This window comes from Salmo trutta, unplaced genomic scaffold (assembly GCF_901001165.1).
Source record: "Salmo trutta unplaced genomic scaffold, fSalTru1.1, whole genome shotgun sequence".
NCBI lineage: Eukaryota > Metazoa > Chordata > Actinopteri > Salmoniformes > Salmonidae > Salmo > Salmo trutta.
In genome coordinates, this window is record NW_021822768.1 from 1 (window position 1) to 55450 (window position 55450).

At 44.8% G+C, this 55450-nt stretch overlaps 2 protein-coding genes across 7 annotated transcripts in view; both read left to right on the forward strand.

Annotated features, from left to right (window-relative positions):
* Positions 1 to 116: 116 nt before the first annotated feature.
* On the forward strand, positions 117 to 34059 carry LOC115184257 (huntingtin; the record flags this gene model as incomplete). Of its 6 annotated transcripts, none has more annotated exon segments than XR_003874241.1 (33): positions 117 to 189; positions 1626 to 1762; positions 2898 to 3014; positions 3907 to 4029; positions 4459 to 4730; positions 5659 to 5801; positions 7560 to 7788; positions 8427 to 8568; positions 8716 to 8895; positions 11313 to 11489; positions 12250 to 12326; positions 16048 to 16186; positions 16260 to 16382; positions 16499 to 16715; positions 18294 to 18439; positions 19145 to 19322; positions 20088 to 20186; positions 20392 to 20576; positions 20982 to 21108; positions 21237 to 21340; positions 21918 to 22072; positions 22587 to 22726; positions 23367 to 23452; positions 23810 to 23940; positions 24083 to 24215; positions 24407 to 24562; positions 24793 to 24983; positions 28799 to 28913; positions 29323 to 29536; positions 32324 to 32546; positions 33016 to 33178; positions 33365 to 33629; positions 33794 to 34059. XR_003874241.1 is itself a non-coding variant. In XM_029745293.1 (33 exon segments), coding segments are annotated over 33 exon segments (5067 nt in total), but the record flags the coding sequence as incomplete, so codon positions are not given.
* Positions 34060 to 47568: 13509 nt separating this feature from the next.
* The window catches only part of LOC115184254 (regulator of G-protein signaling 12), an 8822-nt gene continuing 940 nt past the window's right edge, over positions 47569 to 55450 (forward strand). Inside the window, exons 1-5 of the mRNA XM_029745290.1 lie at positions 47569 to 48245; positions 49379 to 50809; positions 51056 to 51282; positions 52670 to 52867; positions 53739 to 53978. Of these exons, the coding sequence (XP_029601150.1) occupies positions 50107 to 50809; positions 51056 to 51282; positions 52670 to 52867; positions 53739 to 53978 (1368 nt within the window). The 5' untranslated portion in view covers positions 47569 to 48245; positions 49379 to 50106. The remainder of the gene's footprint in view (positions 48246 to 49378; positions 50810 to 51055; positions 51283 to 52669; positions 52868 to 53738; positions 53979 to 55450) is intronic.

Here is a 55450-nt window from a genome sequence, read left to right on the forward strand (position 1 = left end):
TCTCTCCTCTGTCTCTCTTTCTCTCGTCTCTGTCTCCTCTCAAGATTCGGAGCGATTGTCCCCAACATATTCTTCTTCCTGGTTCTGTTGTCGTACGAGCGGTACCACTCCAAACAATCATCAGCATCCCAAAGATCATTCAACTCTGTGATGGCATCATGGCTAGTGGGAGGAAGGCTGTCACTCATGGTAGGAACACACACAGAGCTATACACTGACCACATGCCCATGTTGTGTTATAGAATAATATGGATCCAGGACTCACTGGTTGATTATTATGTGTGGGTCTTTCTCCTCTGTCTCCTTGTCTGACTGGGTCTTTCCCTCCGTCTCCTTGTCTGACTGGGTCTTTCTCCTCCATCTTGTCTGACTGGGTCTTTCTCCTCCATCTTGTCTGACTGGGTCTTTCTCCTCTGTCTCCTTGTCTGACTGGGTCTTTCTCCTCCGTCTCCTTGTCTGACTGGGTCTTTCTCCTCCGTCTCCTTGTCTGACTGGGTCTTTCTCCTCCATCTTGTCTGACTGGGTCTTTCTCCTCTGTCTCCTTGTCTGACTGGGTCTTTCTCCTCTGTCTCCTTGTCTGACTGGGTCTTTCTCCTCTGTCTCCTTGTCTGACTGGGTCTTTCTCCTCCATCTGTCTGACTGGGTCTTTCTCCTCCCTCTTGTCTGACTGGGTCTTTCTCCTCTGTCTCCTTGTCTGACTGGGTCTTTCTCCTCCGTCTCCTTGTCTGACTGGGTCTTTCTCCTCCATCTTGTCTGACTGGGTCTTTCTCCTCCATCTTGTCTGACTGGGTCTTTCTCCTCCATCTTGTCTGACTGGGTCTTTCTCTGTCTCCTTGTCTGACTGGGTCTTTCTCCTCCATCTTGTCTGACTGGGTCTTTCTCCTCCATCTTGTCTGACTGGGTCTTTCTCCTCCATCTTGTCTGACTGGGTCTTTCTCCTCTGTCTCCTTGTCTGACTGGGTCTTTCTCCTCCGTCTCCTTGTCTGACTGGGTCTTTCTCCTCCGTCTCCTTGTCTGACTGGGTTCGTTCTTCTCCTCCATCTTGTCTGACTGGGTCTTTCTCCTCCGTCTCCTTGTCTGACTGGGTCTTTCTCCTCCATCTTGTCTGACTGGGTCTTTCTCCTCCATCTTGTCTGACTGGGTCTTTCTCCTCCATCTTGTCTGACTGGGTCTTTCTCCTCCATCTTGTCTGACTGGGTCTTTCTCCTCTGTCTCCTTGTCTGACTGGGTCTTTCTCCTCTGGCTCCTTGTCTGACTGGGTCTTTCTCCTCCGTCTCCTTGTCTGACTGGGTCTTTCTCCTCCATCTTGTCTGACTGGGTCTTTCTCCTCCATCTTGTCTGACTGGGTCTTTCTCTGTCTCCTTGTCTGACTGGGTCTTTCTCCTCCATCTTGTCTGACTGGGTCTTTCTCCTCCTTCTTGTCTGACTGGGTCTTTCTCCTCCGTCTCCTTGTCTGACTGGGTCTTTCTCCTCCATCTTGTCTGACTGGGTTTTTCTCCTCCATCTTGTCTGACTGGGTCTTTCTCCTCTGCCTCCTTGTCTGACTGGGTTTTTCTCCTCCATCTTGTCTGACTGGGTCTTTCTCCTCTGTCTCCTTGTCTGACTGGGTCTTTCTCCCCATACAGCCATCCCAGCCCTGCAGCCTATAGTCCATGACCTGTTTGTTCTGAGAGGCTCCAACAAGGCTGACGCTGGGAAGGAACTGGACACCCAGAAAGAGGTGGTGGTCTCCATGCTGCTGAGACTCATACAGTACCACCAGGTAAACACACTTTGGAACCATGAAACCTTGGTACTTTGGAACCATGAAACCTTGGTACTTTGGAATCATGAAACCTTGGTACTTTGGAACCTTGGTACTTTGGAACCTTGGTACTTTGGAACCATGGAACCTTGGTACTTTGGAACCATGGAACCTTGGAACCTTGGTACTTTGGAACCTTGGTACTTTGGAACCATGGAACCTTGGTACTTTGGAACCATGGAACCTTGGTACTTTGGAACCATGGAACCTTGGTACTTTGGAACCATGGAACCATAGTACTTTGGAACCATGGTAATTTGGAACCATGGAACCTTGGTACTTTGGAACCATGGAACCTTGGTACTTTGGAACCATGGAACCTTGGTACTTTGGAACCTTGGTACTTTGGAACCATGGAAACTTGGTACTTTGGAACCATGGAACCTTGGTACTTTGGAACCATGGAACCTTGGTACTTTGGAACCATGGAACCTTGGTACTTTGGAACCATGGTTCTTTGGAACCATGGAACCTTGCTACTTTGGAACCATGGAACCTTGCTACTTTGGAACCTTGGTACTTTGGAACCATGGAACTTTGGAACCATGGAACCTTGGTACTTTGGAATCATGAAACCTTGGTACTTTGGAACCTTGGTACTTTGGAACCTTGGTACTTTGGAACCTTGGTACTTTGGGACCTTGGTACTTTGGAACCATGAAACCGTGGTACTTTGGAACCATGAAACCGTGGTACTTTGGAACCATGAAACCTTGGTACTTTGGAATCTTGGTACTTTGGAATCTTGGTACTTTAGAATCTTGGTACTTTGGAACCTTGGTACTTTGGAACCTTGATACTTTGGAACCTTGGTACTTTGGAACCTTGATACTTTGGAACCTTGATACTTTGGAACCTTGGTACTTTGGGACCTTGGTACTTTGGAACCATGGAGCCGTGGTACTTTGGAACCATGAAACCGTGGTACTTTGGAACCTTGGTACTTTGGAACCTTTGTGCTTTGGAACCTTTGTGCTTTGGAATCTTGGTACTTTGGAATCTTGGTACTTTGTAACCATTAAATATTTGAACCATTACAACCATGTAACATTTTCACCTGTGTGACCTTTGACCCCTGTGCTTCTGCGTTTAGGTGCTGGAGATGTTCATCCTGGTCCTCCAGCAGTGTCACAAGGAGAACGAGGACAAGTGGAAGAGATTGTCCAGACAGATCGCTGACATCATACTGCCCATGATAGGAAAACAACAGGTACGAACACAGTGAGAGAGACGGAGAGCTTGTAAACTTATTTAAAATGATTCCTGCTCTGCCTGTTCCTATGGACTGTCAATCCCGTCCCAAACTTGACTCTAGAATTTCACTGAGGTAGTAACACAGGACCTGAGGTGATGTCGACCTGTAGTGTGTCACTGAGGTAGTAACACAGGACCTGAGGTGATGTCGACCTGTAGTGTCACTGAGGTAGTAACACAGGACCTGAGGTAATGTAGACCTGTAGTGTATCACTGAGGTAGTAACACAGGACCTGAGGTGATGTCGACCTGTAGTGTCACTGAGGTAGTAACACAGGACCTGAGGTAATGTAGACCTGTAGTGTATCACTGAGGTAGTAACACAGGACCTGAGGTAATGTAGACCTGTAGTGTATCACTGAGGTAGTAACACAGGACCTGTGGTGATGTCGACCTGTAGTGTCACTGAGGTAGTAACACAGGACCTGTGGTGATGTCGACCTGTAGTGTCACTGAGGTAGTAACACAGGACCTGAGGTAATGTAGACCTGTAGTGTATCACTGAGGTAGTAACACAGGACCTGTGGTGATGTCGGCCTGTCGTGTGTCACTGAGGTAGTAACACAGGACCTGAGGTAATGTAGACCTGTAGTGTATCACTGAGGTAGTAACACAGGACCTGAGGTGATGTCGACCTGTAGTGTCACTGAGGTAGTAACACAGGACCTGAGGTGATGTCGACCTGTAGTGTGTCACTGAGGTAGTAACACAGGACCTGTGGTGATGTCGGCCTGTCGTGTGTCACTGAGGTAGTAACACAGGACCTGAGGTGATGTCGACCTGTAGTGTCACTGAGGTAGTAACACAGGACCTGAGGTGATGTCAAGTGATTTCGTGTTGTGTCCTAGATGCACCTGGACTCCCCTGAGGCTCTGGGAGTGTTGAACACTCTGTTTGAGACGGTCGCCCCCTCCTCTCTCCGCCCGGTAGACATGCTGCTGAAGGGAATGTTCACTACACCTGCTACCATGGTGAGACACACGGAATTTGCGCTTTTGGATAATTCAATCGTTGCCAGGTCTTTACTGAGGCTAACTCTTTCTCTCCCTCCCTCCCTCCCTCCCCACTCCCTCCCTCCCTCCCCACTCCCCTCCCTCCCTACTCCCTCCCTCTCTCCTCCTCTCTCTCCCCCACTCCCTCCTCCTCTCTCTCCCTCTCTCCCCCACTCCCTCCCTCCCTCTCCCCCACTCCCTCCTCCTCTCTCTCCCTCCCTCCCTCCCCACTCCCTCCTCCTCTCTCTCCCTCCTCCTCTCTCTCCTTCCCTCCTTCCCTCCCTCCCTCCTCCTCTCTCTCCCCCCCACTACCCTCCTCCCCACTACCCTCCTCCCCACTACCCTCCTCTCCCTCCCTCCTTCCCTCCCTCCCCCACTCTCTCCTCCTCTCTCTCCCTCCCTCCCCAGGCTAATGTCAACACAGTTCAGTTGTGGGTATCAGGTGTCTTGGCTGTCCTCAGAGTCCTCATCTCTCAGTCCACTGAAGACATAGTCCTCTCTCGTGTCCACGAGCTCTCCCTCTCTCCTCTCCTCCTCTCCTGTCCCACCATCCGACATCTCCACGACGACAGCAGCCTCTCGTCGCCCCCGCAACCGCCTCTGGCGACCCCGGCAACTGTCGCCCCCGACAACCAGGAGGCCAACGGAGAGCGGGTGCTGCCGGAGGAGACCTTTGCCAGGTGAGTGCCGTATCGGGTCTTCACGGTTGCTCTGTGGTTATTATGGTTTCCCCCATGTACTCTCCCATCTACAGGTTCCTACTCCAGCTAGTAGGAGTGATATCTCCTCTCCTCTCTCCAGGTTCCTACTCCAGCTAGTAGGAGTGATGTCTCCTCTCCTCTCCTCTCTCCAGGTTCCTACTCCAGCTAGTAGGAGTGATGTCTCCTCTCCTCTCTCCAGGTTCCTACTCCAGCTAGTAGGAGTGATGTCTCCTCTCCTCTCCTCTCTCCAGGTTCCTACTCCAGCTAGTAGGAGTGATGTCTCCTCTCCTCTCCTCTCTCCAGGTTCCTACTCCAGCTAGTAGGAGTGATGTCTCCTCTCCTCTCCTCTCTCCAGGTTCCTACTCCAGCTAGTAGGAGTGATGTCTCCTCTCCTCTCCTCTCTCCAGGTTCCTACTCCAGCTAGTAGGAGTGATGTCTCCTCTCCTCTCCTCTCTCCAGGTTCCTACTCCAGCTAGTAGGAGTGATGTCTCCTCTCCTCTCCTCTCTCCAGGTTCCTACTCCAGCTAGTAGGAGTGATGTCTCCTCTCCTCTCTCCAGGTTCCTACTCCAGCTAGTAGGAGTGATGTCTCCTCTCCTCTCCTCTCTCCAGGTTCCTACTCCAGCTAGTAGGAGTGATGTCTCCTCTCCTCTCCTCTCTCCAGGTTCCTACTCCAGCTAGTAGGAGTGATGTCTCCTCTCCTCTCCTCTCTCCAGGTTCCTACTCCAGCTAGTAGGAGTGATGTCTCCTCTCCTCTCTCCAGGTTCCTACTCCAGCTAGTAGGAGTGATGTCTCCTCTCCTCTCCTCTCTCCAGGTTCCTACTCCAGCTAGTAGGAGTGATGTCTCCTCTCCTCTCTCCAGGTTCCTACTCCAGCTAGTAGGAGTGATATCTCCTCTCCTCTCTCCAGGTTCCTACTCCAGCTAGTAGGAGTGATGTTAGAGGACATCTCTACCAGACAGGTGAAGGTTGACATGACAGAACAGCAACACACGTTCTACTGTCAACAGCTGGGGACTCTGTTAATGTGTCTCATACACATCTTCAAGAGTGGTGAGTGGACAGATATACACATTTATATATATATTTATATATATATATATATATATATATACACACATACATTTAGATATACAGTGAGGGAAAAAGTATTTGATCCCCTGCTGATTTTGTACGTTTGCCCACTGACAAAGAAATTATCTGTCTATAATTTTAATGGTAGGTTTATTTGAACAGTGAGAGACAGAATAACAACAAAAAAACGCATGTCAAAAATGTTATAAATTGATTTGCATTTTAATGAGGGAAATAAGTATTTGACCCCTCTGCAAAACTTGACTTAGTACTTGGTGGCAAAACCCTTGTTGGCAATCACAGAGGTCAGATGTTTCTTGTAGTTGGCCACCAGGTTTGCACACATCTCAGGAGGGATTTTGTCCCACTCCTCTTTGCAGATCTTCTCCAAGTCATTAAGGTTTCGAGGCTGACGTTTGGCAACTCGAACCTTCAGCTCCCTCCACAGATTTTCTATGGGATTAAGGTCTGGAGACTGGCTAGGCCACTCCAGGACCTTAATGTGCTTCTTCTTGGCCATGTGTTTTGGGTCATTGTCATGTTGGAATACCCATCCACGACCCATTTTCAATGCCCTGGCTGAGGGAAGGAGGTTCTCACCCAAGATTTGACGGTACATGGCCCTGTCCATCGTCCCTTTGATGCGGTGAAGTTGTCCTGTCCCCTTAGCAGAAAAACACCCCCAAAGCATAATGTTTCCACCTCCATGTTTGACGGTGGGGATGGTGTTCTTGGGGTCATAGGCAGCATTCCTCCTCCTCCAAACACGGCGAGTTGAGTTGATGCCAAAGAGCTCCATTTTGGTGTCATCTGACCACAACACTTTCACCAGTTGTCCTCTGAATCATTCAGATGTTCATTGGCAAACTTCAGACGGGCCTGTATATGTATTCTTGAGCAGGGGGACCTTGCGGGCGCTGCAGGATTTCAGTCCTTCACGGCGTAGTGTGTTACCAATTGTTTTCTTGGTGACTATGGTCCCAGCTGCCTTGAGATCATTGACAAGATCCTCCCGTGTAGTTCTGGGCTGATTCCTCAACGTTCTCATGATCATTGCAACTCCACGAGGTGAGATCTTGCATGGAGCCCCAGGGCCGAGGGATATTGACAGTTCTTTTGTGTTTCTTCCATTTGCGAATAATCGCACCAAATGTTGTCACCTTCTCACCAAGCTGCTTGGCGATGGTCTTGTAGCCCATTCCAGCCTTGTGTAGGTCTACAATCTTGTCCCTGACATCCTTGGAGAGCTCTTTGGTCTTGGCCATGGTGGAGAGTTTGGAATCTGATTGATTGATTGCTTCTGTGGACAGGTGTCTTTTATACAGGTAACAAACTGAGATTAGGAGCACTCCCTTTAAGAGTGTGCTCCTAATCTCAGCTCGTTACCTGTATAAAAGACACCTGGGAGCCAGAAATCTTTCTGATTGAGAGGGGGTCAAATACTTATTTCCCTCATTAAAATGCAAATCATTTTATAAATTTTTTGACATGCGTTTTTCTGGTATTTTTTTGTTGTTATTCTGTCTCACTGTTCAAATAAACTTACCATTATAATTATAGACTGATCATTTCTTTGTCAGTGGGCAAACGTACAAAATCAGCAGGGGATCAAATACTTTTTTCTCTCACTGTATATATATGCCCACACATATTTATGAATGTTTAGAATGTTAGTATGAACTCTCTCGGCCCCCATCCCTCCCTCTCTTCCTCCCTCCCTCCCCTCTCTCTCTTCAGGCATGTTCCGTAGGATCACGGCAGCAGCCACCCGTCTCCTGAAGGGTGAGGCTGGTCTGGGTGGAGCTCCAGGGGTCAGTGGTGTGTTCTACCCCCTAGAGGGTCTTAATGCCATGGTGGGCTGCCTGGTGACCACACACCCCTCTCTGGTTCTGCTCTGGTGCCAAGTCCTCCTCATCATCAACTACACCAACTACAGCTGGTGGACAGAGGTACACCAGACACCCAGGTAGGTCTCTCTCTGAGGTACACCAGACACCCAGGTAGGTCTCTCTCTGAGGTACACCAGACACCCAGGTAGGTCTCTCTCTGAGGTACACCAGACACCCAGGTAGGTCTCTCTCTGAGGTACACCAGACACCCAGGTAGGTCTCTCTCTGAGGTACACCAGACACCCAGGTAGGTCTCTCTCTCTGAGGTACACCAGACACCCAGGTAGGTCTCTCTCTGAGGTACACCAGACACCCAGGTAGGTCTCTCTGAGGTACACCAGACACCCAGGTAGGTCTCTCTCTGAGGTACACCAGACACGCAGGTAGGTCTCTCTCTCTGAGGTACACCAGACACCCAGGTAGGTCTCTCTCTCTGAGGTACACCAGACACCCAGGTAGGTCTCTCTCTGAGGTACACCAGACACCCAGGTAGGTCTCTCTGAGGTACACCAGACACCCAGGTAGGTCTCTCTCTGAGGTACACCAGACACCCAGGTAGGTCTCTCTCTCTCTCTCTGTCTCTCACTCACACAGACATACAACCACAGACAGACGGACATGCATACACACACGGATGGAGGAACGGACAGACACACGGGGGCGAACACGCACCAAATCCTAAATGATTTGACTCTCCCTCCACCTCCCTCTGTAGGAGACAGAGTCTGTCCTGCACCAAGCTGCTGAGCCCTCATTCCTCAGGAGGGGTGGAGGAGGAGAGACCAGAGGCCAGGCTGGCCATGTGTAACAGAGAGATCGTACGCAGGGGAGGACTCATTCTCTTCTGTGACTACGTGGTGAGACTATAGGTCCCTATAAAGCATTATAACTGGGGAGCTATTAAGTGTTATAACTGCTGTGACTCTTTGTTTTTATTCTACCTTTCCAGAATGTTCCACTTGACTGCCTTCTCTTACCCATAATCCTCCTCTCTCCCTCTGTAGTGTCAGAACCTGCACGACTCGGAGCACCTGACCTGGCTGATCGTCAACCACGTCCGCGACCTCATCAACCTTTCCCATGAGCCTCCGGTGCAGGACTTCATCAGTGCCGTGCACCGCAACTCTGCCGCCTCGGGACTGTTTATACAGGCTATACAGTCACGCTGTGACAACCTCTCTACAGTTAGTACACACACACACACACACACACACACACACACACTCTCACACATACACACACACACACACGCACACTCTCTCACACACACTGTAGACTAATACAGAGTAGACGTGACAACCTCTCGACAGTACACACTCGTTTATTGCTCTGTTTATACAACGGGTGGGTCTAATCCTGAATGCTGATTGGTTAAAACCGCATTCCAGCCGGTGTCTCTTCCACAAGTTACTACCGGCTAAATCTATGTCGTTAAAATGCCTATTTACTCTGTTCCATCTGACTGCGCAATCCTCTGTCTCATCAGCCCAGCCAGGCAATGTATAAACTTGTTCTCCACTATAAAAAGCATCTAGACATTATCTGACATTTCTTTAAGACTAACATTTAGTTTTCAACAGTGGAGATTTGTATAAACCTGCTGTCTGTCCGACATTTACAACATTGTTTCAATATTCAAATTCAAATCTCCAGCTGTCCAATAGTATTGAACGTGTCGGGACGAGACAGACAGACAGACAGACAGGCAGGTTGTTTTTTTCAGCCAGTCTAAATCATGAATCAGCATCATGTTTATGGATATATACAAAGAAATATCAATTGAAAACCAAATGAAGTGCAGCTAGTTTGCAGTCTTTCCAGCTTCAGTTTGAAGTGATTTTGGTAGCTGTGTTGTTAGCTGTGTTGTTAGCTGTGTTGTTAGCTGTGTTGTTAGCTGTGTTGTTGGCTGTGTTGTTAGCTGTGTTGTTAGCTGTGTTGTTAGCTGTGTTGTTAGCTGTGTTGTTAGCTGTGTTGTTAGCTGTGTTGTTGGCTGTGTTGTTGGCTGTGTTGTTGGCTGTGTTGTTAGCTGTGTTGTTAGCTGTGTTGTTAGCTGTGTTGTTGGCTGTGTTGTTGGCTGTGTTGTTCGCTGTGTTGTTGGCTGTGTTGTTGGCTGTGTTGTTCGCTGTGTTGTTGGCTGTGTTGTTGGCTGTGTAGTTCGCTGTGTTGTTGGCTGTGTAGTTCACTGTGTTGTTGGCTGTGTTGTTAGCTGTGTTGTTGGCTGTGTTGTTGGCTGTGTTGTTGGCTGTGTTGTTGGCTGTGTTGTTAGCTGTGTAGTTCGCTGTGTTGTTGGCTAGCTCCTCTGAACAACAGTGTCCTGACGAGTGAGAACATGTTCTATCCCAGGAGAAATCACGCCTCATTAGCTCATTGTTATGGAAGTGTCCAACTAAATGTCACTAGAAAACAACTTTAAACAAATGTAAATGCAGCTACTGTTGTTATTCTGGCTGCACTGTTTGATGTGACTGTAAGTTAGCCGCAGTTGGTTAGCTAGCAAGCATGGAATAAGAACTTAGCCAGCCAGTACGGCAATAGAACATTTAGAACGAACGACTGGGTCTCTGGAAACTGAACGGACAGAATGAAGGACTGTCTCTGGAAACTGAACAGACAGAATGAACGACTGGGTCTCTGGAAACTGAACAGACAGAATGAACGACTGGGTCTCTGGAAACTGAACAGACAGAATGAAGGACTGGGTCTCTGGAAACTGAACAGACAGAATGAACGACTGTGTCTGGAAACTGAACAGACAGAATGAACGACTGTGTCTGGAAACTGAACAGACAGAATGAACGACTGTGTCTGGAAACTGAACAGACAGAATGAACGACTGTGTCTGGAAACTGAACGGACAGAATGAACGACTGTGTCTGGAAACTGAACAGACAGAATGAACGACTGTGTCTGGAAACTGAACAGACAGAATGAACGACTGGGTCTCTGGAAACTGAACAGACAGAATGAACGACTGGGTCTCTGGAAACTGAACAGACAGAATGAACGACTGGGTCTCTGGAAACTGAACAGACAGAATGAACGACTGGGTCTCTGGAAACTGAACAGACAGAATGAACGACTGGGTCTCTGGAAACTGAACAGACAGAATGAACGACTGGGTCTCTGGAAACTGAACAGACAGAATGAACGACTGGGTCTCTGAGAGGAAACTGAACAGACAGAATGAACGACTGTGTCTGGAAACTGAACAGACAGAATGAACGACTGGGTCTCTGAGAGGAAACTGAACGGACAGAACGACCAACCGGTTTGGGTAGTAACCCTAGATTTGTGTCAGGACTATATCTTGTGGAAGGATGTAATAATATGAATAAATTAAACAAAATATATTTTTTTATGAAACTATGGAAATCATTATTAGTAACGTGTTGTATAAAAGTGATAATGCTCCCTCTCCCTGTCTCTCTCTCTCTCTCTCTCTCTCTGTCTGTCTCTCTCTCTCTGTCTCGCTCTCCCTCTTTCTCTCTGTCTCTCTCTGTGTCTCTCTCTCTGTCTCTCTGTCTCTGTCTCGCTCTCTCCTCTCCCTCTCTCTCTCTCTGTCTCTCTCTCCTCTCCCTCTCTCTCTCTCTCCCCCCCATAGCCCACCATGTTGAAGAAGACTCTTCAGTGTCTAGAAGGGATTCACCTGTCCCAGTCTGGTTCTCTGTTGATGCTCTACGTAGACAAACTACTGAATACTCCTTTCAGAGTCCTGGCTCGTATGGTTGATACTCTGGCCTGCAGGAGGGTGGAAATGCTGCTGGCTGAAACACTACAGGTAGATATACAACAGTTTAATCCAGCTGAACATGTTCTCTCTGTTCCTCTATAGAACAGTTTAGTCCAGCTGAACATGTTCTCTCTGTTCCTCTATACAACAGTTTAATCCAGCTGAACATGTTCTCTCTGTTCCTCTATACAACAGTATAGTCCAGCTGAACATGTTCTCTCTGTTCCTCTATAGAACAGTTTAGTCCAGCTGAACATGTTCTCTCTGTTCCTCTATAGAACAGTATAGTCCAGCTGAACATGTTCTCTCTGTTCCTCTATACAACAGTTTAGTCCAGCTGAACATGTTCTCTCTGTTCCTCTATAGAACAGTTTAGTCCAGCTGAACATGTTCTCTCTGTTCCTCTATAGAACAGTATAGTCCAGCTGAACATGTTCTCTCTGTTCCTCTATAGAACAGTTTAGTCCAGCTGAACATGTTCTCTCTGTTCCTCTATAGAACAGTATAGTCCAGCTGAACATGTTCTCTCTGTTCCTCTATACAACAGTTTAGTCCAGCTGAACATGTTCTCTCTGTTCCTCTATACAACAGTTTAGTCCAGCTGAACATGTTCTCTCTGTTCCTCTATAGAACAGTTTAGTCCAGCTGAACATGTTCTCTCTCTGTTCCTCTATACAACAGTATAGTCCAGCTGAACATGTTCTCTCTGTTCCTCTATACAACAGTATAGTCCAGCTGAACATGTTCTCTCTGTTCCTCTATAGAACAGTTTAGTCCAGCTGAACATGTTCTCTCTGTTCCTCTATAGAACAGTTTAGTCCAGCTGCCGGTAGAGGAACTGGACAGAATCCAGGAATACCTTCAGATCAGTGGACTAGCTCAACGGTAACAATACCCCTCTCCTCTCTTCTCCTCTCCTCCTCTCTTCCCCTTCTCCCCTCTTCTCCTCTCCTCCTCTCTTCCCCCTCTCCTCTCTTCTTCTCTCCCCCTCTCATCTCCCCTCTCATTCTAGTCAAATGTACATTATCTTCTTGTTTTAATGATACACTACATGACCAAAAGTATGTGGACACCTGCTCGTCAAACATCTCATTCCAAAATCATGGGCATTAATATGGAGTTGGTCCCCCCCCTTTGCTGCTATAACAGCCTCCACTCTTCTGGGAAGTCATTAATATGGAGTTGGTCCCCCCCCTTTGCTGCTATAACAGCCTCCAATCTTCTGGGAAGTCATTAATATGGAGTTGGTCCCCCCCTTTGCTGCTATAACAGCCTCCACTCTTCTGGGAAGTCATTAATATGGAGTTGGTCCCCCCCTTTGCTGCTATAACAGCCTCCTCTCTTCTGGGAAGTCATTAATATGGAGTTGGTCCCCCCCTTTGCTGCTATAACAGCCTCCTCTCTTCTGGGAAGTCATTAATATGGAGTTGGTCCCCCCCCCCTTTGCTGCTATAACAGCCTCCTCTCTTCTGGGAAGTCATTAATATGGAGTTGGTCCCCCCCCTTTGCTGCTATAACAGCCTCCACTCTTCTGGGAAGGATTTCCACTAGATGTTGGAACATTGCTGTGGGAACTTGCTTCCATTCAGCCACAACAGCGTTAGTGAGGTCGGGCACTGATGTTGGGTGATTAGTCCAGGCTCGCAGTCGGTGTTCCAATTCATCACAAAGGTGATCGATGGGGTTGAGGTCAGGGCTCTGTGTAGGCCATTCAAGTTCTTCCACACCAATCTCAACAAACTATTTCTGTATTGACCTCACTTTGTACACGGAGGCATTGTCAGGCTGAAACAGGAAAGGGCCTTCCCCAAACTGTTGCCACAAAGTTGGAAGCACAGAATCGTCTAGAATGTCATTGTATGCTGTAGCGTTAAGATTTCCCTTCACTGGAACTAAGAGGCCCGAACCATGAAAAACAGCCCCAGACCATTATTCCTCCTCCACCAAACTTTACAGTTGGCACTATGCATTGGGGCAGGTAGCGTTCTCCTGGCATCCGCCAAACCCAGATTTATCCGTCGGACTGCCAGATGGTGAAGCGTGATTCATCACTCTAGAGAACGTGTTTCCACTGCTCCAGAGTCCAATGGCAGTGAACTTTACACCACTCCAGCCAACATTTAGCATTGCGCATGGTGATCTTAGGCTTGTGTGCTGCTGCTCGGCCATGGAAACCCATTTCATGAAGCTCCCAACAAACAGTTATTGTGCTGAAGTTGCTTCCGGAGTCAGTTTGGAACTCGATAGTGATTGTTGCTACGCGCTTCAGCAATCAGCGGTCCCGTTCTGTGAGCTTGTGTGGCCTACCACTTTGCGGCTGAGCCGTTGTTGCTCCTAGACGTTTCCACTTCACAATAACAGCACTTACAGTTGACCGGGGGAAGCTCTAGCACGGCAGAAATTTGACAAACTGACTTGTTGGAAAGGTGGCATCCTATGACAGTGCCACATTGAAAGTCACTGAGCTCTTCAGTAAGGCCATTCTCCTGCCAATGTTTGTCTATGGAGATTGCATGGCTGTGTGCCTTATTTTATACACCTGTCAGCAGCAGGTGTGGCTGAAATAGCCGAAGCCACTATTTTGAAGGGGTGTCCATACTGCTGTATATATAGTGTATGAAGGGGTGTCCATACTGCTGTATATATAGTGTATGAAGGGGTGTCCACATACTGCTGTATATATATAGTGTATGAAGGGGTGTCCAACATACTGCTGTATATATAGTGTATGAAGGGGTGTCCAACATACTGCTGTATATATAGTGCATGAAGGGGTGTCCATACTGCTGTATATATAGTGTATGAAGGGGTGTCCATACTGCTGTATATATAGAGTATGAAGGGGTGTCCACATACTGCTGTATATATAGTGTATGAAGGGGTGTCCACATACTGCTGTATATATAGTGGATGAAGGGGTGTCCATACTGCTGTATATATAGTGTATGAAGGGGTGTCCATACTGCTGTATATATAGTGTATGAAGGGGTGTCCATACTGCTGTATATATAGTGTATGAAGGGGTGTCCATACTGCTGTATATATAGTGTATGAAGGGGTGTCCATACTGCTGTATATATAGTGTATGAAGGGGTGTCCATACTGCTGTATATATAGTGTATGAAGGGGTGTCCATACTGCTGCTGTATATATAGTGTATGAAGGGGTGTCCATACTGCTGTATATATATATAGTGTATGAAGGGGTGTCCATACTGCTGTATATATAGTGTATGAAGGGGTGTCCATACTGCTGTATATATAGTGTGTGAAGGGGTGTCCACATACTGCTGTATATATAGTGTATGAAGGGGTGTCCATACTGCTGTATATATAGTGTGTGAAGGGGTGTCCATACTGCTGTATATATAGTGTATGAAGGGGTGTCCATACTGCTGTATATATAGTGTATGAAGGGGTGTCCATACTGCTGTATATATAGTGTATGAAGGGGTGTCCATACTGCTGTATATATAGTGTATGAAGGGGTGTCCATACTGCTGTATATATAGTGTATGAAGGGGTGTCCATACTGCTGTATATATAGTGTATGAAGGGGTGTCCATACTGCTGCTGTATATATAGTGTATGAAGGGGTGTCCATACTGCTGTATATATATATAGTGTATGAAGGGGTGTCCATACTGCTGTATATATAGTGTGTGAAGGGGTGTCCATACCGCTGTATATATAGTGTATGAAGGGGTGTCCATACCGCTGTGTATATATAGTGTGTGAAGGGGTGTCCATACTGCTGTATATATATATAGTGTATGAAGGGGTGTCCATACTGCTGTATATATAGTGTGTGAAGGGGTGTCCATACTGCTGCTGTATATATAGTGTATGAAGGGGTGTCCATACTGCTGTATATATAGTGTATGAAGGGGTGTCCATACTGCTGTATATATAGTGTATGAAGGGGTGTCCATACTGCTGTATATATAGTGTATGAAGGGGTGTCCATACTGCTGTATATATAGTGTATGAAGGGGTGTCCATACTGCTGTATATATAGTGTATGAAGGGGTGTCCATACTGCTGTATATATAGTGTATGAAGGGGTGTCCATACTGCTGTATATATAGTGTATGAAGGGGTGTCCATACTGCTGTATATATAGTGTATGAAGGGGTGTCCATACTGCTGTATATATAGTGTATGAAGGGGTGTCCATACTGCTGTGTATATATAGTGTATGAAGGGGTGTCCATACTGCTGTATATATAGTGTATGAAGGGGTGTCCATACTGCTGTATATATAGAGTATGAAGGGGTGTCCATACTGCTGTATATATAGTGTATGAAGGGGTGTCCATACTGCTGTATATATAGTGTATGAAGGGGTGTCCATACTGCTGTATATATAGTGTATGAAGGGGTGTCCATACTGCTGTATATATAGTGTATGAAGGGGTGTCCATACTGCTGTATATATAGTGTATGAAGGGGTGTCCATACTGCTGTATATATAGTGTATGAAGGGGTGTCCATACTGCTGTATTCATGGGTCATTATATCATTTTCACAAGCTACTTTCTTAAGAGATTTTCACCACAAAAAGCCGGTGATGTCGTGTGATGTCATTTCCTGCCTCTTGTTGCTAGGCACCAGAGGTTCTACTCCCTGCTGGACAGGTTCCGAGCCACCGTTGCTGAGGACACCAGCAGCCCCTCCCCTCCTGTGACATCACACCCCCTGGATGGGGAACCGCCACCTGCCCCTGAACTAGTCCAGGCTGACAAGGTGTGTGTGTGTCTGTGTGCTTTATAAAACGTCTGTTTGGGTCATATTCAACGTGTGTATTGTCTTGTTCCAGGAGTGGTATGTTGCCTTGGTGATGTCCCAGTGTTGTCTCCGTGGTGACGGGTCGTTCCTGGAGACAACGGAACTCCTGACCAAACTACCTCCTGACGACCTCTCTACCATCATGACCTGCAAGGTAACACACACACACATACACACACACACACACACACACACTCCAAACTACCCTGTCTTATCCCTCAAAGCACACACTGACCTCTCTCTCTCTCTCTCTCTCTCTCTCTCCACCAGGACTTCAACCTGTCTCTCCTCTGTCCGTGTCTGAGCCTGGGGGTTCAGAGGTTAACCCGGGGTCAGGGGTCGTTGCTATTGGAGACAGCCCTGGCCGTGACCCTGGATCATCTGAGCGGGGTCACACAGCTACTTCCTGTTCCACACCATTCCTTCCTGCCGCCGGCCAAACCTGACCCGGCCGAGCCCTACTGGGACAAACTGGCTATCGTCTATGGTAAGACTAACTCGGAAGGTTGTTGGTTCGAATCCTGGGCTGAAAAATGGGAGGATCTGGCAACTAAAAGCCTTTCCCCGCTGTACGTCAGATTGAGTCTGTGATGTTACCTGATTAAACTGTGGATATGGACCTGGCCAGATTGTACCATTATCACACTGTGATGTTACCTGATTAAACTGTGGATATGGACCTGGCCAGATTGTACCATTATCACACTGTGATGTTACCTGATTAAACTGTGGATATGGACCTGGCCAGATTGTACCATCTGCTTCAGGTGTGTGGTTCCATTCTGGCCATTTAGCTGGCGAGGCCACGTCAGCCAACTACCAGCACAGGCAGCGCTCGCCTCCCGAGGGAGTTGGGAAAACAACTGAAAGTTATGAGTCCTAGAAATAGTTTTCACATACTAACTTTATATGTCCCAACTCAGAATCAAATACGATCCTCAAAAATAACATGGTCTCTGTGGTAGAACGTTTATTTTGATTACGTGATCATAAATCGTTCTTCTGACAAAGCATGTAAACGTTTTTATATCAAACTATTTATATGAATCTGACGGTTCACAATAATCATGTTATTGTGTACGTACTCCGTTCCCGGTCGTGTTCCAATTGGTCACTGGGATCTGCTCGTAACACCAGCCACACGACACCATAAAGACTCAAAATGTGTGACGCTGTCAGAGCCTTCGACCGTACACACTGGTATGTAATCAGCAGACCTGGACCCTGTCACACAGACTCAGCCGTGAGGGGGAAAAACCCTGGCACTGGTATGTAATCAGCAGACCTGGACCCTGTCACACTGACTCAGCCGTGAGGGGAAACCCCCTGGCACTGGTATGTAATCAGCAGACCTGGACCCTGTCACACAGACTCAGCCGTGAGGGGAAACCCCCCGGCACAAGACGGCTAAAACCGTAGTCTGTGCTGCCCTTTACGGTATCCTGGTGCTCCCAGGTCCTGCTGCCGTTGTGCCCTTGAGCAAGGCACTTTATCTTGAAATTAAAAGAGCATCTTTTGCAGAACCTGAAACTAGTGTGTTTTATATATATTTATATATATATATATATTTATATATATATATCTCTTTCACCTGTCAATTATTCTGTTGTTTTCTAGGTGAGGCATGGCTCTACCCTCTCTATGTAGAGCTGTCTCAGTATCTGCTGTGTGTGTATTGTAGGTGAGGCATGGCTCTACCCTCTCTATGTAGAGCTGTCTCAGTGTCTGCTGTGTGTGTATTGTAGGTGAGGCATGGCTCTACCCTCTCTATGTAGAGCTGTCTCAGTGTCTGCTGTGTGTGTATTGTAGGTGAGGCATGGCTCTACCCTCTCTATGTAGAGCTGTCTCAGTATCTGCTGTGTGTGTATTGAATGTGAGGCATGGCTCTACCCTCTCTATGTAGAGCTGTCTCAGTGTCTGCTGTGTGTGTATTCTAGGTGAGGCTGGACTCTACCCTCTCTATGTAGAGCTGTCTCAGTATCTGCTGTGTGTGTATTGTAGGTGAGGCATGGCTCTACCCTCTCTATGTAGAGCTGTCTCAGTATCTGCTGTGTGTGTATTCTAGGTGAGGCTGGACTCTACCCGCGGGTGATGTCTCTGTGTAGAGCGCTGTCTCAGTATCTGCTGTGTGTGGGTCAGCTTCCTTCCCCTCTACAAATCCCTGAAGACAAACAACATCTCATCGCCACCTTCATCACCATGGCGACCGAGGTAAAAAGTTTATAATCCCTGACCTCTAACCCTTGACCCTGTCCCTGGCCAATGAGAAAATACTTTTGGGGGGGGGGCGCCTATGTCCAAACACTATAAAACATTTTTGATATTTAAAAAAAATAATTTTAGGGAAAACGTTTCAATGTATAAACCGCTAAAACCAGATATAGAGTATGTAGAAGAGATAATGGACTTTATGTATTTGGTAATATTATCATCTTTGAGAAATAAAAATCACCTAAATAAAAGTTAGGCGGTCAGGAAGAAGTGAAAATTCCCCCCCCAAACAGTGAATTTAGCACTATGGATTTAGATGTTATCTTTAGGCACTATGGATTTAGATGTTATGTTTAGCACTATGGATTTAGTTGTTATGTTTAGCACTATGGATTTAGATGATATGTTTAGCACTATGGATTTAGATGTTATGTTTAGCACTATGGATTTAGATGTTATGTTTGAGCTGAAGGACACAGCATCAGTCATGGCAACATGCCTATCATTCACCAAAAGTAGCTTTTAAAACCGCAACATTTTCTCTCAGCTCCATGGAGACATTTCTAGAATTGCAGGAAATTTCCTTAAAACTTTGAACATTTCACTACACCGCCAAGATGGGGGATGGCCTCTCGCTCACCACCTAAGCCCCTTTTTGTTCCAGAATAAACCCTGCTTCATGGTGTTGTCTCTCTCTCTCTCTAGTTGGTGGTCTGGCGTGTTCTCCAGGACAGTGTTCCTCTGAGTGTTGACCTGCAGGGGGCTCTGTCCTGTCTGTGTCTGGCCCTGCAACAACCCTGTGTTTGGAACACGCTGTCTACAGCCCAGTACAAAACACACACCTGCTCTGTCATACACTGTCTACGACTCCTCATCACTGCAGGTTAGTGTGTGTGTGTGTGAAGGAGAGAGCACTGTCTACGACTCCTCGTCACTGCAGGTTAGTGTGTGTGTGAAGGAGAGAGGGAATCGACCTGGACACAATTAGTGGATTTGCATGTGGTGTGAATGTGACAAAACCATATTTATAAACTGGATGGTTTGAGCCCTGAATACCGATTGGCAGACCGTATACCTGCTCTAATTACATTGGTAACCAGTTTATAATAGCAAAAAGGCACCTCAGGGGGTTGTGGTATATTGCCAGTATACCACGGTTAAGGGCTGTATCCGGGCACTCCGTGTTGCGTCGTGCTTTAGAACAGCCCGTAGCCGTGGTATATTGACCATATACCACACCCCCTCAGGCCTTATAGCCTACGTGACTTCTAGGCTTTTCTTCTGCTGCCGATGTTTATTACACATCCACATAAAGTATTAAACTCTCTCTCCTCTCCCTCTCTCTCTTTCTCTCTCTCTCTCTCTCCCTCTCTCTCCCTCCTCTCCCTCTCTCTCCTCTCCCTCTCTCTCCTCTCCCTCTCTCTCTTTCTCTCTCTCTCTCTCTCCCTCTCTCTCCCTCCTCTCCCTCTCTCTCTCTCTCCTCTCCTCTCCTCTCTCTCTCCCTCTCTCCTCTCCCTCTCTCTCCTCTCCCTCTCTCTCCTCTCCCTCTCTCTCTTTCTCTCTCTCTCTCTCTCTCTCTCTCCTCTCCTCTCCCTCTCTCTCTCCCTCTCTCCTCTCCTCTCCTCTCCTCTCCCTCTCTCCTCTCTAGTGGCAGTAGGTCCAGGTGACCATCTCTTACATCCAGAGAGGAAGAGAACCACCAGGTCAGACAGTGATACAGACCAGGTCCTCTCTCCAAACACTGACAGTAAGTAATATAGTTGTTGTGCGTTTCCATGATCTTATCATTTTATTCAGTCAGTCTCAGTGACGTTAGAACGTGTTTCATCATAGTTAAGTCTTCTGGCTAGTGGCTACTAATACAGTCTGTTGGCTTGCTGTGTTTTAATGTGCATTTAGATGTGTTACTGTTCTCTCTAATGTGTGTGTGTGTGTGTGTGTGTGTGTTCCAGACGTGTGTGAGCGACGGTCGTGTGAGATCATGGCCGAGCTGGTGGAGGGTCTCCAGAGCGTTCTGTCTCTGGGTCACCATAGAAACAGCGGAATCCCAGCCTTCCTCACGCCGATGCTCCGAAACATCATCATCAGTCTGTCCAGACTACCACTGGTCAACAGCTACACTAGAGTCCCCCCCCTGGTCAGTCACTGGTCAACAGCTACTCTAGAGTCCCCCCCCCCCGGTCAGTCACTGGTCAACAGCTATACTAGAGTCCGTCCCCCCCACCCCTGGTCAGTCACTGGTCAACAGCTACACTAGAGTTCCCCCCCCCCTGGTCAGTCACTGGTCAACAGCTACACTAGAGTCCCCCCCCCCCTGGTGTGTGTGAGATGTTTCAATGAAACATCAACACAACAGCTCTGCCAGTGACTCGGCCAAAAGCCTTAGCTTCTATTTTCACCTATTACAACTTACGACACATGCAAAGGAACACTTTTTAACGTTTTGTGTCCAGTGTTGCAGCTTTAAAGCCTAGTTATTTTTTGCGACCCCCCCCCCCCCAGTGTATTTCCCCTGTAACGTGTCTGTGTGTAACCTCTGTAGGTGTGGAAGCTGGGCTGGTCCCCTCGGCCGGGGGGAGAGTTTGGGACCACCCTGCCTGAGATCCCTGTGGAGTTCCTTCAGGAGAAAGACGTGTTCAGGGAGTTCCTCTATCGCATCAACACACTGGGTGAGAGGGCCAAGTGTTTATAACCTGATATGTCATTGTTCTAGAGGTCTATTCCATATCTACAGTAGACTGTTAGACTGATCCTTTAAGTGTTTATAACCTGTAGTATGAACATTTGTGGTATTCAGGCTGGAGCAGTAGGACCCAGTTTGAAGAGACCTGGGCCACACTGCTGGGAGTTCTGGTCACTCAACCCATCTCTATGGACCAGGAGGAGGAGAGAGAACAGGAGGTACACACACCTCTCTCTCTCGCTCTCTATCTGTCTCTCTCTCTCTCTCTGTCTGTCTCTCTCTCTGTCTCTCTCTCTCTCTGTCTGTCTCTCTCTCTGTCTCTCTCTCTCTCTGTCTCTCTCTCTCTCTATCTGTCTCTCTCTCTCTGTCTGTCTCCCTCTGTCTCTGTCTGTCTCTCTCTCAATTCATTTTAAGGGCTTTATTGACATGAGAAACATATGTTAACATTGCCAAAGCAAGTGAGGTAGATAATATACAAAAGGGAAATAAACAATACAAATTAACAGTAAACATTACACTCACAGAAGTTCCAAAGGAATAAAGACATTACAAATGTCATATTATGTCTATATACAGTGTTATAACGATGTATAAATGGTTAAAGTACAAATGGGAAAATAAATAAGCATAAATATGGGTTAGATTTACAATGGTGTTTGTCTCTATCTTTCTCTCTCCATGTCTCTCTCTCTCTCTCTCTGTGTCTGTCTCTCTCTCTCTCTCTGTGTGTCTCTCTCTCTCTCTGTGTCTGTCTCTCTCTCTCTCTGTGTCTGTCTCTCTGTGTGTGTTGAACAGGAGGACTTGGAGCGGACCCAGTTGAATGTGTTAGCAGTGCAGGCCATCACCTCTCTGGTTCTGAGTGCCATGACTCTCCCTACTGCTGGAAACCCTGCTGTCTCCTGTCTGGAACAACAGCCTAGAAACAAGACCCTTAAAGTCCTGGACACACGGTACACACACACACACACACATGGTGTACACACACGATACACACACACGGTAAACACACACACACACACGGTACACACACTCAGGGTACACACATATTAAGTTTCAAGTTTTAATGTCACATGCACAAGTACAGTGAAATTACTTTATTTTACTAACTCAAATTACAAGATGGCCGCCGTTCTTTCAGACTCAACTTTTCTCTTGTACTGTTTACACAATGTATCCGTTATTATTCACTACAACCGACAACAACTTTTGAACATCAGATCGGTAGTTATTTACCCCAATTCTGGTTTCTGCTTCTACTCTGGGCTGTGGGCTCTGGGCTCTGTCTGTAATTCTGACCCAATTATCAGGCTACCCATTATACACACCCACACCAAGCAACAGCCTAAAATACCACAGTCTTCAGACTTTCTCACTTTGTAGAATGGCTTTTCCCCTCATACTATATTCATATTGACAGGTGACCTAGTTATTCCTGACATCGGCGTGGTCTTGTCTTCCCGTCAGGTTTGGCAGGAAGTTGTCAGTGATCAGAGGAGCGGTGGAGAGAGAGATCCAGGCCATGGTGTCTAAGAGAGACAACGTACACACACACCACCCCTACCACACCTGGGACCCTGTCCCCTCCCTGTCTGCTGTCTCACCAGGTAACACACCTGGGACCCTGTCCCCTCCCTGTCTGCTGTCTCAGCAGGTAACACACCTGGGACCCTGTCCCCTCCCTGTCTGCTGTCTTAGCAGGTAACACACCTGGTACCCTGTCCCCTCCCTGTCTGCTGTCTCACCCGGTAACACACCTGGGACCCTGTCCCCTCCCTGTCTGCTGTCTCACCAGGTAACACACCTGGGACCCTGTCCCCTCCCTGTCTGCTGTCTCACCCGGTAACACACCTGGGACCCTGTCCCCTCCCTGTCTGCTATCTCACCAGGTAACACACCTGGTACCCTGTCCCCTCCCTGTCTGCTGTCTCACCCGGTAACACACCTGGGACCCTGTCCCCTCCCTGTCTGCTGTCTCAGCAGGTAACACACCTGGTACCCTGTCCCCTCCCTGTCTGCTGTCTCAGCAGGTAACACACCTGGGACCCTGTCCCCTCCCTGTCTGCTGTCTCAGCAGGTAACACACCTGGTACCCTGTCCCCTCCCTGTCTGCTGTCTCAGCAGGTAGTCCTCCAAGTTGTTTGTAGTAGTGTCATCCTGGGGTCAGATCCATTCAGCTGTGCAGGGTTCAGAGGTCCTCATGGGTCCTAGTAATTGATGAACAGTGTGTTTCTCTGTGTGTCTCAGCAGGTACACTGATCAGCCATGAAAAACTCCTGCTCCAGATCAACACAGAGAGAGAGATGGGAAACATGGACTACAAACTGGGACAGGTAGGATGGAGGGGAGTGAAGGAGAGAGGGGGCTAGGGAGGAAAGGGAAGACAGACAGACCAAATGGCATAGCTGTGTGTCCTTCTCTTGCAGATATTTTCAGGGTCTCTCTCTAAACCCTCTCCTTTATTGTCTCTCTCTCTCTCTCTCTAAACCCTCTCCTTTGTCTCTCTCTCTCTCTCTCTCTAAACCCTCTCCTTTATTGTCTCTCTCTCTCTCTAAACCCTCTCCTTTATTGTCTCTCTCTCTCTCTCTCTAAATCCTCTCCTTTATTGTCTCTCTCTCTCTCTAAATCCTCTCCTTTGTCTCTCTCTCTCTCTCTCTAAATCCTCTCCTTTGTCTCTCTCTCTCCATCAGGTGTCCATCCATTCTGTGTGGCTGGGGAACAACATTACCCCTCTGAGAGAGGAAGAGTGGGGTGAAGATGAGGAAGATGAGACTGATACTCCGGCCCCCGCCTCTCTTCCTACCTCTCCTATCAATTCCAGGTAAAACACACACACACACACACACACACACACACACACACACACACACACCTCTCAAAGCAGGATACAGGTGTAGACATCCACTCCTGTTCTCTCTCTCTCTTTTCTCTCTCTAACCTCCTCCTCTCTTCTCCTTCTACAGGAAGCATCGTGCAGGTGTAGACATCCACTCCTGTTCTCAGTTCCTATTGGAGCTTTACAGCCAGTGGCTCCTCCCCGGTTCCCCTAGCAACAGACGCACCCCTGTTGTGCTCATCAGCGAGGTCGTCCGATCGGTAAGAACACAGACTCGTTAGTTTGTTCATTCATTCACACAATGGTTACATTGGATTGAGGACTAAGGTGGAAACTCCCTCCAGCCATACTTGCACTGATGCATGATGGGATGGGGAGAGAATCACTCTCGTATTTCTTTGTTGATCATTTCCTTGGTTGATAAAGAGGTTCCTCCCTCCCGTCTCTCTAGTTGTTGGCGGTCTCTGACCTGTTCACGGAGCGTAACCAGTTTGACATGATGTTCACCACTCTGATGGAGCTGCAGAAGAGCCATCCTGCTGAAGATGAGATAGTGAACCAGTACCTGGTGCCTGCTCTCTGCAAGGCTGCAGCTGTACTGGGCATGGTGAGACACACCACTGTTTCCCCCTACACTCATTTTACATACAAATCTTCTACCGTCCCGTGGCCAAATAAGCTTTCAAACGGTTACATTTGGTTGGTCGCTGTGGCCAAGAGGAGGGCCTATAAAATGTTTGCTTGGAGACCACGCCATTGGCCACGCCCACAAATGTTTTTTTCTTTGTTATATGTGTGCTTACAAACCTGTGTGTGTGTGTGTGTGTGTGTGTTCAGGACAAGGCTACGTCTGAACCTGTGTGTCGGGTGTTGGAGCTGACCCTGCGCAGCACCCACCTCCCCAGCCGTATGGGAGCGCTGCACGGCCTTCTGTATGTACTGGAGTGTGACCTGCTGGACGACACGGTGAAACAACTGATACCTGCTGTCTCTGAGTACATACTGAGTAACCTACGGGCCATAGCACAGTGAGTAACACACACACACAGCCCACTTAAAATGGTTTGGGATGAGTTGGACCTCAGTGAAGGAAAAGCAGCCAACAAGTGCATATGTGGGAACTCCTTTAAGACTGTTGGAAAATAATTCCAGGTGAAGCTGGTTGAGAGAATGCCAAGAGTGTGCAAAGCTGTCGTCATGGCAAAGGGTGGCTACTTGATCAGAACCTTGTCCTAAGGTTCAACCCTCCCCTGATGTTAATAGCAGACTAAACCATGCTGGGTTGAAGACCAACGTCTCTGTGTGTCCCTGCTGTTGATGTTGAAAGAGAACCAGGACCTTAATTTGACCCCTCTGATGGTCTACATCATTCAATTACAGTCAATCAGCCATTCAAGGTCAGCCTCATTTGTGTGGGTAATGATTCTGTGTGTGGTATTAGCTCTGAGATGTCATTTTCTGTTGTCAGGGATAAATGTAATGAGGATGGATGTCATTCCTTCTGTGTGCTCTAGTCACGGACGAGGCTAGGATGAAATGCACGGTCATGACTAGTTCTGCAAAGCAACCAGTAATTTACTAAAGTTACTGGAATCTTCAGTCATTTTGGTAATTAACACAATATCTATGGCAATCTATGGTAATTTATACTTGGATAACTTAAAAAAAAAATATGTATTCAAACATACAGTTGAGTTTACATACACTCAGGTTGGAGTCATTAAAACTTGTTTTTACAACCACTCCACAAATTTCTTGTTGACAAACTATAGTTTTAACAAGTCGGTTAGGACATCTACTTTGTGCATCGCACAAGTCATTTTTCCAACAGTTGTTTACAGATTAATTCACTTATAATTCACTGTATCATAATTCCAGTGGGTCAGAAGTTTACATACACTAAGTTGACTGTGCCTTTAAACAGCTTGGAATATTCCAGAAAATGATGTCATGGCTTTAGAAGCTTCTGATAGGCTAATTGACATCATATGAGTCAATTGGAGGTGTACCTGTGGATGTATTTCAAGGCTTACCTTCAAACTCCGTGCCTCTTTGCTTGACATCATGGGAAAATCAAAAGAAATCAGCCCAAGACCTCAGAAAAAAAATTGTAGACCTCCACAAGTCTGGTTCATCCTTGGGAGCAATTTCCAAATGCCTGAAGGTACCACGTTCATCTGTACAAACAATAGTACACAAGTATAAGCACCATGGGACCACGCAGCCGTCATACCGCTCAGGAAGGAGACACGTTCTGTCTCCTAGAGATGAACGGACTTTGGTGCGAAAAGTGCAAATCAATCCCAGAACAACAGCAAAGGACCTTGTGAAAATGCTGGAGGAAACGGGTACAAAAGTATCTATTTCCACAGTTAAACGAGTCCTATATCGACACAACCTGAAAGGCCGCTCAGCAAGGAAGAAGCCACTGCTCCAAAACCGCCATAAAAAAGCCAGATGACAGTTTGCAACTGTACATGGGGACAAAGATTGTACTTTTTGGAGAAATATCCTCTGGTCTGATGAAACAAAAATAGAACTGTTTGGTCATATTGACCATCATTATGTTTGGAGGAAAAAGGGGGAGGCTTGCAAGCTGAAGAACACCATCCCAACCGTGAAGCACGGGGGTGGCAGTATCATGTTGTGGGGGTGCTTTGCTGCAGGAGGGACTGGTGCACTTCACAAAATAGATGGCATCATGAGGAGGGAAAATGATGTGGATATATTGAAGCAACAACTCAAGACATCAGTCAGGAAGTTAAAGCTTGGTCGCAAATGGGTCTTCCAAATGGACAATGGCCCCAAGCATTCTTCCAAAGTTGTGGCAAAATGACTTAAGGACAACAAAGTCAAGGTATTAGAGTGGCCATCACAAAGCCCTGACCTCAATCCTATAGAAAATTTGTGGGCAGAACTGAAAAAGCGTGTGCGAGCATGGAGGCCTACAAACCTGACTCAGTTACACCAACTCTGTCAGGAGGAATGGGCTAAAATTCACCCAACTTATTGTGGGAAGCTTGTGGTAGGCTACCCAAAACGTTTGACCCAAGTTAAACAATTTAAAGGCAATGCTACCAAATACTAATTGAGTGTATGTAAACTTCTGACCCACTGGGAATGTGATGAAATAAATAAAAGCTGAAATAAATCATTCTCTCTACTATTATTTTGACATTTCACATTCTTAAAATAAAGTGGTGATCCTAACTGACCTAAGACAATTTTTCCTCGGATTAAATGTCAGGAATTGTGAAAAACTGAGATTAAACGTATTTGGCTAAGGTGTATGCAAACTTCCGATTTCAACTGTAGTATAAATGTTTTGTGACCATGCGTTTCTAGTGGATAGACTGTATGGTTCAAAAGAAAATACACTAAAATAGATAAAAAATTGAATAATTAATGAAAAGGCATCTAATCAACAATGGCATTATAATCCTAACATATTGACATAGTCCAATGAAGTGTAATATATTGTAAAGGATGTGTCATGCTGAAAGCTAAGCTGATGGTTTATATTATAATACCCCCAATGGTATTCACTAAGCTGATGGTTTATATTATAATACCCCCAATGGTATTCACTAAGCTGATGGTTTATATTATAATACCCCCAATGGTATTCACTAAGCTGATGGTTTATATTATAATAACCCCAATGGTATTCAATAAGCTGATGGTTTATATTATAATAACCTCAATGGTATTCACTAAGCTGATGGTTTATATTATAATACCCCCAATGGTATTCACTAAGCTGATGGTTTATATTATAATAACCCAATGGTATTCACTAAACTCATGGTTTATATTATAATAACCCAATGGTATTCACTAAGCTGATGGTTTATATTATAATAACCTAATGGTATTCACTAAGCTGATGGTTTATATTATAATACCCCCAATGGTATTCACTAAGCTGATGGTTTATATTATAATACCCCCAATGGTATTCAATAAGCTGATGGTTTATATTATAATAACTCAATTGTATTCACTAAACTCATGGTTTATATTATAATGCCCCCAATGGTATTCACTAAGCTGATGGTTTATATTATAATGCCCCCAATGGTATTCACTAAGCTGATGGTTTATATTATAATAACCCCAATGGTATTCACTAAACTGATGGTATATATTATAATAACCCCAATGGTATTCACTAAGCTGCACTAAGCTGATGGTTTATATTATAATAACCCCAATGGTATTCACTAAGCTGATGGTTTATATTATAATAACCCCAATGGTATTCACTAAGCTGATGGTTTATATTATAATAACCCCAATGGTATTCACTAAGCTGATGGTTTATATTATAATAACCCCAATGGTATTCACTAAGCTGAGGGTTTATATTATAATAACCCCAATGGTATTCACTAAGCTGATGGTTTATATTATAATAACCCAATGGTATTCACTAAACTGATGGTTTATATTATAATAACCCCAATGGTATTCACTAAGCTGCACTAAGCTGATGGTTTATATTATAATAACCCCAATGGTATTCACTAAGCTGATGGTTTATATTATAATACCCCCAATGGTATTCACTAAGCTGCACTAAGCTGATGGTTTATATTATAATAACCCCAATGGTATTCACTAAGCTGATGGTTTATATTTAGGCTAATTTTGGTCATTTAGCTGTTTTCCAGAGTGGCTTCCAGTTAGTGCGTTCATTTTAAAGTAGCTAGGTAAGACAACCACATATCAGTTATATTAAGTACAACTTTCCCTCAGTCATTGCTAGTAATGTCTCTCTGTCTGTCTCTCGGTCTCTCTCTCTCTCTCTGTCTGTCTCTCTGTCTCTCTCTCTGTCTCTCAGCTGTGTGAACCTGCACAACCAGCAGCATGTCTTGGTGATGTGTGCTGTGGCCTTTTACATGATGGAGAACTACCCTCTGGATGTAGGAGCTGAGTTTACAGCTGGAGTTATACAGGTTAGTACTGTAGTACTGCTGGGGTTGTACAGGTTAGTACTGCTGGGGTTGTACAGGTTAGTACTGTAGTACTACTGGGGTTATACAGGTTAGTACTGTAGTACTGCTGGGTTATACAGGTTAGTATTGTAGTACTGCTGGGTTATACAGGTTAGTATTGTAGTACTGCTGGGGTTATACAGGTTAGTACTGTAGTACTGCTGGGGTTATACAGGTTAGTATTGTAGTACTGCTGGGGTTATACAGGTTAGTACTATAGTACTGCTGAGGTTATACAGGTTAGTACTGCTGGGGTTATACAGGTTAGTACTAATCCATCTCTCTCTCCCTCCGTCCCCCATTCCACCTCTCTCCCCCTCCGTCCCCCCCTCCACCTCTCTCTCCCTCCGTCCCCCCTCCACCTCTCTAGATGTGTGGTGTGATGGTATCAGCCAGTGAAGACTCTACCCCCTCAGTGATCTACCACTGTGTGTTGCGTGGGTTGGAGCGCCTCCTGCTGTCGGAGCAGCTGTCTCGTATGGACGGAGAGGCGCTGGTTAAACTGAGTGTGGACAGGGTTAACATGCCCAGCCCTCACAGAGCCATGTCTGCACTGGGACTCATGCTCACCTGCATGTACACAGGTAACATCAACATATACCTAGTATCATCTAGCTAACGCTAGCTAGCTTAGCCCTGCATGTACACAGGTAACATTTATCTAGTATCATCTAACTAACTAACGCTAGCTAGCTTAGCCCTGCATGTACACAGGTAACATCTACCTATACCTAGTATCATCTAGCTAACGCTAGCTAGCTTAGCCCTGCATGTACACAGGTAACATCTACCTATACCTAGTATCATCTAACTAACGCTAGCTAGCTTAGCCCTGCATGTACACAGGTAATATCTACCTATACCTAGTATCATCTAGCTAACACTAGCTAGCTTAGCCCTGCATGTACACAGGTAACATTTATCTAGTATCATCTAACTAACTAACGCTAGCTAGCTTAGCCCTGCATGTACACAGGTAACATCTACCTATACCTAGTATCATCTAGCTAACGCTAGCTAGCTTAGCCCTGCATGTACACAGGTAACATCTACCTATACCTAGTATCATCTAGCTAACGCTAGCTAGCTTAGCCCTGCATGTACACAGGTAACATCTACCTATACCTAGTATCATCTAACTAACGCTAGCTAGCTTAGCCCTGCATGTACACAGGTAATATCTACCTATACCTAGTATCATCTAGCTAACACTAGCTAGCTTAGCCCTGCATGTACACAGGTAACATTTATCTAGTATCATCTAACTAACTAACGCTAGCTAGCTTAGCCCTGCATGTACACAGGTAACATCTACCTATACCTAGTATCATCTAGCTAACGCTAGCTAGCTTAGCCCTGCATGTACACAGGTAACATCTACCTATACCTAGTATCATCTAACTAACGCTAGCTAGCTTAGCCCTGCATGTACACAGGTAACATCTACCTATACCTAGTATCATCTAACTAACTAACGCTAGCTAGCTTAGCCCTGCATGTACACAGGTAACATCTACCTATACCTAGTATCATCTAGCTAACGCTAGCTAGCTTAGCCCTGCATGTACACAGGTAACATCTACCTATACCTAGTATCATCTAACTAACGCTAGCTAGCTTAGCCCTGCATGTACACAGGTAATATCTACCTATACCTAGTATCATCTAGCTAACACTAGCTAGCTTAGCCCTGCATGTACACAGGTAACATTTATCTAGTATCATCTAACTAACTAACGCTAGCTAGCTTAGCCCTGCATGTACACAGGTAACATCTACCTATACCTAGTATCATCTAGCTAACGCTAGCTAGCTTAGCCCTGCATGTACACAGGTAACATCTACCTATACCTAGTATCATCTAACTAACGCTAGCTAGCTTAGCCCTGCATGTACACAGGTAACATCTACCTATACCTAGTATCATCTAACTAACGCTAGCTAGCTTAGCCCTGCATGTACACAGGTAACATCTACCTATACCTAGTATCATCTAGCTAACGCTAGCTAGCTTAGCCCTGCATGTACACAGGTAACATTTATCTAGTATCATCTAACTAACTAACGCTAGCTAGCTTAGCCCTGCATGTACACAGGTAACATCTACCTATACCTAGTATCATCTAGCTAACGCTAGCTAGCTTAGCCCTGCATGTACACAGGTAACATCTACCTATACCTAGTATCATCTAACTAACGCTAGCTAGCTTAGCCCTGCATGTACACAGGTAACATCTACCTATACCTAGTATCATCTAACTAACGCTAGCTACCTTGTATCATCTTACTAACGCTTGTTAGCTCATAGCTGCACATACACAGGTAAGACATCTAGACATACCTATACCTGGCTAACTAACTCTAGCTAGCTTATTCCTGCTATCTGCATGTACACAGCTATGATTTTACAACAACGATACCATCCTACTCATATTACACAAGTAGGGTAACTAGATACTAGTTAATATAACCTAACTAATGCTAACTTGCCTAGCCCTGCATGTATGTAGTTCCAAGACAACTAACTATTAGCCATTATCACTAAACTAATTCTAGGTAGCTTACGCTTGCATGTACGCATGAGAATAATGCATTACGCTGTAGGTGTATAACAAGTGTCCTGCCATGCTAGAGCTGGAATAAAGCTAACGTAACAATGTAGAGGCTATAGCTATCGCTAACATATCAATGTAGAGGCTATCGCTAACATAACAATGTAGAGGCTATAGCTATCGCTAATATAACAGTGTAGACGCTATAGCAATTGCAAACATAACAATGTAGAGGCTATAGCTAACATAACAATGTAGAGGCTATAGCTTACACTAACATAACAATGTAGGGGCTATAGCTTACACTAACATAACAATGTAGAGGCTATAGCTTACACTAACATAACAATGTAGAGGCTATAGCTTACACTAACATAACAATGTAGGGGCTATAGCTTACACTAACATAACAATGTAGAGGCTATAGCTTATACTAACATAACAATGTAGGGGCTATAGCTATCGCTAACATAACAATGTAGGGGCTATAGCTATCGCTAATATAGCTAACACTAACATAATAAAGTATATAGCTAATGCTAACAATTCTAAGAATCCCCTTTCTTCCCAGGACAGGAAAACAAGATTCCCTCCTACGACCAATTAACTAACCCCAATCCTACAAACTCCTCCCTCACAAACTAGCCTGGGTACCAGTCTGTTTAGCTAACATTCCACAAGGTGTGGATTGTTAGTCACACACACACTGATACCCAGGCTACCACCAAACCAGCTTTGTCTACGAATAAAAAAATAACCAAACTTTTCCATCAAACAATCGTTTAATAATCACGACGAATCACCCTCTCATCCTCCCAGCGGTGCGTACCTCAGCGTCGACAGCAGAGTCAGCGTTGGGGTCAGAGGTGATGGGGTCAGAGGTTAGAGGTCAGGGGTCAGAGGTTACCTCGGGTCCTGTTGCTTTCTCCTCAGGCAAGGAGAAGGCCAGCCCCGGTCGCCCGGCCGGCGCTGTCGACCCTCAGGCCCCCGACAGCGAGTCTGTCATCGTTGCCATGGAGAGGGTCTCTGTGCTCTTCGACAGGTAGGGTGGTGACGACAACACGTCTGGACAATAAACACGTCTACACACAACTCTATCAGACACACAACACTCTGTCATATTTCATCCAGTGGGGCTTCAGAACATTACTGTTAGCCCATCTGCTAAATGAATGTAATGGGAACAGTTTTCTCATATTAGACATAGTAATAGACTGTTATATATCTGGTTTGATGTTTTCTCATATCAACCATAGTAATAGACTGTTATATATCTGGTTTGATGTTGTCTCATATCAACCATAGACAGACTGATATCTGGTTTTCCATGTCCGTTATTCCTGGTCTTCCGGGATCCTTTATTTTTGGGTCTATTTTATAACGTCTCATGTACCCAGTCTTTTTGGGGGGGGTTGTCTATTTTCTAACAATGTACCCAGTCTCACAGTTGTTTTCTGATGTCTGCTTTTCCATGTCCGTTATCCCTGATATTTCCTACATTGTTGTCCCAGGATCCGTAAGGGTTTCCCCAGCGAGGCACGGGTGGTGGCTAGGATTCTTCCTCAGTTCCTGGACGACTTCTTCCCTCCGCAGGACGTCATGAACAAGGTCATCGGAGAGTTCCTGTCCAATCAGCAGCCTTACCCACAGTTCATGGCTACTGTCGTCTACAAGGTCAGTGTGAGAATGGTGGAAAGTAAAGGTGGGTACAACTCCATGTGACAGACAACTCACTCTCTTTCGCTACCCCCCCATCTCTCTCTCCTCTCTCTCTCCTCCCTCTCTCTCTCTCCTCCCTCTCTCTCTCTCTCTCTCTCTCCTCCCTCTCTCTCTCCTCCCTCTCCTCCCTCTCTCTCTCAGGTGTTCCAGACCCTCCATGCTACAGGCCAGTCCAGTATGGTGACAGACTGGGTGTTACTGTCTCTATCTAACTCTCCTTCCCTCTCTAACCCTGTGTCTCTCAGGTGTTCCAGACCCTCCATGCTACAGGCCAGTCCAGTATGGTGACAGACTGGGTGTTACTGTCTCTATCTAACTTCACCCAGAGAACCCCAGTTGCCATGGCCATGTGGAGTCTGTCTTGCTTCTTTATCTCTGCCTCCACCTCCCAGTGGGTCTCTGCTCTGTATCCTTACTAGAGAGGGGGACGTGTGGGGTTGTAGTCTGCCTGTCTGTCTGTCTGTCTGTCTGTCTGTCTGTCTGTCTGTCTGTCTGTCTGTCTGTCTGTGTGTGGTAGAGAAGTAGAAGTCATATTGTCCTCCATCTCTCCTTAACTCCTCTCCCCCCCAGCCTGCCCCATGTCATCAGCCGTATGGGTAAGAGTGACGTGGTGGACATCAGCCTGTTCTGTCTGGTAGCCCTGGACTTCTACAGACACCAGCTAGATGAAGAGTTGGACCGCAGAGCCTTCCAGTCGGTCTTCCAGACCGTAGCCTCACCTGGCAACACCTATCAGCAACTACTGGACTGTCTGCAGAGTATCCACCAAGACACATCACTCTGAGAGGGAGAGAGATGTAGCCCCTATCACCACACATCACAGAGAGGGAGAGAAAGAGCGAGGGAGAGAGAGACAGATAGGGAGGGAGGGATGGAGGGAGAGAGCGAGAGAGAGGGAGAGAGCGAGAGAGAGGGAGAGAGCGAGCGAGAGAGAGGGAGAGAGCGAGAGAGAGGGAAAGAGAGAGGGAGGGAGACAGGGAGGGAGGGAGACAGGGAGGGAGGGAGAGACAGAGGGAGGGAGAGACAGAGGGAGGGAGAGACGGGGAGAGAGAGAGGGGGAGACAGACAGAGGGAGAGAAAGCGAGAGACAGAGAGGGAGGGATGGAGAGAGAGACAGAGGGAGGGAGACAGTGACAGAAGGAGAGGGCGAGAGAGACCAAACAATTAAACGGACGGACACACAACTAGTCTTTCTTTGTCCAAATCAGACGGCCTCATCTCCTTTCCCTCTCAGCTGCTGATCTGACATAGTTGAAGAGCCAAAAGGAAAGCGACATGACAGATGATGTAGTGTCTTACTGTACTAGACATACAGGAAAGCAGAGAGCTGACAGAGGAAGGAAGCCATTTTACAGTGTTAGGACACTGCTAGCTAGCTACAGGCTCGTACTTGACTCCCTCCCTTCTAGAGAAATAATTGAAAGAAAGAAGAATTGGCTCATTAAGATTATTTTGGTTCTGCCTGCACCCTCGTTTCCCCCCGGACCATTAATTAAGAAGGACAACAACACACCCACTCGTACATGACATGAGGGACTTCTAGCACCTTGATGACGAACTAAGAAAAATAATATTCAATCCTCCCCCCCCAAAAAAAGAGGAAAAAACCTGGAATTGTATATTTTCCTGTGAGGACTTGTACTTCATTGGTTGTGGTGTGAAATCAAGATAAGATTAAAAAAAAAAAAAATCTAAAGTATTTCCTAATATTTAAAAGTTCCATACTTCTATTTTTCAGTGTGTTGTTTTGTTACAAACGGCAAAGTAATGATTTAAACTGACTGACTACAGGTGTTGCTTTCATAGATAGGTCGACTGCATCCCAAATTATACTCTATTCTCTACTTTGGTAAAGTAGTGCACTATATAGGGAATAGGGTGCCATTTGAGAAACAACCAGGGTGATGTGCCTGCTCGATGTTGTTAATAATTATCAATCTATCTTTGTATTGTTTATTTTTTTTATTAATTCTCTCTCTCTCTCTCTCTTTCCTCACACCAATATGACAGAGGAGAGGGAGAGAAAGTTATTTTATGTATCTTTCAGAGTTAAAGTGATCTCTTAATAGCCATAGTAATCTACTTCTTAAAAAGCTGAGATTGTATCGTTGTCACTGCGGACGGACGTACAGACACAGAAAGACAGGCGAGGTGTTCACTGTTAGCATGTTGCGGTGAACTATCTAGCCTAGGTAGAGTCCTAAATGGTACCCTGTTCTCTATGTGGTAGACTACGTTTGACCAGGTCTATGGTCAAAAGTAGTGCACTTTGTAGGGAATAGGGCTTGAGGAGGAGACACCCAACCTGTCCCATTTCTTTCACTGTCCCTATATCAAAAGTAGGGTACTATTTAGGATTCGGCCTCTTGAATCCCTTTGTGTTGTTTTTAAGATGTAAGTGATGATTATTATGATGACTGGACAGGAAGGACTTTCACAGTCCTCTTTTAAAGGAGAAGAATCTTCATAGATAATGAATGAATTTATCTTCAACTTAAAGCCATGATGGTGAATGAATGAGATAACAACTACTGTAAAGAGACACGAGGATGATGAGAGATGAAGAAACTGTAATGGACATTGAGATGACTGACGGGTGGTTGTTTTTTTTACTGTCTCAGTGTCTTGCGCGCGCACACACACACACACACACACACACACTATGGCATGTCCTATGATTCCCCTTGTCATTTGAAATGGACACACATTGCACTGCATGCTTTGCTGTTGAACTGAACGTCCGCTGGCCAGAAGCATAAGGTGGCCATTTTATTAACCTTTAAGATGCCCGACAGGTTGATCGACTGATCTCATGTTTCTGATGCACTGGCCTTGACAGACTCAATAATGTCCTGTTGTCCTCCTGTGTGTTTAAACGGATGCATGGTCTCTTCTTTCCTAGCTGTTAGTTAGATCAATCTATCATTGATTTGATCGATTGGTTGATTCGTTTCGATGTATTTCTATGGTAACTGTCGCCGGGCCGACGATAGAGGATGGATTTCTATGGTGACTGTCGCCGGGCCGACGATAGAGGATGTATTCCTATGGTAACTGTCGCCGGGCCGACGATAGAGGATGAGGAGCAACACAAACCATCCAAAGGGGAACCTTGTAACCATAGCGACCAACAGCAAGCTTTGACACATCAACATGTTGGGGACGGGAATTAGTCCTTCAGTTGTGGCTGTTTTTTTAGTCAGAGCTTTAAAATGGCTCCCTATGCAGTGCACTTCTTTTGACCAGGGTCCATAGGGTCGTAGTGCACTGCATAAGGAATAGGGTGCTATTTCAGGATACACTCAGAAAGACTGGGCCCGTGGTCATAAGTAGAGTAAGTCATCCTATTCCGAGCCAGAACGTCCCGTAGTCCAAAGTAGTGCACTATAAAGGGAACAGGGAGCCATTTTGGGACGGCTATGTTGCGATGTATCAGATTTGACTGTAGTCCAGTCAGTTCAGTCAATACCGTGTAGAATTCACCTAATAAATCGGGATTATGCCCCTTGTTGCTTGCTGTTTTTAAGGCTATGGGGACGACCCCAAATGGCATGCTATTCCCTACATAGGGTCCCGCACACTATCAAATACTTGTGATGGAAATTCCACCGGGAGGTCAATCCATCCCACCAGACACCATGGTTTTGGTTCAGGGTCAGTACAGATTAGGATTTAAATGTGTCCATAGTCAGCTAGTTAGTCCCATTCTCTCTATATAAACCCCCCCAGTCATGTATTGGGTAAAACACCAAGGTTTCGGCATCACTGTTCCTTCAGACCCTGAATGACTGGGGGGTTTATATATACAGAGAGAGTTTGACTTATGTATTTTTATATCTTCCTGTTTATTCTCTGTTAGTCAGCACCTCTACATTAAGTAATGTTCTCTGGGTATGCACCAGATCCTTTTAATAGTCAGCAAGTTAACACTAAATCAGAAACATATTTTTAAAGTCTGAAATCCCTAAGTGACTTGGTTTATTGATTGTTCTCCAGTAACTGTGACATCAGATAAAACTCATTCAGTCTGTCTCTAGTTGTTAAGATATGGACCCAGATAAAACTCATTCAGTCTGTCTCTAGTTGTTAAGATATGGACCCAGATAAAACGTATTCAGTCTGTCTCTAGTTGTTAATATATGGACCCAGATAAAACTCATTCAGTCTGTCTCTAGTTGTTAAGATATGGACCCATATAAAACTCATTCAGTCTGTCTCTAGTTAAGATATGGGCCCAGCAGTCAACTGATATGTTTAGCACTTTTAAAATAAATGTTTAGGTTAAAAGCTAAACTGACCTAAGTTCAGTGTCTTGGGGTGTCTTCAGTGGTCGCTAACCCTAGTCTAGAAGGGACGCTGTGTGTGTGTGTGTGTGTGTGTGTGTGTGTGTGTGTGTGTGTGTGTGTGTGTGTGTGTGTGTGTGTGTAGGTTTTTATTCCTGCCTGGCACTAACACACATCATTCAGCTAACCAAGGTTTTGATGATTGTGATAAACATAAAAGCAGGTGTGTTAGTGCTGGGCTGGACCAAAAGCCTGCACCCTGTACCTCTCCGGGACCGGGGTTGGCCAGCCTTGTTCTACATGGTCTGAACAGAAGCACATGTGATGTGAGATTCTTCCCAGGAGGTTTTCATTGATCATCAGGAGGCTATGATAGAATCAGAACTCTCTCATTCTATGGAGAGAATTAGAATTCTGTTCACTCCATTCTGGAGCCTCTACTGCTACACAACCGGTTGTATTCTGTTCTGTCACACTTCTCTTTCTCTCTTGTCTGCAAGGAGATATACTGTTCATTCAAATATTCTCTATTGAATTTAAAGGCAATATTTTAACTTGGATCAATTACTGGAGATGATATGATGTAGAAATGAATAAAGTATTTAAAAAATGTAAAAGAAAATTGCATGTCTGTTGTGTGTGTATGTTTTCTTTGTAAATGAATGTTTTATCTTTTAAAATATATTAATTCCACTACTGTTTAGATAATACATTAGCTTCCATGCCATACTGTGAACATCAAGCAAAGATATCAGGCAGGATAAGGTGGTTGTGGAGGTGTTTAAGCCTCTCTCACTGTGTTGGGTGGGAAGAGAACAACAGATGAACAGAGATTTTAAGGATTTGCCAGCCTGCAATATTTGATCATGTATAGTAGTCTACTGTAGTGTAATGTGTATATCTGTTCCTCTGATTAAGGCGGCATCCTAAATTGCACCCTATTCCCTATGTATCGCAGCCCTATGGATCCTGGTCAAAAGCAGTGCATTAGCGTGCTGTTTGGGGAAACGGAATGAAGACACCAATTTAGACCTGCCCAGACATGGCTGCCGTCACAGACTGTCAACCAAGGTGGCTGTGATGTCATCTCAGTCCTGTGTAGTCTACACACCGGGGGCGTTTTAATAGTTGTTAAGAGTATTAATCCCAGATTAACCACTAACCATGTGGCTCACATAGTGTGCATCTCTAAATGGCCCCCTATTCCCTATGTAGTGCACTGGACCCTGGTCAAAAGCAGGGCACTACACAGGGAATAGGGGGCCATATGGCTCTCGTACAGTAGGCTACTGTACAAATGGACATTTTGTAGGATTATCTCTGTGTTCAAGGTTTGACTAAGTAGTCAAACAATATTTATCTACACTGAACAAAAATATAAATGCAACATGTAAAGTGTTGGTCACATGTTTCATGAGCTGAAATTAAACAAAATCCCTGATATTTTCCATATGTGCAAAAAGCTTATTTCTCACCAATTTTGTGCACAAATTTGTTTTTATATCCCTGTTGGGGAGCATTTCTCCTTTGCCAAGATAATACAGCCACCTGACAGGTGTGGCATATCAAGATGCTGATTAAACAGCATGATCATTACACAGGTGCACCTTGTGCTAGGGACAATAAAAGGCCACTTTAAAATGGGCAGTTTTGTCACAACACCACAGCTGTCTCAAGTTTTGAGGGAGTTTGCAATTGGCATGCTTGGGCTTTTGTTGGCATAATTGATCTCTTTCAGGCAGAGAGTACACCTGGCATACCCATTTTTATCCACTGTATTGAAGAAGTGAGAAAGAGGTAAAGTGTGTGGTGTTCCTTTCACCTCTATACTGGCATCCAGTTTAAACCAGGACCAGCTCCAGCTACACTTGATCCCTGAATCCACTTGTTTAACAAGAAACGCCTCATTTTCACCTAATTATCTTATTCTGAAAATTACCCACATACTGTAGAGGGAAAACACGAGTTCACAGATAGTAGTTAGTTTGTTAACGAGTTAACATTTCACACAGATTGTCAGGGTCCAATAAGCAACTAAGCGTTATAACTTGAGGAACTGGAAGGAGTTGTACCAGTACTATTGGTTAGGTTACTAACGTTAGCTCATCTGATGTTGTAACGTTAGCTAGCTAGCTATCTGACTTTGTTAGCCAGCTAATTTTCAAACAATAAACTCAATTATTTGATCAGTTAAGTTGGCTAATGTTGCTAAACATTTCTCTGGCTAGCTAACAGAGAAATTCGATCCAGCTACTATAGCAATATACTTAATAACAATGCTAACAATACTTGTTCCTTCACACTTTCTACCTCACCTCAAACTTTCCAAATGCCAGTAGTTTTTCGGTTACAGCAGTACTCTCCTCACCCCGGTCTCCGTGGTAAATGCCAGTAGTTTTTCGGTTACAGCAGTACTCTCCTCACCCCGGTCTCCGTGGTAAATGCCAGTAGTTTTTCGGTTACAGCAGTACTCTCCTCACCCCGGTCTCCGTGGTAAATGCCAGTAGTTTTTCGGTTACAGCAGTACTCTCCTCACCCCGGTCTCCGTGGTAAATGCCAGTTGTTTTTCGGTTATAGGTACTCTCCTCACCCCGGTCTCCGTGGTCAGGCATCGCACCTACCTCTCCGTTAACTTTCAGGGCGACGCGCTGCTGTAAATTAACGGCCCAACTGCCTTTCCATTCTCCCGCTCTTTCCGGAGCGCGCGCTGATGCTGTAGCTAGCACATTAGTTGTCTCTTCTCTCTTCAGTCTCGTGCTGCGTTCTGTTGTTATGGGAACGATTGGCTGAGCCTTGGATACAGACAGTATTGTGCTGCGTTCTGTTGTTATGGGAACGATTGGATGAGCCTTGGATACAGACAGTATTGTGCTGCTGTTCTGTTGTTATGGGAACGATTGGATGAGCCTTGGATACAGACAGTATTGTGCTGAGTTCTGTTGTTATGGGAACGATTGGCTGAGCCTTGGATACAGACAGTATTATGCTGCGTTCTGTTGTTATGGGAACGATTGGCTGAGCCTTGGATACAGACAGTATTGTGCTGCGTTCTGTTGTTATGGGAACGATTGGCTGAGCCTTGGATACAGACAGTATTGTGCTGCGTTCTGTTGTTATGGGAACGATAGGATGAGCCTTGGATACAGACAGTATTGTGCTGCTGTTCTGTTGTTATGGGAACGATTGGATGAGCCTTGGATACAGACAGTCTTGTGCTGAGTTCTGTTGTTATGGGAACGAGTGGCTGAGCCTTGGATACAGACAGTATTATGCTGCGTTCTGTTGTTATGGGAACGATTGGCTGAGCCTTGGATACAAACAGTATTGTGCTGCGTTCTGTTGTTATGGGAACGATTGGCTGAGCCTTGGATACAGACAGTATTGTGCTGCTGTTCTGTTGTTATGGGAACGATTGGCTGAGTCTTGGATACAGACAGTATTGTGCTGCGTTGTGTTGTTATGGGAACGATTGGCTGAGCCTTGGATACAGACAGTATTGTGCTGCGTTGTGTTGTTATGGGAACGATTGGCTGAGCCTTGGATACAGACAGTATTTTGCTGCCCCCCCCACACACAAACTTTTCTCATCGGATCTACACGATTCACGTAGGCCACCTATTTTGGATTTAAAACGGTGAATTTAGCTGAAAGGTGACTAGTTTGCATCCCTGCAGTGGGTGGGCTTGGCTGCCAGGTGATTGGCTGCACACCTGCACAGTCATGTGAAATCCATAGATTAGGGCCTAATGAATTTATTTAAAATGACTGATAAACGGTAACTCAGTCAAATCTTTGAAATTGTTAACATGTTGCGTTTATAGTTTTGTTCAGTATAAGAACAAATACACTGTCTTACATGTGAAATATGAACTGCAGGGTGGAAACTGCACAAACATTTAAAATATTGGTTATGTAGTATATAGTGTTGTGTTTTCAACCGGTTTACCAGGAATAGAAGCTAGTCTATAGATCTATCATCTGTGCACCCGCCCCCCATGTTGTATTGTTTTAGAGGGACGAAGTATTGATCTGTTGTGGTGAAGAACAGAATCACTGTACTTGACCCTCTCTCACCCTAGACCTAGACTCCAGATCCCAGGTCCAGATCCCAGGTCCAGATCCCAGGTCCAGACCCAGATCCCAGGTCCAGATCCCATGTCCAGATCCCAGGTCCAGATCCCAGGTCCATATCCCAGGTCCAGACCCCAGGTCCAGACCCCAGGTCCAGACCCCATGTCCAGACCCAGACCCCAGGTCCAGATCCCAGACCCCAGGTCCAGACCCAGACCCCAGGTCCATCTGGCTGCTGCTCCTACTGCCCACCACAGAAGGGAGGAAATCCCCATTCTGGACATACTAACATACTGGACATAGACAGCACATTAGGGGCTATGTAGTCTATTCCATACTATGCATTCTATTTGTATGCTTGTTGTGACTGACTGTATCATCAGATTTTTATTTGATCAATGTAATAACATTCTCAAGGATGCTACACAGATAGACTAGAGAGGATGCTACAGATAGAATAGAGAGGATGTTACAGATAGACTAGAGAGGATATTACAGATAGACTAGAGAGGATGTTACAGATAGACTAGAGAGAATGTTATAGATAGACTAGAGAGGATGTTACAGTTAATACACTGTCTCCTAATTTCCAAACTGGAGGCACTGGGGTTAAGCAGTATCCCTCTAAGCTGGGTAAAGTCCTATTTATCAGGAAGGGAGTAAGTAGTAGAGGTTAATGGTTCACTGTCTCAGGCAAAACCAATGAGTTGTGGCGTTCCGCAGGGGAGCGTGCTTGGGCCTCTGCTGTTTTTATTGTATATTAATGATATGAAAGATGCTTGTTCTTGCCGTGTTTTTCTTTATGCGGATGACTCTATACTTCTGGTGTCTCACAAAAGTAAAACTATGTTGGAGAGCATACTTAGCACAGAGCTTACTAACATTAGCAAATGGCTTGGAGATAATAAGCTATCTCTGCACTTTGGGAAAACTGAAGCAATTATTTTTGGATCCAGACCTAAATTATGTATGTCGTCTGAAATCAGAGTGGAGATAGGGGGTGAGGTGCTGACTACTAAAACCTCTGTTAGCTACTTGGGATGTATCCTTGATGGAAGCTTGGGAGATGTGAGCACGGCCAATAATGTGCTAGGGAAGGTTAATGCCAGGACTAAGTTTTTGGCTAGAAAGTCCAAGCTGCTTGATAAGGACTCCATGAAAGTGCTAGCTACTGCCCTCATTCAATGCCATTTTGACTATGCTAGTACTTCCTGGTTTGGGGGCTTATCTAAACTTATGAAGGGGAAGCTCCAGATAGGCCAGAATAAGCTGATCAGGGTAGTACTGAAGGTGAGTCCACGTACTCACATAGGCAGGAGCTGCTTTCAGGAACTAAACTGGCTGCCTGTTGATGCTAGGGTGTCTCAGATTAGACAGGGTTTGGTTTACAGGAGTATTTATGGTCCTGCGCCCAGATATCTAAGTGATTACTTTCCTCGTGTTTGGGATGCACACAATCACAGCACCAGATCAGGTGTTGCTGATGTGTGCTTATACAGGTTCAGGAGTAATGCTGGGAAAGGTACTTTCTTGTATACTGGAGCCTCAGAGTGGAATGAGTTGCCTCTGCCCATAAAAACAACGTCCTCTCTGGACAGCTTTAAAAATAAAGTAAAAATATGTTTGATGTCCTCTGTGCCCATATGAATAACCCCTATGATGTAACTGGAATGTTTTTGTTTTTGTTTTATTATTTCAATGTCATACTGTGTTCCATCTTGTCTGGCCATGTTGTCTCAAGAGGACCACAATGGAAATAAGTCCCAGACTTTATTGTGTGTTATCCTCCATGATTTTATTCATGTGCATGTATGGCTTTTAACTTTTATGTGTGCTTGTTTTTTTTTAAATGGTCGAATTAATAAACTAAACTAAACAGATAGACTAGAGAGGATGTTACAGATAGACTAGAGAGGGGATGTTACAGATAGACTAGAGAGGATGTTACAGATAGACTAGAGAGGATGTTACACAGACAGACTAGAGAGGATGCTACAGATAGACTAGAGAGGATGTTACAGACAGACTAGAGAGGATGTTACAGACAGACTAGAGAGGATGTTACAGATAGACTAGAGAGGATGTTACAGATAGACTAGAGAGGATGTTACAGATAGACTAGGGAGGATGTTACAGATAGACTAGAGAGGATGTTACAGATAGACTAGAGAGGATGTTACAGATAGACTAGAGAGGATGTTACAGATAGACTAGAGAGGGGATGTTACAGATAGACTAGGGAGGATGTTACAGATAGACTAGAGAGGGGATGTTACAGATAGACTAGAGAGGATGTTACAGATAGACTAGAGAGGATGTTATACAGATAGACTAGAGAGGATATTACAGATAGACTAGAGAGTATGTTATACAGATAGACTAGAGAGTATGTTATACAGATAGACTAGAGAGGATGTTACAGATAGACTAGGGAGGATGTTACAGATAGACTAGAGAGGATGTTACAGATAGACTAGAGAGGATGTTATACAGATAGACTAGAGAGGGTGTTACAGATAGACTAGGGAGGATGTTACAGATAGACTAGAGAGGATGTTATACAGATAGACTAGAGAGGATGTTACAGATAGACTAGAGAGGATGTTACAGATAGACTAGAGAGGATGTTACAGATAGAGGATGTTACAGATAGACTAGAGAGGATGTTACAGATAGACTAGAGAGGATGTTACAGATAGAGGATGTTACAGATAGACTAGAGAGGATGCTACACAGATAGACTAGAGAGGATGTCACAGATAGACTAGAGAGGATGTTACAGATAGAGGATGTTACAGATAGACTAGAGAGGATGTTACAGATAGAGGATGTTACAGATAGACTAGAGAGGATGTTACAGATAGACTAGGGAGGATGTTACAGATAGACTAGAGAGGATGTTACAGATAGACTAGATAGAGGATGTTACAGATAGACTAGAGAGGATGTTACAGATAGACTAGAGAGGATGTTACAGATAGAGGACGTTACAGATAGACTAGAGAGGATGTTACAGATAGACTAGAGAGGATGTTACAGATAGAGGACGTTACAGATAGACTAGAGAGGATGTTGCAGATAGACTAGAGAGGATGTTACAGATAGAGGATGTTACAGATAGACTAGAGAGGATGTTACAGATAGACTAGAGCATGTTTCTCTCTCCTCTCTCCCCGTCTCTCTTTCTCTTCCCTCCCTCCCCCTCTCTCTACCTCTCTCTCTCTCTCCCCCTCTCTCTACCTCTCTCTGAGGAGTTGGTTAGACATACACAATGTCCATATGGAACTTCACCATACTGTTCTTTCAGCTGGGCGGACGTAATTCAAATCCTCAGACAAGATACTTCCCATGACCTCTGTGCTGATTGACTGTCTGTGTGTTTGGGACCGGCTGGAAGCGGCTGTGGTACAGTAGGCTATTCCCAGAGTGGCTATCAGGCAGCTATTTATGGGAGATCGACAAGGACTGTCTATGGATTTATAAGATGCAATGCATGATGATGAATGGACATTTATGGGGATGTTTTTACCTCAGAAAAAGGTGGTAGTTGACCAATATTTTAAGTTATTAAACACAATATATAAATTAAAACACAAGGTGTGACATCTGTGTTACTGTTTTATCAGCTCCATCATCAGTAACCACCAGTTGTCATATCAAGTATTACTGTCAGGTTATATTATCTCCATCAGTATTACTGTCAGGTTATATTATCTCCATCATCAGTATTACTGTCAGGTTATATTATCTCCATTAGTATTACTGTCAGGTTATATTATCTCCATCAGTATTACTGTCAGGTTATATTATCTCCATCATCAGTATTACTGTCCTGTTATATTATCTCCATCATCAGTATTACTGTCCTGTTATATTATCTCCATCAGTATTACTGTCAGGTTATATTATCTCCATCATCAGTATTACTGTCCTGTTATATTATCTCCATCATCAGTATTACTGTCCTGTTATATTCTCTCCATCAGTATTACTGTCAGGTTATATTATCTCCATCAGTATTACTGTCAGGTTATATTATCTCCATCAGTATTACTGTCAGGTTATATTATCTCCATCAGTATTACTGTCAGGTTATATTATCTCCATCATCAGTATTACTGTCAGGTTATATTATCTCCATCAGTATTACTGTCAGGTTATATTATCTCCATCATCAGTATTACTGTCAGGTTATATTATCTCCATCAGTATTACTGTCAGGTTATATTATCTCCATCAGTATTACTGTCAGGTTATATTATCTCCATCATCAGTATTACTGTCAGGTTATATTATCTCCATCAGTATTACTGTCAGGTTATATTATCTCCATCAGTATTACTGTCAGGTTATATTATCTCCATCATCAGTATTACTGTCAGGTTATATTATCTCCATCAGTATTACTGTCAGGTTATATTATCTCATCAGTATTACTGTCAGGTTATATTCAGTATTACTGTCAGGTTATATTATCTCCATCAGTATTACTGTCAGGTTATATTATCTCCATCATCAGTATTACTGTCAGGTTATATTATCTCCATCATCAGTATTACTGTCAGGTTATATTATCTCCATCATCAGTATTACTGTCAGGTTATATTATCTCCATCATCAGTATTACTGCCAGGTTATATTATCTCCATCAGTATTACTGCCAGGTTATATTATCTCCATCAGTATTACTGTCAGGTTATATTATCTCCATCATCAGTATTACTGTCAGGTTATATTATCTCCATCAGTATTACTGTCAGGTTATATTATCTCCATCATCAGTATTACTGTCAGGTTATATTATCTCCATCAGTATTACTGTCAGGTTATATTATCTCCATCAGTATTACTGTCAGGTTATATTATCTCCATTAGTATTACTGTCAGGTTATATTATCTCCATTAGTATTACTGTCAGGTTATATTATCTCCATCATCAGTATTACTGTCAGGTTATATTATCTCCATCAGTATTACTGTCAGGTTATATTATCTCCATCAGTATTACTGTCAGGTTATATTATCTCCATTAGTATTACTGTCAGGTTATATTATCTCCATCATCAGTATTACTGTCAAGATATTTTATCTCCATCAGTATTACTGTCAGGTTATATTATCTCCATCATCAGTATTACTGCCAGGTTATATTATCTCCATCAGTACTACTGTCAGGTTATATTATCTCCATCATCAGTATTACTGTCAGGTTATATTATCTCCATCAGTATTACTGTCAGGTTATATTATCTCCATCAGTATTACTGTCAGGTTATATTATCTCCATCAGTATTACTGTCAGGTTATATTATCTCCATCAGTATTACTGTCAGGTTATATTATCTCCATCAGTATTACTGTCAGGTTATATTATCTCCATCATCAGTATTACTGTCCTGTTATATTATCTCCATCAGTATTACTGTCAGGTTATATTATCTCCATCATCAGTATTACTGTCAGGTTATATTATCTCCATTAGTATTACTGTCAGGTTATATTATCTCCATTAGTATTACTGTCAGGTTATATTATCTCCATTAGTATTACTGTCCTGTTATATTATCTCCATCAGTATTACTGTCAGGTTATATTATCTCCATCAGTATTACTGTCCTGTTATATTATCTCCATTAGTATTACTGTCCTGTTATATTCTCTCATCATCTGTAACTACCAGTTGCTCCCAATTCTCCAGACCAGTACCCTCCTCCCGTCCTCCCGTCCTCCCCAAACACACACACACCTCCTTTTTAAGTCTTTCTTCAGCAGCTGGTAGTGAGTGGTCTTTCCTTTGTTTACAGTGCTTACTGCTAACCTAACCATGGGATCAGACTGAACATACTTGGGTCCGCATTTATGAACTGTAAGCAATTTTAAACACTTTTTTTTAAAACTGGATAGCTAGCTAGTTACATAGCCACGGTAAACTTCTCTATATGGATTGAAGTTTTTCCATTTATGGCTAACAAATGCATTGGCCAGGTGGTGGATTGAGGATATTGAACAGAGAAAAACAAAACGTTTAAGTTAACGTTATAGCTATTATATTTAGTTAGTTAATTAGCTATACGCATGATATATTACTAGATGTAAACAGTAAGCAACATAGATTAGCAGAATTAGCCATCTGGCTAGCGAATAAACTAGGCTGAACCGGTAGCTAACCATGACAACGGCAGCGATACCGTTACACTTTAGCCAGCTGTTCTAATCGCCTTGGAAAACAATGTATAGCTTTCTTTCCTCTGTATCGTCTGCAAACACATTCCGGAGAATGCCACGGTCTTGTGTAGTCTTTAACTATAATTGTGTGTGAAAGATATAACCTTTTGGGTGAATGTCATTTTCATGTTATTAACATTGGATTTGAATTCGGCCACCTGTAGCATACTATACTTTTGTTGCTAGCCGATTCTCAATCAAACTTTAATCATTCTAGCTAGTTTTTTTTTTTTTGTACTTCGGCGAACAGTTCTGACTATGATTGACAGTCATGTAAACCAATGACAGGACAGTAAAGTTTTGTGTACACTATCGTTGCCATGGTTACTCGTTGACATTACAAGATTCTGGAAAACGGAGGCGGGTCAGTAGTTAAGCACGGGTGGATGCACTTTCTAGGTGTATGGATTTTTGACCAGCAATTTACGGACAATAATTACAAAGTTTGTAAACTATCTTTATGTTCATTATAAACACAAAGACTGAAGCCTAAATGACGAAAGTGCAGTGCTAGTAATACAATTAACAACTTGTAATTTTTCGTTATCATCTTAGTTTGTTAGATACGCTTGCTATAGCTACCTAGCTAGCTACTGTAGCCAGCTAACGTTAAAACTAAGTTAGCTCTCTGTTCTCGTCCTCTCATGCAAACAAGCTGCTAGCTAGTTCTCTCTTTGACTAAGTTTAGCTCAGTTGTAGGTTTATCAGCAGTTAGTAAACATAGAGGGTGAGGAGAGGAGGCTCTCTTGTTGCCACGCAACTGTATGACCTCCTGTCTTCAACACCTGTGGAAAGGTGAGTCGTGAGTAACCGCCCTCGGTTTTGAAATCATCCTTCCCATTGGACAAGCGTCTTCTAACCCCACCCCACGGGCCGGTGTGGTTTTATGTCGGTGGTTGAGGTGCTTCCGTTCACCAAGGGGTGTTGTACAACGCAGTATTCCTTCCATGGCGTTTAAAATTACTTTGGTGTTTATTTATCTCATAGTTATTTCCTTTATATGACTTTTTGAAGAAGTGTACACTTGGGGACCTTCTCTTCTTTCCTGCATGGCTATAACATTTTACATTTTAGTCATTTAGCAGACGCTCTTATCCAGAGCGACTTACAGTGAATGCATACATTTCATACATTTTTAATTTTTTTTGTACTGGCCCCCGTGGGAATCGAACCCACAACCCTGGCGTTGCACACACCATGCTGGCGTTGCAAACACCATGCTCTACCAACTGAGCCACAGGGAAGTGCTTCCCAAATGTCTCGTTGAGTACCCCCAACCGTTCAACTTATTTGATGTATTCCAGTGCTATTCTACTGGTCAACTAAGCACCAAGACCTTCATCGGTAAAAATAAACTGGAACACATCCAATGAATGTGGAACAGCTGGGGGTACTCAAGGAGAGGTTTGGGAAACACTGCTACCAACCCCAATGGTACTGTGCTGACTCAGATGTGTTCCTTTCAGGCATGTGACTTGATTGTTGTTATTTTGTCTCCTGTCCTCTGTGTGTTGTATTGGCTACCATCACTCACAATGAGCCCTTGGTGCTGTTTGTCCCTCCTGTCTCTCCGTAGGTGACCACTGCCTGACCTGTGACAAGTCACATCATCCTCAGAGAGTGGCACCAGCATGGCAGGGCTGGCGTTGGAGTGGAGGGGCTGACGTCATGCTCTCACCGTCCTGACAAATCCCTCAGTACTAGAACGAGAGAGGGAGGAAAAGCCTTAGAGGGAGACAGACAGCCCTTGACAGTGGAACGAGAGAGAGAGAGGATAGAGAAGAAGGGAAAAAGAAGGGAGGAGAGGAGAGCGATTAAGCCTCATCAAAAGAAACAAACAGTTCTCTTTCACAATAAATCTCATTGACTTACCATGCCAGTAAAGCTCATTGAATGGAATTGAGACTACAAAAGTCACATCAGGCTTTTCAACCTCTCTCCTCTTTCCTGGTTGTTGTTCTAGGCCCAAATTACAATATGATCTCAGTCAACTTACCTGGTAACATAAGGGTTGGATAAATAACATCAGTCAACTTACCTGGTAACATAAGGGTTGGATAAATAACATCAGTCAACTTACCTGGTAACATAAGGGTTAGATAAATAACATCAGTCAACTTACCTGGTAACATAAGGGTTGGATAAATAACATCAGTCAACTTACCTGGTAACATAAGGGTTAGATAAATAACATCAGTCAACTTACCTGGTAACATAAGGGTTGGATAAATAACGTCAGTCAACTTACCTGGTAACATAAGGGTTGGATAAATAACATTGAATAACAGAACAAGAGTCAAAACAATGTTCAGACAGACGGACACCTCGTCCAAGAGACGTCATGGGGGTCTCACAACCTTACCCTCGCCTCCTCACCCCCACCAGGGTGGGCGTATCCGGGGGGTGGAGGTGGCCCGGGGGAGGGCAGGGTATGGGTTCACCCTCTCTGGCCAGGGCCCCTGTGTCCTCAACTGCATTCTAAAAGGAAGTCCGGCGGACTACGTGGGTCTCCGCTCCGGTGACCACATCCTGTCCGTGAACGACATAAACGTCTCCATGGCTTCGCACGAGGACGTCGTCAAGCTGATTGGCCGATGCACAGGGGTTCTGCATCTGGTCGTCGCCGAGGGAGACCGGGGAGGCCGTCGTCACGGACACGGTGGTACCAACCGCAACCGTCGCCACGGAAACAATTCAGGAAGTCCAGCCGGAGGAGCGGCAGCCGCAGCGGACTCGTGCTCCAGCGACGAGGAGTTGTGTGGTTTCCATAACAGCAGCGGAGGTGGAAACAACAAAAACGTGAAGCCCGGTTCTCGTGGTAACAGTGCCAGCGGTGGTGGTGGTGGTGGAGGTGGAGGAGGGGGTGGTGGTTGGTTCAAGCCCAAGCTGGACTCTAAGACCCTGGGTATTAACAGGGCAGAGAGGGTGGTGGCGGAGATGCAGTCTGGAGGAATATTTAACATGATCTTTGACAACTCTTCACACTCCTCCAGCAGCTCAGAGAAAGGTAGCAATCGACCTGTTTTAATATAGCATGGTTTTTTAATATACTGTATCACATCACATTTTGGGCTGGTTTCCCGGACACAGTTTAATGGAGATTCTCAATTGAAAATGCTTTTTAGTCCAGGACTAACTAGGCTTAATCTGTGTCTGGTAAACTGGCCCTTTATGTGTGTTTCTGCATAATGTACCACCATGCTCAAATAAACTAACCCTAAACCTTACCTTGACCCTAAACCTAATCCTAAAGACAGGGTCATCGCTCCTCCTCCTCCTCTCCGTGCCTCCTCTTCCTCGTCTGCGTCGACCAAGCCTGCGAGGCCCCTGTCAGAGCCAGAGTTCCCCCCGTACCATAAGGGCCGGGGCCGGTCCCACAGCAACCCCAACCTGCTCTCTGAGGAGGAGATGGACAGGGTTCTAATGTCCGACGACTCAGTGTTCCTGGACGGGTTCCATCTGCAGGAGGCAGAGCTCCAGGTGAGTACTAACATGCCAGGTGGGTGGGTGGGTGGGTTGGTGGTTGTGTGGGTGGGATTTGTCCCAAAAGGCACTACGTTCCCTGTATAGTGCATTACTGTTGACCAGAGCCCTACACAACTAAATTATCAGCTAGGTTTAATACCCACACAGCTACATTATCAGCTAGGTTTGATACCCACACAGCTACATTATCAGCTAGGTATGATACCCACACAGCTACATTATCAGCTAGGTTTGATACCCACACAGCTACATTATCAGCTAGGTTTGATAACCACACAGCTACACTATCAGCTAGGTTTGATACCCACACAGCTACATTATCAGCTAGGTATGATACCCACACAACTACATTATCAGCTAGGTTTGATACCCACACAACTACATTATCAGCTAGGTATGATACCCACACAGCTACATTATCAGCTAGGTTTGATACCCACACAACTACATTATCAGCTAGGTATGATACCCACACAGCTACATTATCAGCTAGGTTTGATACCCACACAGCTACATTATCAGCTAGGTTTGATAACCACACAACTACACTATCAGCTAGGTTTGATACCCACACAGCTACATTATCAGCTAGGTTTGATACCCACACAGCTACATTATCAGCTAGGTTTGATACCCACACAGCTACATTATCAGCTAGGTTTGATACCCACACAGCTACATTATCAGCTAGGTATGATACCCACACAGCTACATTATCAGCTAGGTTTGATACCCGCACAACTACATTATCAGCTAGGTTTGATACCCACACAGCTACATTATCAGCTAGGTTTGATACCCACACAACTACATTATCAGCTAGGTTTGATACCCACACAACTACATTATCAGCTAGGTATGATACCCACACAACTAAATTATCAGCTAGGTTTAATACCCACACAGCTACACTATCAGCTAGGTTTGATACCCACACAACTACATTATCAGCTAGGTTTGATACCCAAACAGCTACATTATCAGCTAGGTTTGATACCCACACAGCTACATTATCAGCTAGTTATGATACCCACACAACTACATTATCAGCTAGGTATGATACCCACACAGCTACATTATCAGCTAGGTTTGATACCCGCACAACTACATTATCAGCTAGGTTTGATACCCACACAGCTACATTATCAGCTAGGTTTGATAACCACAAAACTACATTATCAGCTAGGTTTGATACCCACACAACTACATTATCAGCTAGGTTTGATACCCACACAACTACATTATCAGCTAGGTTTGATACCCACACAACTACATTATCAGCTAGGTATGATACCTACGCAGCTACATTATCAGCTAGGTTTTACATCAGTGAATGTTGTAGTAATGTTTTTACAATATATTTTGTCTCTCCACCTTCCAGGTGGAGGTGGAAGGGGAGGACTTCTGCCTGGAGCCCAGTGAGGGTATCCTGAACGTGGGTATGATGGTAGGGTACCTGGGCTCCATAGAGCTGGCCTCTACAGGAGCTAGTCTGGAGAGTGACAGTCTGCAGGCCATCAGAGGAAGCATGAGACGACTCAGGGCTGAACAGAAGATACACTCCCTGGTCCTCATGAAGGTACGGGTCGCTTTGGATTGATTGAATGGTTGGTTGGTGGGTTAGTTGATTGGTGGGTTGGTTGGTTTATTGAATGGTTGGTTTGTTAGTTGATTGATTGATTGGTTGGTTGATTGGTGGGTTGGTTGGTTGGTTTATTGATTGAATGGTTGGTTGGTTAATTGATTGAATGGTTGGTTGATTGGTTGGTTTGGTTTGGTTGGTTGATTGAATGGTTGGTTGATTGAATGGTTGGTTGATTGCTTAGTTGATTGGTGGGTTGGTTTATTGAATGGTTGGTTGGTTAGTTGATTGATTGGTTGGTTGGTTAGTTGATTGGTGGGTTGGTTGGTTAGTTGATTGAATGGTTGGTTGGTTGGTTGGTTTGGGTTGGTTCGTTGATTGAATGGTTAGTTGATTGGTTAGTTGATTGGTGGGTTGGTTTGTGTTTGAATGGTTGGTTGATTGGTTGGTTGATTGAATGGTTGGTTGATTGGTTAGTTGATTGGTTGGTTGGTTTATTGATTGAATGGTTGGTTGGATAGTTGATTGGTGGGTTGGTTAATTGATTGAATGGTTGGTTTGGGTTGGTTCATTGATTGGTGGGTTGGTTTATTGATTGAATGGTTGGTTGGTTGGTTTGGGTTGGTTCATTGAGATGTTTAGATGTCATATGGTTGGTTCATTGAGATGTTTAGATGTCATGTCACTAAATTGTACTTTGACCCTGTGCTCTAACCTGTGGGTGGGTCTCGGGTCGTTGTTGCAAAAACCAACAATCTCTGTTTCCTCGGGAAAGAAGGACAATAAAGTGTTCTTCTTCTTGGAATAGAGGACGGTGTGTTTCTAAAATAGAAGGGATTGTATTTTTGTTATATGTTGTTCTTCCCAGGTGATGCACGATTGTGTGCGGCTGTGCAGTGACAGGAGACAGGTCCTTGCTACCTACCCTGCCGAGAAGCTAGCCTTCAGCGCCTGTTGCCCCGACGACCGACGCTTCTTCGGACTGGTCACCATGCAGGCTACCCATGACGACGACGGTCACTCTGGCAATGGTAACCGGGAGGAAGAGGGCGGGCTGAGGACTTCCTGTCACGTGTTCATAGTCGACCCGGAACTCTGTCATCACCAGGTAGGGTTGGACATAAGGTCTAAGAAGAAAGAATACCCACAAACTGTTTCAATGCTCTCCAGCTAATAATAACATTCATATTAAACTGACAGATTTGAACATTTACAAACATACCATTTATGAAACTTTAGAAGTTATTTTGAATATTTTTGAGGGGGTCCTATTATCCTGGGCCCGGTTTCCCAAAAGCATCTTAAGGCTAAGTTCATGGTTAGAACCTTCGTAGGAGCATCGTTAAAACTCCCAGCTGTTTCCCAAACCCATCGTTATTAAGGTTGCACTTGAAAACAGTCGTAGTCTAACACCTGCCTCAGACCACTGGTAGTCTAACACCTGCCTCAGACCACTGGTAGTCTAACACCTGCCTCAGACCACTGGTAGTCTAACACCTGCCTCAGACCACCGGTAGTCTAACACCTGCCTCAGACCACCGGTAGTCTAACACCTGCCTCAGTCTAACACCTGCCTCAGTCCACTGGTAGTCTAACACCTGCCTCAGACCACCGGTAGTCTAACACCTGCCTCAGACCACCGGTAGTCTAACACCTGCCTCAGTCTAACACCTGCCTCAGTCCACTGGTAGTCTAACACCTGCCTCAGACCACTGGTAGTCTAACACCTGCCTCAGTCCACTGGTAGTCTAACACCTGCCTCAGACCACCGGTAGTCTAACACCTGCCTCAGACCACCGGTAGTCTAACACCTGCCTCAGACCACTGGTAGTCTAATACCTGCCTCAGACCACCGGTAGTCTAACACCTGCCTCAGACCACTGGTAGTCTAACACCTGCCTCAGACCGTGTTAGACTACCAGTGGACTGAGGCAGGTGTTAGACTACCACTGGTAGTCTAACACCTGCCTCAGTCCACTGGTAGTCTAACACCTGCCTCAGTCCACTGGTAGTCTAACACCTGCCTCAGACCACTGGTAGTCTAACACCTGCCTCAGTCCACTGGTAGTCTAACACCTGCCTCAGTCCACTGGTAGTCTAACACCTGCCTCAGTCCACTGGTAGTCTAACACCTGCCTCAGACCACGCGTGGAACAGCTGAATGTGTAGTTAGATGGTTTTTTGCCCTCCCGCGTCATTTAATACACAGACGACCTCCACTAAACATAGAATCACATGGTTTATCCGTCTCTGCGTGACCGCAGATAAGTTCAGAACAAAATTGACAAACAAATACAAAGTTGCCAATTCTTTTGCGATTGATACAAACAAGCAACGTATAAAAATATGCTTCGAATGAAAACCCAGATGACTGTATTAAAATAGATATAAACTAGGCTGTAGGACTATTACAGTCGTATTGAAAATACATTTGATGTTCAATCAATTTACTTTTATTTTGCTACTTGTAGGCTACTGTCTGTAATTTGTCTCAGTATATTTCATGATGTGTAGCCTAACATCTGTGCAATGATGATGTGCCAAATCTGTGATTTAATGCATTTTTATTGGTTAAGCATT